Raw genomic sequence first — 72089 nt, 5'->3', positions numbered from 1 at the left:
CTAATAAGCCCTGTGAAGTCAATACTACTGACTATTCTCACTCCAAGGGGGGGCAAAGCAGATGCTTCGAGAGTTGAACTCAGTTTTCCAAGTTCATACAGCTCGTATATGATGGAATCAGGACTTGAGCTCAGTCTAATGCCAGGTTGGACCCTCAGTGGCAGCTACTGTAGTTTTTTTGACCGTCACCTGCTTCCCTCCCCCACCCCCGCCCCCATCTCATTCCCATTTAGGGATAATCAGCCATACCTAAATGACAGTGGCCAGGCAGGAAGGGTGGCTACTGGGTTTAATTATTTATATCCAGGGGGAAGAGCCGCCTCGCCCCATACATTCTGCTTAAGCTCTTGCCCTGCCAGAGGAGTAGCCATCCTTCAAACCATCAGTGTTAATTGCTGGTGAGGGATGAATTAGGCGGCAGGGGTCACACACAGTTTACTAGTCATGCATATTTCTTTCAGAATACCTAAGTACCATTCCCTTGGAGATGAGAAGAAATGATGGGAGGGATGTTAAAAGGAACTCCCAGAAATATTTCTGGACCAGTCATGATCACTAGCCCTTATGATACTCTTGGAGTCATTTTACTGGTTCTTGAAATGAGTGCACTTGCCCTAAGATGGCTTGGCCCCTCCCAGTAATCAGAAGCTCGCAGGATGGGTCAAAGATTACTTTATTTGCTATAATTCTGCAAGTTGAATGTATCTCTCAGCCATTTCCTGAGAATGCTATTATGGGGCAGGCACAGGAGGATGACTATGGGACAGAAACATATCAGGTAAGAGGGATCCTATGCTTTTGTATGAAGGAGAAGCCCATTCTCCTTGGTGATGGGAGTTTTCCTTCTGCTCTGACTCCTGCCCAGCCGGGATCAGTGGGGAGCCTCCTTTGGGCAACAGGTCTCTTTCTTTCTAAATCCTCTTTTTTTGGGCCAAAAAGCAAGACTACCCTTCTTTTCATCTTTCAGCTTTTTCATCCTGGCCAACGACACTCAAACACCCTCGCCCCCAATTTGGGCTGCTAGACTATGCCAAGAGGCCACATACTGGGTATATTACCTCAGGCCCAGTGTTTGGACTTCACTGAACCTTAATTGTAACATCTGAGAAGGGTTGGGGAGGCGGATGTTGTGAGGATTTATTAAGAAAATGTTAAATTTTTATCATGGAGTCAAGGAAGATCTCTTGTTAGGAATGTGTTCAATCTTACCAGGATAGAGGGCAAAATAGCATTTTACATATATTTTTTTAATAAAGTATTTCTTTTTTAAAAAATATTTTTTTGACAGAGAGACAGAGCAGGAATACAAGCAGGGGGAGTGGGAGAGGGAGAAGAAGGCTTCCTGCTGAGCAGGGAGCCCAATGTGGGCCTCAATCCTAAGACCCTAAGATCATGACGCTTTAAGGACTGAGCCACCCAGGTTCCCTGAAAAACAGCATTTTTTTTTTAAGATTTTATTTATTAATTTGACAGACAGAGATCACAAGTAGGCAGAGAAGCAGGCAGAGAGAGAGGGAGAAGCAGGCTCCCCGCTGAGCAGAGATCCCGATGCGGGGCTCGATCCCAGGACCCTGGGATCATGACCTGAGCCAAAGGCAGAGGCTTTAACCCACCGAGCCACCCAAGCACCTCGGAAAACAGCCTTTTAAACAATATTTTTATTTTTATTTTATACATATATATGTAAACATAGAATTGAATGTATACATATAAATATAATTTGTAAACACATTTGATATATATTTATGTTTATCCTAGGATGCAACACTGCCCTCCTGAGCAGCGCAAGAGGGTGGGGTTTTACAGAGAATCACCAAACAGCTTGACCCAACTGAAGGGCCAGCCTTGCGCTGCTGCTTAAGAGAAAGCCTTGAGTTGGGAAAGGTTTGACAAATACTGAGAAAAACCAGTCAATTAATATGTTAAAAACCCTACCCAACCACAGTATGAACCATTTAGACATATGGCTTTAATTTTGACTTTAGTCTCCAAAGCCTAGGGGTCCCTGGGGAAAGGGGGCAGAGGGAGAGAAAGGACCAGCTTCTCTGTTGGCCAGGTTTCTGGGGTTGCTCCCAGCCCTGCCCCCAGAGGGAATGCCCCCACCCAGGGCTTTGCTCCCAGAAGGGCCCCTCCCCCAGAAAGCCCCTTCCCAAAGGGCCCTGCCCTTTGGCCACACCCTCAGAGGTCCCATTATCCACTCCCAACCCCCTCACACCCCCCTACCCCCGCCAAGCACCGCCCTCAGAAGGGTTCTAAGGTGAAGTCAGTGTGCTTCTCTCTCAATGTCTAGGAATTACTCAGTTTTATTTTTTACTTTGTGTTTTTTGAGCGAAGTGGGTGGTGTAAGGACCTATTTTATATTTTTATATTTTAGCCAGAGGCTTCCATTGAGGTTACACAATAACCTTGTTTTTTAACCCTTAAGCTGTCCCTGCTCCCCTTCTCCCAGAGGACTTACTTAAAAACAAGTCCCGGAAATCAACTTCAAGTAACAAAGCCCAAATACAAGGGTGGGTCAGGCCAGGTAAGACATCTGATCAGTGGAGGGTTGCATACTGTCTCCCTAGCTACCAAGGAGTATGGGTCCCGCCCTTTGTGAGTCTTTTGGGCGCCAATCCTAACCAAGGTGATAGGCTAGGTCAAATATCTACTAAAAGGTAAGTTGTAATTCAATTGTTCACCTAGCATCACTGTGCAGCTTTCTCTGTGTGTTACAATTTCATTGGCCACCTGTGCATGACCAGGCCCAACCGCATGGCCTATGTCCTTAAAAGCTAGTCCGTAAAGGAGAGAGGGGTTGACTTCTCTATAAGAAAAGCGGCCCTGGCTGGTCAGTGATTCTTTTTTTTTTTTTTTTTTTTTTTTTTTTTTAAAGATTTTATTTATTTATTCGACAGAGAGAAATCACAAGTAGGCAGAGAGGCAGGCAGAGAGAGAGAGAGAGGAGGAAGCAGGCTCCCTGCTGAGCAGAGAGCCCGATGCGGGACTCGATCCCAGGACCCCGAGATCATGACCTGAGCCGAAGGCAGCGGCTTAACCACTGAGCCACCCAGGCGCCCCTGGTCAGTGATTCTTGATGCTTGGTGCGAAATAAAGCTTTGTTTGACCTTCGCTTTGTATCAGTCTCGCTCTTTTAATCATGGACCCATTATTGGGGCATAACAGGTGGGACAGTGGAGCACGTACATAGCGGAGGGGACAGCCCACTGTGGGTATCCACCATTCCTTGCCTCCTCATTTGCATGTACTGCTCACCCTGCCCGGTGAGCACAGCATGGAAATGGACACCTCGTGAGTGGTGGTCAACGAGACTCGCTGACCACGTGACGTCTATGACCGAGTCAACTGGAGCTCGCCTTCCCTAAAGACCAGAGCTTGCTCTGAGCACCGGCAGGAAGCGGTGGCCTCTTGTGAGCAGCCCAGAACCCTGTCTTGTCCTTTCTCACTCATGTCAACTCCCTGTGTTAGCCACGCCTTGGAAGTGGTGACTTAGGAGGGAAGGGAAAGAAAGGCAGCCCCCGGCTCCTGATCCTGTCAAGTTCCTTACTCATCAGGAAGCCGAGGGCGGCAGGGTCGGTGGAACAGGTGTGAGTCCCCAGGTGAGGTAAAGATGGCAGAGCTGGTCTTGTGCAGGATTTCCATGGTTCTGATAAGAAGAGGGCACGTGGGTGTGCCCCAGCTGTGGAATCCCTGCATGAATTATTTAACACTGACATTGCACCCTGCGAAGATGAATGGCAAAAATCATGCCCATAATCACATTTTAAAATTTTTATTTGCTTGGAATGACATTAAATGCAAATAGAAAACAGCAGCCATGCCCCTTCAGCAGACATACCATGGAGGAAATAAGCTTTCTATTTTAGTACCTTTAACAAACACTTCCTCCCTGTTTTTGCCCAAAGGGCCCTATATCTTCATTTTTCATGGGGATTGTAAATTATGTAGCCAGCCCTGGGGACAGCTGTGCAGTGTCTCAATGACCCAGTGCAGGGAATGGCAGGAGCCTCCCTCCTTGATACAGTAGTATTACCCAAGCCCCTGAAGCTGAAACAGAGCTTCAGGATAAAGTCTGGGGGGAGGTCCTCAAATTTCTGAGTCATGGGCTGTCGTAAACAAAATATCAACAACCGGGTGGCTTAGGCAACATACAACCGGTGGTTCTGGGCGCTGGAAGTCCAAGATCAAGGTGGCAGTAGGGTTCGATTCTTCAAACGTCTCTCCTTGGTTTGCAGATAGCTGTGTTCTCCACTCTGTCTTCAAACGATTGTCCTTCAATCTGTACTGTCTGTGTCCTAATCTCTTCTTCCTGTAAGCACACCAGTCCTGTTGGCTTGATGCCCACCCCCAGTGAGCTCGTTTTCCCTTTATCACCTCTTTAAAAATCCTGTCTCTGAATACTGCCACATTCTGAGATGCTGGGTGTTAGGACATCAACGTAGGAATCTGGGGGCATCCAACTAAGCCCATAACAATAGTCAAAACTGGATCCGAAACTGAAATTTAGACACATTTTAAAATGCTAAAAGTGTATATATATATATAATTTTTGTGGTAGGCCTACTATGAAGGAATGATCAAAGAGAGCTTCTATGTAATTCCATACATCCACAATTAAACCCCAGAGCTTTCTAATTTGGAATTTGGCTGTTTTGTGCTTGGTGGCAACCAAAGCCAGCCTAGGGCTTTTCTTTTGTTTTGGTAGAAAAGGAGGAGGCAGAGGACTTGAGCCTTTAGACATCTTGCTGCTCTTTGGTTTAATCATACTCTACTGAGTTGCCCAAAACTAATTAAGCTCTTGGCTCTGTAGAGGAGAGATGATGTTCATTACATGTCATTGGCCACATTGTTCCTTTTTTTAATTGTTGTTAACATTTGTGTTATTTTTCAGTATAAGAGACAAGCTTTATCTTAGTTTGGGCTGATGTAACAAGAGCACCATAAACTAGGTGCTTTAAAGACATACTTATTTCTCTCAGTTCTGGAAGCTGGGAAGTCTACGATCAAGACCCTGGAAGATTCCATGTCTGTTCAAGTGCCCACTTCCTGGGTCACAGATGACCATCTTCTCCCTCTAACCTCCAAGGTGGAGGAGGCGAGGGATCTCTGTGGGGTCTCTCTTATGGAGACACTAATCTCGCCCATGAGGACTCCACCCTCATGACCTAAACATCTCCCAAGGACCCCATCTCCTAGTTATGTCCCTTTGGACATTGAGATTTCAACTTATGAATCCTGGAGGGATACACTGTCTACAGTGAGCTTCTTCAAACATCTTTTATGTTCAAGGCACTGTTTTTTGGCAAAATTAATCATTTCCTACACATCTTTTGAAGCAAGAGTATTTCTGCACTTTGCCTTCCTTTAGAACCTTTCTCTAGAGAGGATCCTAAAAAGTTCAGAAAAGACGCAGAAGAAACCTGCTGGTTAGCTCGTTTTTCACAGTAGAGCAGAATTCATTTTGAAGTAGGTTAATCTTAGAAAGCCAGGCGAAGACACTTCGCTTGAAAATCATCTCAAATGATCAGTTTTGTTAGTATGAGTAATAGTAACTATAAGATCAATAGAACAACTTTTTGTTCTACTGTGGGCCTACTGTGTGCTGGGTACCTCGGAGCATCTCAGTCGAACCATCTCGTGATCCTTTCAACAGCCCACTGAGGGTCACACTGTCTTCTCCTCCACGTTATGGATGAGCCTTAAGTCTGGGCCAGAAATGACACAACTTTTCCAAAGCCATATTGCTACTGAGGGGCCAGCTGGGATCTACGCCCACTCTGGTGCCAAAGCCTGTGATTGCAAACGTGGGTTGCACTAGCTGTTCAGAACAAAGGACTGTTCATGGAGGTGACACAGCTAACCCGTGAGACCCACCACCCTTTTCCCTAAGGTCATCCCGGTACAGCCTGCAGTGATGGCCTGAGTTAAGCATTCGAACTTGGTGCTGCAGAGGGCGAGTTTTAGGGACAAGATTGGTGTTAAGGGGGTCTAATGAAGCACAGAGGGAATGGAAGGAAACAGGACTTGGGGAAATATCTGGGTCCCTGGAGCAGTGATCTCCTTTTATTACTGTGCACCTCTCTTTCACAAAAATAAATAAATACATAAATACATACATACATACATACATACATACATACAAAAATATTTGCATACATACCACCAATTTAAGCAAATTTTTGATAAATTATAGACTCTACTACTCTACTAAATTATTATGCACATTATAAATGACATGCAAAAGCTAAACAGTTAAATGGATGACATGAAATATGAATAAAACTCATAATATTTTCTTCCAGCCCCTTACTGGACTATTTCTCAAACTCCCTTTGGAGAAGACTTTTTAAAGATTTGTTAATTTATTTATTGAGAGAGAGAGAGACAACACGTGTGTGCACATGTGAGTAGGGGGGTGGGGCAAAGGGAAAAGGAGAGAAGCAGACTCCCCATTGAGCACAGAGGCCTCACTAGGGCTCAATCCCATGACTCTGAGATCATGACTTGAGCCAAAATATTGAGTCGGACATTTAATCAACTGAGACACCCAGGTGCCCTGGAGAAGACTTTTTAAGAAAGAGATAGGACACTTGGATTTATAGCAATAATTCCTAGAATTAATCTTTAAAAGTGGGAAGATAGAAATGTGTTTTTTTTAATGTTTTTAAAGATTTTCTTTTTTTATTCATAAGAGATGGGAGGCAGAGGCAGAAGCAGGCTTCCCGCAGAGCAGGAAGTCCAGAGTGGGACTTGATCCCAGGACCTGGGATCGTGACCTGAGCTGGAGATAGACGCTGGAGATACTGATAAACCAAACTTTAGGGGAAAATACTGAACTTTACTGGGAAGATGAAGCAGAACAACAGCATATGGCAGCAACATGTGTTTTAGATAGCTGTTGGTCACCCAGAAGGCTTAAGGTGGAGAGAAAAACAAAAGGCTGTAGTGACCCAAAATTGTCCGAGTTGTTTAATTTGACCCAGGAACTTCTGGGTGACATAAAGATTTGTTTATTTATTACACGGACAGCGCCATGTGGGGACAGAGTGAGGGGGAATGAGAATTCCATACAAACGTGTGAGTGGCTCTTCTCCCATCTCCAGGGGGGAAGGAAGAGATTGGGTTTACTCCAGTAAGCATGGTGATGAGTTGGTGAGGTAGGTTGACTAGATGTCTGGACACCTGAAAAAGCCAGCTAAGGCTGGCTTCCTGGCCATCTTCTCAGTGTCTTATTGAAAGCTTGTCATGTGCAAGACTTTCTTTTAACAGGTTGCCAGGTGAATCAGACTACCGGCCGCCATGTGTCATTGCTCAGGTGGTCCATGACACAATGTCCTGCAACTAAGGGGATGCACTTAGCATTAGAGACATCGTTCTGTCTTTGTTATTTTGAAATTTAGAAAATATCTTATTAATTTGTTCACTCCAAAGAGGCAATTTATTGCTTACTATGACAGTCTTTTGGTAGAGGATACAAAACTGCTTTCTTTGTTATGAAAATCAATGTGTTACACCAATTTTCTGAAAGATGGAAATAAAGTGCCTCCTTCCAGCTGGGTCAGGACATAAGTGTACCCTATGTATTGGTTTTTCAATAGAGTCCATTTACAGAATGTACATGTCTCTCAATACAGAAGACATTTGCTCACATTTATGTGTAGAACATTCCCGAACCTGGTCCAGGTTGCGGATGAAACCGTCACTCTGACTGGCAAGGCATAACGAAGAAGAGTTTTCCTGTAAACAATATGTGGTCATGGAAGGAATGAGCACTGCAATTCGTGGCTGATTCCAAAAGCTCTAAGAGGTGGTAGATGCACAGGCAAAGTGGTGACTTTTGCAGAGGAAGCAGGCTGGGGAGAGATAGCAAAACAGAAGTTTGAGAGGGCCCTAAAATCTCCTCCTGTGGGATTATTGGCCATTGAGCTTGAGAAAGGCTATGGGGAAAACTTAAAAGAGCATCAGATCAAACCCTTGGCCACTGGAGGTTGAAACTGACATGAGCAGCACTATCTCTATTCTTGACAAGGCCACAGGATGACAAGCTTTGCTTTTTCAATGTGGTCTCATGTCTCTATACTGCCCTATAAAGAAATTAATACAAATAAATGCTGAGAGTGTAAAGTGTAAGCAGAGCTCCCCTTGGCCATTTCCTAAGTTTTGTCCACTCCGAAGTGAGTATCACTTTGGTGAGTGCATTGCAGGAAATGGCCTTAATGATCAATGGCAGACCTCCACTCCAGAGTGACATAAAAAGCAATCTGCACCTCCTTCCTGATTTGTCTGTAATGAAACTTGCTTTCCTCAGGTCCCAGCATTCGAGGCAGATAAATATGTTCCCTTTTGTTGGCTCTTACTCATACTTCAGCAAGATTTCCCATGTGCTTTCCTTGGCTGGCTGGGAAACTGGACCACAATTTATGGGATCTTAGGGGACAGGCGGGTAGAATTCCAGTGGGATCCCGGAACAGAACCTAATTGGAGATTAGAGACCATTGCGGTGTGAAGCTTTTCTTTGAGATCAAAAGAGGTGCATGTTATGCAAATATTAGCAAGTGTAAGTTCACACTGTCTATTGAAAATTTATAGGCTCATTATGGTCAAGAAGGCTGGAAGATAAGTAGATTTTGGGAAAGATGCAGGTAAATTCAGGGAGGTGGCAAATTACCCCAGGGAAAGTAGAATAGCTAAAGAGTATGGCCCAAACTTTTTAAAAAGATTTATTCATTTATTTGACACACAGAGAGCCAGAAAGCACAAGTGGGGGGAATGGCAGAGGGAGAAGGAGAAGCAGGCTCCCCGCTGAGCAGGGAGGCAAATGTGTGGGACTCCATCCCAGGACCCTGGGATCATGACCTGAGCTGAAGAAAGACACTTAACCGACTGAGCCACCCAGGCGCCCCCTGGCTCCAACTTCCAAAGATGGTGTATGAGATACCTTTGGTGGGAAGGAATGAAGATCAGCAACTGTCCTTGATTCTGCTTCTCAGGAAGGCATTGTGATGTGGTGCCCAGGACTTTGGAGACAGACACACGCATGGTGCCCTCCGGCTCTGCCGCTAAAGCAAAACCTTCCAGAGGGCAGCTGCAGGCACCGGGTGGCGTCACACAGGGTCAGACCCGGGAGGCACTCAGCCACGTACCCATTCCACCATCCTGCTGGGTTTGGAAGAGCGCTATCAAAGTCCCTGCTGCCAAAGGACCATCCAGAGTGACATGTCCCATGGGGCACGCCGGCATTCCTTTACCCCTTCAGGTTATTGGCAGCAAGGCTGGAAATTTTTTTAAATTGCCTGGGAAAATGATAGCAAACGGCTCCAAAAAGGAGTTTCAGAACGCAGACTTCATACTATGTTTTGAGTACATTTCATTCATTTGGCAGGTACTGAGAGGGTGCTTAAGTGCTAGGTGCTGCTGCATTAGAAACGGACTTGAGGAGTTAACAGGAGGGGGCTCCAGCCCTCAACCAGCACAAAGTGGATCAATGGACGCATGTGACAGACAGAGCACTGTGACGGGGAGTACTAGGTGCTCTCATAAGAAGGGTGTGCTAGGAGCTAAGGGAACACTTGGGGGGAGTCAGCACCAACACTCGGGGAGAGCTGTGGGAAACATGATGGATGCAGATGGCTCCAGGGGTAACCAGAGAACTGCTCAGATCCCTGCTTATTAACAGCTCCAAGTGCCCGCTGCTTCAGAGTGGGGGCTGGGCGAGCAGGGAGCTGGGGTGGCCGCAGCGATGCCTGAGTTCCGACCTCCAGCCCCTGCGCTGTTTCACCTGTCCCTTTAGGAGTACAATGACATAGGATGTCACCAACGGAGGATCTACCCCTGCATCCTGGTACTGGGAAAGCACGCGAGGGCTGCGGAGCTGAAAGCAAGAGTTGGTAGCTCCAGTAATGTGTGCAGGGTTTTAGGAAACTATACACGGGAAAAGGAAAAGAAAAGAAAAGAAAACTATACACGGGAAAATATCCGGTCTTATTTGCATGTGTTTGTATCATGCACAATTTTTAACTGCAATCCTCCTTTTACCTTCTTCCCTGTTGTTAAGACTCTCCTCTCCTCACCGCTGCCTTTGTCCCTATAATACCTGTTGACAGCCTGGTGCTCATCCATGAGCTCGTTCGCCTCTATCCACGCACGCATGGGGCTCTGTCAGTGTTTGACAAATATGGGCTCATTTTATCTACCTCTTGATCTAGTGCTTCCCAGTTAATAATCCCTCCTGCATAACGTCCTTCTGTTTTTATCTTCATTTTTATAAAGAATGGCTGCTCACCTTTTATCAGGTGCCTTTATTTTTTATCAAATGCATTTATTGCTATGGTCTTGAGTTTTTTCCCAGTTAATTTAGGGATGAGGTAAATCTTATTGATTTTCTGGTCTTGAGCTCCCTTTATTTTCCTGTAATGAATCCAAGTTGGTCTCAGGATATAGTCCTTTGATAGATGCCTGACTTCTGTTATTTGCTAACATTAGTTCAGTTTCTGTTAACTCATCTGTCCTAAGCCATATTTGTTAATAGCTTCCCCGTTCCTCCCTCTCAGGTTTGGGTATTAAAATTGTGCTCAGCTTCATCAAGTGAATTGACTTATTATTGTTTAATTGCTTGTTGCCATTTAACAGTAGAATAACAGTTATCCAGCTGCAAACCTGTCTGATCTTGAAACTCATCTTCTGAATTATCCATTCTTGAATCATTTGGATGATTTTGTTTTCCTAGGAAATCATCTTTTCTTCTAGGTTATCAAATTGATTAGTATAAAGTGCCTTGCAGTTTAGTGATTCTTTTATATTATGCATTTGCTTTTATATATGTTCCCAATCCTTATCTGTTTTGCAACTCTCTCTCTCCCTCTCTCTGTCCCCTCCTCACTGAAATCCCCTTTTCCCCACCCCCCTTTCCTCTCTCCCCACCTCCTCCCACACCCCATCTTACCCCTCTCTTATCCTTAATAGGACATGTGAAGTTTTTTTTTTATTATTTCATTAGTCTTTCATAGAAATAACTTTGAGTTTATTTGCCCCTCATATTTTTTATTAGTTTAAAAATTTATCTTTATTATAATTACTTCCTTTCTTTTGATTGAGCTGCCCTTTTCTGATGGGTTTAAATGAGTAGTTTCTTTTATTCAAAAAAATGTTTGAAATTGAAGACATTTGACACTAAAGTCTCCTTAGAGTATAACTTCTGGTGTCTTCTGTAAGTTTTGGTATGAAATAGTCTCCTTTCCATTGCTTTCAAGATTTCCTTCAGTCGTCTTATGATTTCTTCTTTGACTGAAGACTGTATTTCTTAACTTGTATGTAGTTTCAATTTTTTGTTACCAGGTTATCTAATTCTGATTCTACTGGATTGTGATCAAAGAACTGTTCTTTAAATCTTTAATTTGGAAGGCTTGTAAAGGTTTCCTTTGTTGCCTAGTATGCAATTAATCTTTACAAATATGGCTTTTCTTAGGTGTAAGAAAGAAAAGTTTTCCGAGGGAAATAAGGATGTCTATTTTCTTTTTTTTTAAAGATTTTATTTATTTATTTGACAGACAGAGATCACAAGTAGGCAGAGAGGCAGGCAGAGAGTGAGAGAGAGGAGGAAGCAAGCTCCCCGCAGAGCAGAGAGCCCGATGTGGGGCTCGATCCTAGGACCGTGGGATCATGACCTGAGCTGAAGGCAGAGGCTTTAACCCACTGAGCCACCCAGGCACCCCAGGATGTCTATTTTCTGTGTGTCCTTGTTTTTCCCTTCTTCTAGTAGATACTCCCATTTGAAAAGCTAAAATTTTACCTTGTTATTGCATTTTTAGAGTCTTTAGGTATTATGTTGTTAGATGTATACCTGCTTATACCTTTTACATCTTCTTTCCAAACTCTGCCTTTAAAAATGTTCCTCTTCATCTTAGTACCTATAACTTTAGACCCAACTTGTCTGCGATGAATTTTGCCATTCCGGCTTTCTCTTATGCATGGTATCTCCTCACCTGATACATTCTCAATCCCTTTTGCATTTTAAGTATGTTTCTTGAACAGCGTGGATCTGTAGCCCCGATAGGCGCTTGAATAGAAAAAGTCAGTCTGTACACATTTAAATTAATGATAAACAGTCATGATTTTATTCCTCTCATCTTATTTTGTTTTTATTTTCCCCATTTTTGATGTTTTTAATCAAGTTCATTCTTTTTCTACTTGATAAATATAGAAGTTCTTTGCATTTTTTGATGACGGCTTAATTGAGATATAATTCACAGGCCATATCACTCACCATCTAATGTGGACAATTTAATGGCTTTCACTATAGTTAAGTATACTATACTAAACTACCTACACATTTTCATCATCCTCAAAAGAAAACTTTAGCCATCACCACCAGTCTTAGGCAACCGCTAATCTACTTTCGGTCTCTGTAGATTTAGCTATTCTGGAAATTCCATATAAATCAAATTATGCAATATGTGGTCTTCTGTGACTGACTTCTCTCAATCAGCAGAATGTTTTCAAGGCTCCTCTGTGTCGTGGCACATATCAAAATTCTATTCCTTTTCAAGGCTGAATAATATTCCACTGGCTGGATGGATCACATTTTATTTATCTCTTCATCAGTTGATGAACATCTGGGTTGTTCTCACCTTTTCGCTATTACGAATAAACCCTAAACCTTCATGCACAAGTTTTTGTGTGGGCATAGTTTTTTTCTTGGCTCTATACACAGGAGTGATATTGGTGTGTCATATGGCAACTCTGTGTTCTGCATTTTGAGGAGCTACTAAACCGTTTCTAATGTGGCTGTGCCATTTTCCAAGCCCACCAGCAATTTACAGGTTCCAGCTCTTCACATCCTTCCAACACCTGCTTTTGGGTTTTTTGATAGTAGCCATCCACGTGGGTGGGAGGTGGTATCTCACCATGGTTTTGATTTGCATTTCCCGAATGATTAGTGATGTTGAGCATATTTTCACGTGCTTATTGTCCCATATATTTTATATATACCTTATATGTATCTTTAAATATATATTATATATTTCATATTTTATTTATATTTCAATACATATTTAAGAATGTAAATATATTTACATAAATATGTTTATTATATAAATATATGATGATGTAAAATATATTTATATATACATTTATATATTAATGTATACATTTGAATATTGGAGAAATGTATATTCAAGTACTTTGCTCATTTTTTTTAAAGATTTTATTTATTTATTTGAGAGAGATTTATTGAGAGAGATCACAAGCAGGCAGAGAGGCAGGCAGAGAGAGAGGAAGCAGGATCCCTGCTGAGCAGAGAGCCTGATACGGGGCTCGATCCCAGGACTCCCAGTTCATGACCTGATCTGAAGGCAGCAGATTAACCCGCTGAGCCACCCAGGCACCCCTCTTTGCTCATTTCTTAACTTGGTTGTCTTTTTGAGTTGTAAGAATTCTTCACACAGTCTGAATGCATGTTCCTTATATATGACCTGCAAATATTTTCTCCCATTTAGTGGCTTGTCTTTTGACTTTGTCAATGGGGTCCTTGGAAGCACAAAACTGGGATATTTTGGTTGAGTCCCATTTATTTGTTTACTATGTTTTTTAAGTTGTTTGACTTTGGTGTTTGGCTGAGGAGCCGTTGTTAGATTCAAGACCACTAACATTTACCTTTGTGTTTTCTTCTGAAAACTTTATCATTTTACTTTATTTTTATTTTTTAAAAGATTTTATTTATTTGAGAAAGAGACAATGAGAGAGAGCATGAGCGAGGAGAAGGTCAGAGGGAGAAGCAGACTCCCTGTGGAGCTTGGAGCCTGATGCAGGACTCAATCCGGGAACTCTGGGATCATGACCTGAGCAGAAGGCAGCCGTCCAACCAACTGAGCTACCCAGGCATCCCGAACTTTATCATTTTAATGCTTACATTTATGTCTTTGATGCATTTTGGGTTATTTTCTTTGTATGGTGTGAGGCAGGACTCCTGTTTCATTATTTGCATGTGGCTGCTTGGGAGTAAAATACTGTTCTTACCCCCATTGAATTGTTTGGCACCCTTGTCAAACATTAGTTGACTGTAATTTATTTTCCTTTTTTTTTTCCCATTGAGGAATTTCATGTGCCATGTATATTATATTTCTAGGAAAAAGGAATCCCAGGATTTTCCCTCCTGCCTGGATTCTTCCTTCTTCATGGTGCATGATGCCAGAAGAATTTTTCCATGCAGTGAAACCAAACTGAGGGGATGGAAATATTCTGCCACTTTTCTAGATCTTTCAGTTATACAAGTCTAGGGCTGGTCATGCCACACTTGTTTAACTTGCCCGTGAGGTTCACAGCAGTTTTCCCAGCTCTGTGGTCATCAATAATTTCAAATTTGCCAATGTACTCATGCTTCGTCATCACAGTGAGGAAATGGGACGATGACTTTGGTGCATGGCCTCCTAAGAACCTGGCCTTCGCCCCCCCTTTCAGCAGTGTTAATGTTCTTGAGGGCATCTGTGGGACATTTGTTCACACTGTTACTACGGCACAGAAAGATGGCAGAAAAAGCTTTTTTCCCTTTTATTAATATTTGGTCTTATTCTCCTTCCCTTTCTCATAACCGAATGCGTATTTCTCCTCCGTCATTTGAAAACTGCATACTGTTCTCCAGCTGTTTTCCCCAGACGAGACCTTGTGTATCAAGAATCCTTATTTCACGGTTATTATACACAATCTTAAAGATTTATGACTGTCCTATTATTTTACACATGCATACACACGAAGCACTAAATACGGACTTTATCTGAATGGCTAAATGTTGGCCAAGACAGAAGCCAGTTGTAGTGGTAACTTCTAGGATAAAGATATAGTCTGAAGTTTTTTTTCTTTAAAAAAAGCCTTCATGGGGTGCCTGGGTGGCTCAGAGGGCTAAAGCCTCTTGCCTTCAGCCCAGGTCATGATCCCAGGGTCCTGGGATCTAGCCCCGCATCAGATTCTCTGTTCAGTGGGGAGCCTGCTTCCCCCTCTCTCTGCCTGCCTCTCTGCCTACTTGTGATCTCTGTCTTTCAAATAAATAAAATCTTAATAAAAAAAAGAAGGCCTTCATATTTTATTAAAAATTTTAGGTGTCCGAATTCAAAAGGTTAACAATATAGTATAATAATAATAATAATAATAATAATATCATCTAATAATAATATAATAATAATAATTTCTCCTGCATAGTCACTGCTGCACACTAGTAAAATGAGATGTTTCTTTTCTTTTCTGTTTTAAAGATTATATTTATTTTATTTATTTGACAGACAGAGATCACAAGTAGGCAGAGAGGCAGGCGAGAGAGAAGGAGGGAAGTGGGCTCCCCGCTGAGCAAAGAGCCCAACGTGGGGCTCTATCCCAGCCAAAGGCAGAAGCTTAACCAACCCAGGCGCCCCAAGATGTTTATTTTCATTTGGGATTATGGAGGGGCAAGGTGTTTTTGGCTCTCCTGCTGAAGTAGGGACTCAGTATTGTCTCCACCTTTTTCCCTAATAGTAGCTCTGGAAGATGAAGACATCCCTCCATCTCCCAGACATGAGGATTTGACCAGGACATGGGATGGTATAAGCTCATTGACATACTCTCATGAACTAAGCCCTGGTTTATTGGTCACAGTCGTTCTCCAAGTATTTTCAGGAGTAAACTTCAGGTGTTGCCCTTACTCTAATTTTTCTTTCTGAGATTTCTGACTGCAATCGCTATTTCCTGCAGTTACTCGAGGAGAAACGAGGCATGTGGCAGCGCAACAGTGTGTTTTTCTTTCAAGATGACAGAATCACTCTTGATTTCTGTACGCATCTCAGATTTTCATATACGAACATGGATTTTGGTGTCTACCCTGAGGAGATGATACGTACGGTGTGAGGCACACTTGTATTCTCATGACACGTCACCTGGGTTACCCAGAACTTTCTGGGCCTGGCAGAAAGGCAGAAACCCGGGTGAATTCCTCATTATTCCAGCAGGCTGTCAGCCCTCAAAGGCCTTCTGGATGTGTTTGTGCATCGCAGTGTCTGCTGTGTAAGATACAGAAAGAGCACAGTAGTTCAGGGGGAAAATATTTAGGAACACATTTTCCAGGAGGAACCAGGATTCAGTTTGGGTGACTCTTGACCATTTTTCATCTTCTGACGACTGAAAGTGGTAGTTAGTCTACAGTCATGGTTTTAACATGCATTTCAAATGTAATGTTAGTTTCCATCAACATAAAACTATAAGAACTGTCTTCCTAAAGGGCATTCGTGTAAGGCCCGTTATTTTCCAGCTTGATTAATGAAAACAAAATTTTTCTGTAATGCTTTCTTCCTACTCTGTATTAGTTTTCAGGACTGGATTGAAAGTGATTTATTGTGGATAGGGTTATACCTGCTCGTGGAATTTTTTTCTGTTCCTGGGTTTTTAAAGGTGGCAGAGTTGACTTTCTGATTTTAATTCATCTTCACTAGATGAAGAATTCACAAATAGGACTTTTTCTTGAAATAACCATAGACTGGGGGCGCTTGGGTGGCTCAGGTCATGATCTCAGGGTCCTGGGATCGAGTCCCACATCGGGCTCCCTGCTCGGTGGGGAGCCTGCTTCACTCTTTGCCTCCCCCTCTGCTTATGCTTTCTCTAATAAGTAAATAAATAAATGACCTAAAAAAAAAAGAAGTTGTATTTGACTGGAGCTTCATGTGGAGTGACAGATCAACAGAAAGACAAAGGGATATGAGACAGGAAGCAATGAAGGAAAACACAGAGGCGCACAGTATAGACAGATGTTCCTCGGCTTATGACGGCCTCGGCTTCTAATAAACCCATTGTTCAGCTGGAAATCTCTTTAGTTGAAAATGCATGGAAAACACCTAAGCGACTGAACATCAGAGCTTAGCCCCGCCAAACTTAAATGTGTTGAGAACAATTACAGTATTGCGCAGTTGGGCAAAATCCTCTAACACAAAGCCTATTTCACAATAAAATGTCTGGTATCTCATGTAACTTACTGAACACTGCACTGAAAGCCAGAACAGGACGGTTCAAGTGTGTTGGTTGCTGACCCTCGTGATCACGTGGTTTGCCTGGGGGCTGTGCTCGCTGCCCCTGCCCAGCATTACAAAAGAGGACCCTACTGTAGATCGCCAGCCTGGGTAAAGATCCAAACTAAATGCATATCACTTCTGCACTATTATAAAAAGTCAAAAAACCATAAACTGAACCAAGGTGAAGTCAGGGATCTTCTGTACCAGGTGTGTTAGGGAAGGTCAAGCGCTCCTGTCTGGCCAGGAACCATAGTGGTATGGGGGAAAGTTCCACAGTAGAAAGTTCTACAGCATAGAACCACTAGGACTCAAGCACCAAGGGTGCCAGGTTGCGCAGGAAGACTAGATGCTCCTCTGTGGGCGATGAGAAGCCACGAGCGACTCAGGAAGGCTGCAGAGCTCTGGGCAGGTGGGACAGCTGAGGGCTGCAATGAAGAGAGACAGGTGGAGCTGGGAGACCAGGTGGGGATAGCCCGCTTCCCTCAAACAAAAGGCGACAAAGGTCTGGACTAGGATGACAGAGATGGTGGAAGGTAATGGGATATTCATGAAACAGAAATGGAAAGCCATGGTAATGAAATAAGAGAGGGAGCGAAAACCGAACATGACTTTAATTGCCATCAGTATAAAACGTGTTGAATTAAAATGAATTGGTATTTCTAGACCAATGATGACATCACAATAATGGAAGGAAACCAATTCTGATTTTGAACCTGGTTAAGGAGAAAGTATAGACAAGAGAAAAGCAGAGGCTCTGGAGTCACACAAATGTCACCGTTGAGATTCGTCCCCACTCTTCATTCCCTTCCCTGTAAACCCAGGCAAGCGACACCTGCTTCACAGCACTGGTAACAAATAGGGAAGAGCACACGTTCCCACGTTCCCGGGTCAGACAGGACAGCCAGGGATCAGCGGCACATGAGGAGGTGACAGGTGGTCACTAAACTGAGCTCAGGTGCATACACAGCATTTTACGTCACCTTGAGATGGCTCCTCCTGGAACCTCTCGAAGAAGGCGGCAGTGGTGAGGAACAAACTCCAGGAGCTTATTAGCATACATGATCTTCAGGCCATCCGGATGAGACTCAACGATCTGCTCTACAATCACCTAGCAGAAGTAAGAGCGTTTTATTTTTATTTGTTTGTTTGTTTGTTTGTGTTTTTGTTTGTTTTTAAAGCACCTAAAAGATAAGTATGAACTATACAGTACAGAGAAAAGAATCGAGTAAGCCTTAAAAATGCACTTTGTCCTTCCTCCTCCCCACTCAGTATGCTTTCTAAACAGGAGGTAAGTAACAACGGCATGAAAATCTAGGTCCCAGGATTTGGGAATACTGCTCCAACCCTGGGGGACACAGAGGCTGAGGGACAGAGACTGGCCTGAAGCTAAAACATCACACACACTCATCTGCTTCCCTTCTGAGCTTAAAAGCGAAATACTGTATCTGCAGACAACAGCTCTGTACCATCTTCACCCTGGCCTTATCCTCTACCGTCTCCAGAACAGGGAAAGGGCTGAGATGGAAAGTGAGGGAAGAAAACACATCTTATTTTGCTTTAGTATTTTATTTTTTTTGGTGAGGCTGACTTGCAGGAGGTGAATGACAAGCATACAAACTTAAAATACAAACGTGGCCACAGTTCATTTAACGACACGGAAACGTGAAGTACTTCCCTAATTTAGCATATTAGATTCAGTTCAATGAAAAGGGCATAAATTAAATAACTAAAATATTTTCATTTAGTGACAAAGAATAATGTGATCTTTTTCACCCCCACAGAGAGAGCTATGAACTATAATAGGATACATACAAAGAACTGACAGATCATTTACTTTTAGTAGTCTTAATGAAGCTGAAAAGATTACTGAAATTAATCCTTCAATTTCACTTCTATCACTGGGATACTGTCTCATTTTAAAACTGGAAGCCTTTCATCCTGAAGTCATGGTGGGTAGCTTTATACTTACTGGATAGAAAGAGCACTCGCACTGGCAGGTGACTGGAAGAAAGCCCTCAAACGCTGAGACTGGCTTCATGACTTCTGTCAGCCTGAACTAGATGAAAGCGACGCTCTCTAAGTTGGAAGCTGCTGATTGCTGGCGGCCTCACATGGTGCAGCCCATACTCCGGCCGCTCAGAGGCAGGATACACTGACTCCCTGTATTTAACTGTATCCTTATAGGTCAAGAACACTGGGTAACCAAGTTCCAGACTTAAGGTACTACCCCACTAACTCGCCCTTAAAAGCCCTTTATCTTTGAATATTCCCTCCCTCCCACCGTCCTGGCCTGGCAAACTCCCCCATGGTCTTCAAGACTTAGGCCACATCAATTCTGCGAAGACACCTCCCCTCACAGACTTTCCCTGCGCACAGAGATGTCTTCCAGCTCCTCCAGTGGGCACGGGCGCCTTGGTGGGGTCACGCTTTTCGGCAACTTCATTAACGTATAACTTATGGAAATGAAAATTGACCTGAAAATGTTCTGATCCGTACCTTCTTCCTAGGCAAGTCCCTCACCCCTACTAAATTAAGATGATCTCTGAGTTATGGCATCACTGGAAGAGACCAGAGCGCATGCCTGATTCCTGCCATGCTGATGGGCTCCAAGCGGGACCAACCTTTTCTTACAACCAGAAGAGCAGGAACTAAGAGCATCTTCAAGGAAGAGCCCTGAGCTCTCTCGCACCCAGTCAAGAAACGAAGCCAGATTAGATGCTCTGTGTTTGTGGAATGAGGTGCATGGGGTTACAAACCTCATCCATGTACGGTTTCACCAGTACTTGACCGACTAACGCCTCTGCATCCCGTGTCTTGTCAATTGTAGCGTAAGTCTGGAGGCAGTGCCGTATGATGTCCACATTGGAAGTCTGAAGCCCTTCTAGCAGCAGGCCTCCCAGGGACTGCTGCAGCATGGCCATAATGTGGGCTATACGCTGCAAGAACAGAGAGACCAGGAAAGAAGGTCCAGGCACAACAGTTTCTAAAAGCTCAAATATATGTGTATAATTTATATACATATGTGTTATATATATAAAGCGAGCCTCTAATTCTACCAGAATATATGTAAGATTAAAATCCCAACATTTCCTAGAGAATAACAATGAATCTCTTCTCCCCATGATTGCTTTCTTTCTTTCTTTCTTTCTTTTTTAAAGGTTTTTATTTATTTATTTGTCGAGAGAGAGCACAAGCACATAAGGAGGCACAGGCAGAAAGAGAAGCAGGCTTCCTGCCAAGCAAGGAGCCCACGGTGAAACTCGATCCCAGGACCCTGGGATCATGACCTAAGCCAGAGGCAGTGGCTTAACTGACTGAGCCACTGAGGCGTCCCCTCCCTATGATTTCTTTGAAAGTAAGTCGGCTTCATCAAAGTGAAGTTTACACAATTACTGAACGACAAAAAGTTATTTGTCTCTTAAGCTACGGAGTAAATCTGACAAACGTGCATTTAAACCCAGTGAAGGGCTTTGGATAAATGAACTCTGACTACATCATATGATGTGTCAAGTTACATGAAATTCAGAATTAATTTTACTTGCATAGTTTGGAGACTACGCTTGTGTCTTTACACAAAACCTATCTAGTGTGACATAATGGAGCAGGGTCCCAAGCAGGAGATACTGAAAAAAAAAAATTCAAAGCTAGCTTCAAAATCCTGTAGAGTAGCAATTATCAGGGGGCAATGCTAGGTCAAACCAAAATCATCCAGGAAATTCGCAAACAGCAAATTGAAAATCGAAACCAACACTTACTGGTCTTACTTTGTCCAGAAGAGGCATGCCTTTGTTCTGAACAGCATGAAAGTGTAACTGGTTAAATTCTGTGGCAATTCTCTCCAAAATCTCTCTAGTCCAGAGAGGGCTAGTAGAGACAATTAGAGAAGTGTAATTCCCAAAGTTAAAACCTGCCACCCCCACCGCCCCCCATGCCTTACAGCGCTCAGGCACATGCACCTGCACGCCATCAATTTTCAGGACAAACTGTCTGTGCAGCAGGCCCCAGGTGCGAGGGGTGAGGAGCGGGGAGGTCATAGAAGCCACCGACTCAGCCTGCTCCAGGCCACAGGGACCAGGCAAGGGGATGGAGCTATTTTAGGTCAGTGTGGGTACAACTGCATGTTTCCACCACGTTCCTCGGGCTCTCCCATTCGTGCCCTTCTTCTCCCATTCTCTAACCCCCTCCTCTCTCTTGCCCTGTCCTACCGTTCATACCCGAATCCCCCTCTTCTTCTCCGCCTGCCTCATTCTCCCTCCCAAGTACCTCCCCAGTACCAACTACTGCTGTCTCCTCAATCAGCTAAAACTGACCGCCTAGCAGCAACCTGGGAAATTGCTCAGAGCAGCGGACTCCAAGTTTACATTTACCCAATGGCAGAAAGAGCAAGCTCGGTGCTCTGGGAGCTGGTGAGAAATCACTCACAGTGCATCTGCCATCAAGTGGACTGGATACACTTCCCTCTTGCCCTCCACATTAGAAAGCGGCAACCCCATTCAAAATGAAGCAGAACAGTGAAAGAAAAAAAAAAACCACAATAAAGGCCCCAAAGCCCCTGCTGGGCTCTATGAGGCATCCCACATCTGAGGATGGGCAGTCAGGTAGTGAGGAAACACACTGTAAGGAAACCCAAAAATGTCTGAAGACCTGCCATGGTGTGTCCTCTCCCAGAGCATCAGAACTGGTGTGGAGGGAAGGCAGGCGCTTGGCAGGACCAATGCCTAAGCCTAATCCCAACCTCTACTGACTGATCCCATGCGCATTTCCTATTTATCCTTATCTCCGCATTTCTGGGCCTAGCAGAGCATGATGGATTTACCGTGTGCTGACGCTGCTCTGGCTTTCCTGACTCCAGAGCTCAGAGCTGCTCTTCTGGAGAAAAAAGTCCTCCAAGGTAATTCTGAGCAAGAAAGCGCACAATGTCTGTTTATCAAGGAGTGTTGCAAAGGGACAGGATTGTAGACACAGAGCTCACTGAGGTGTTTCTATCCAAGGAGCACAGCAGCAACAGCAAAGACGGGAAGAACACTGGAGGGCCAGCTCCCCAGGGGCCGAACGTGGACATGGCTGGAGGGGCTGCAGGTGCTGCCAAGGGCCGCAGCGAAGCAGAGCCGCTGGAGACACACGGGCTGCAGAAGGGCTGAGTTCAGACTGTCTGCTAAGTGTGGACGAACCGGGGAAGAAGCACGAGTGCAACGGGCTAGAGACACAAGCACAGTGGAGACTGACCACGTAGTTGAATGCCTTGATGTGAAAGGGGGCAGAGACCTAGGACCAGAGAATCGCTTCCTTTGGGATGTGTCCGTTCTTAATCTCCATCATGAGACATGTGGAGCATATGGTCTCTCAAGTTCCTTCCAAATCTAAAACCTTAATTCCTAAAATTTAGAAACCTAACTCCGCCTGCAGGGGGAGGGACTGTTAGCGTCACACAACAGAGCACTCAGGGCACCAGGCGACCTTGACGCAGGCAGCCCAGCTGGTATGTGTAGGACCAGCCCCGGCTACTCCCACTGCACCACTGTGCGTCTGTCTCACGGTGCTGACAGGACCTAACTACTCATTTTCTGAGTCACTCATCTACCCTGGCTGATTGAAAATTCACACCAGGAAGGGAACAAGACAATCACAGTATAACAAAAAGAGCCATCATCTTTTTCCTATTTCATAAGTTTTTTCTTTCCTGTTTGTAAATTTCAACTGGATATGTCCTATACTGTTTCATAATAATATAATGCTGGTGCAAAATACATCAATGGTAATACTCTTGGCATGTCTAGGAAAAAAAATGAGATGGAGAAAAACCAAAATGAATGGTAGGTATGCCTTAAAGATCAAAAAGACTTTGCTAGTCCTCAGGGAAGGTGATTCCAAATATACTTTTCCACTGCAAGCATAATGACGTGTTGGAACTGTGGTCTATAACCAAAGGGTTTATAGGAACGTGTTATAGATTTCACCATTTCATGCTCTCCACTCTCCTGGAGCTACATTCTAGCCACAATCCTGGATTTTCTTCTTGTTCAGAAATGAATTCTAACTAAGCCGTCCCCGCCTAATTAGACTGGATGTGAAGTATTAATTTATGTGCTACTTAGTTAAAAAAAAAATGCTTACCTGCTTGCTTCTAGTGCAGAGGTTTCTTTAGAACTTTGTGAATTTAAGATTTTTTCAATCTTTTCAACTGATCAAATAATTTGTATAAGCCTCAACACACACATCTATTAAAATAAAAATTAAGCAAACAAAAAACGTCACCATCTTTACTCTTAATCATCTTTATTTCCCATGCTAAATGCAGGAAAATATAAGACCAAAAGTTAACTTCAAATATATAGGGCATGCTATATTTTGAATATTTCTATGAATCACAGAATTCTCAAGAATGCAAATCTTAGTTCTAGAATAAGCATACTTCCATATTCTATTGCAAGTTTATAGAGAAAAAAAAAACAAACCCTAAACTTTGCTTTCTCATATTCTATACTCTTATTTATTCTTTACCCCATCCTGAATCTTTCTATGGGCATTTCTTTCCTATTTTTTTAAAAAGATTTGTTTATTTGAGAGAGAGAGAGACTGCATGTGCACGTTCAGGGGAGGGACAGAGGGAGAGAGAGAATCTCGAGCAGACATCCTGCTGAGCATAGAGCTCAATGCGGGGCTCAATCTCATGACCCTGAGATCATGACCTGAGCCAAAATCAAGAGTCGGACGTTTAACCAACTGAGCCACCAGGCGCCCCTCCATTTGTTTTCTTATGGCCCTTTATTCATGTTTTAACTTTGGCTTCCGATCGTACTGGTCCTCTCAGTTTACATGTGCATATACCTATATGGCCAAGCACTAAATCATTAAAGACCTTTTACACTACAAATATTATCAAAGAGGTTGAGGGACATTATGAAAACACTCATCTTTAAAGAACAAAAAAATACAAAGTCATCCATTCAATAAATAGTTACTGAACACCCCTGGGAGCTCGACATTCATTCCGATGGGGGGTGGGGGGAGGACACAAGAAAATAAAGCAAGAAATACACCCTGCCCTCACAAAGCTTACTGTTTTGTCTGGAAGCGCACGACAAGCATTCTTTGGACAAAAGCTGTGAGGAGATCCAGAGGCGAATTAAACAGAAGGTCCCTCAAACAGCCTTCTCCCCACTGAGATTTTAACAAATATGCTAATAGTACACATAGAAAACATTGTACAGAGCAGCAGGCGAGAGTCAGAAGCCCAGACTCCCAATGCCCGCTGTGCCCCTACATCGTTATGATCATGAATGACATCGGGGACACTTGGAACTGGAGATAGCACTAAGGGGCACACTCCCGGGGTGAGCCCTCAGATGTACAGAGCCGTTGCCTGTCTCACACACCTGAAACTAAGCCAACACCGCATGCTAACTACTGGGAATCGAAAAAATTAAAGTGAACACCAGAACATAAAGAACACAGGATCAGAAAATAACAACAAACCTACGGCAGAATCCTGAGTTTGCTTTGGAAAGCCTACTTCTCCCCTAGTCTCTAATATAAGCCTATTTTCTTTACAGGGCCGCTGACAATTTATACAGTCGTTAACTGTCAAGCGCTGCACCGACAACAGTTATCATTGTTTCTTGTTCTGGAAAAAGTGGGTGATCTTGAGATCGTGTGGGTACCTCTGAAATTCTGTCTTCTTATTTCAGGTAGATTACGTGACATAATGCATAAAATGCACATGCGTGAGAGCTTTGAAAAAAGGCTAAATTAAAAAAAGAAAAAAAGAAAAAAAGCTGAATAGTGCTGAGAAGTTCGTGGAGAAAAGAGGAGAGGGCTTCAACTGGCATGCAGCATAAGAAATCTACTGGAGGGTACCTTTTTCTTCCTTATGTCCTCTTGTTTACACATTCGTTCATCTACTGCCCGAATTCCTTCACTGACTGATGACCTGAGACTCATTAAAAGAATAAAGAAAACATATTACAGACATTGTTTTGTCACATTATCAAGTTCCTACATCTCATTCAATTCCACAGAACTTAATACCTGTGCACCAGTACTATGCAGATATTGACAAAAACAAAACAAAACAAAACAAAACAAACATCATATACCATACACAGTTACTGTTGAGGGGACTCATGATCTGGGGGCATAATGACACGAAGGCAGGGTCGCATGGCCAGAAGAAGAATGACACATATACAGTGAAAGTTATGCGGATGAGGGGGCTTAGAATGGAGAACAGATAATATGAAGCAAAGTACAGGAGAGTCTGGAAATGCGACGGGGCTCGATTCAGACTCTGAAAGCCATGTGTACACAGCTGCCGAGGTGGGGAGGGGATGGGGAGCAGATGTAAGTGCACACACACTCAGGGGCAGGGTCAGACAGGCACACAGCCATGTGCACTGCAGGCTTCCTTCTGGAGAGAAGCAAAAATAGGAATGGAGGGCCAACTTCACTGAGATGAGGTCTTTAGATTCTGCATATTTGGAGAACGATGGAATGTCAAAGCACTGATGCATGATGATGAAATGTGGGTATGGAAATACCAGGAATCAAGAATGAAGAACAGAAGACCAGAAAAAGGCAGAGCACAGAGGTAGAGAAGCATGTCCAGAAGCTAATGAATAAAGAGATAATTAGGAATTAGGGCCAAAACAAAGGTTAACAGAAACAACTAGAATGAAATAGGCATATCACAAAAATTCCGCAGGAAGGTGAATTAATTCACTCCATCAACATTATGAAACACCTCCTGGACGTCAGTATTGTGGCAGCCCACAGGGATGCAATGAAGACAGATATAGTCGTATCCCTCAGTGGTCTGAGAATCTCACAGAACAGCTTCAGAGTTGGGACCAGAAAGGCAGTTCAGGCCTGTGATTGAGCAGGACCAAAGTGGCCATAAAAACAGGCCATGGAAAAGGGAGGGGATACGGTGATGGCAGGGGGTGAGGCGGGACGGGAGCCTGTGTGAGTAGAGCAAATCTGCCTCCAGGGTGGGGGTTCGAGAGAAGAGTGGGAGGCCAAAGGAAGGCTAGGCTTGGGAAACAACACCACTATGAGGCCCTGGGAGGAAGAGGCACACCAAGGAGGCAGTGGGAGAGCCCCACAGCGGCTGGTGTGGAATCCAACAGTGGACCATGAAAATCCCTTCCATTCCAAGGAAAAGTACCTTTAACAAGATTTTGTAAAATTCAAATGAGACATAAACCATGGAAAGTATTGGCTACCTCAAGGCACAACTCAAGATTTTTACCTGTTTCATGAACTCTTTCTTGCCTGCCCCTCCCCTAGGCTTCTCAGCACTGATATTTCCATTACTCCGCATTTTTCTTGGTTCTAACCATGTACTGTGTCTTCCCTTAAATTATGTTCTCCTTATATTCTCTCTAGGATGCAGGCACTGTCTTAGGGGAGGGACGCACGAGGCCACTCAAGCTAGAGGAGACACACAAGGAAGGATGGTGTCGTTTATGACAATTTTACGACAGGGCATCAGAACGGACAGAAGCTGTAAGTCAGGGCACCAGACACAGACGGGGGGTTCTGGGGTGGGAGACAGGGCAGCACAGTTTTCTGTTAGAAGTGATGCCACAACTGCCCCTCCACTGTTCACCCAGGTGGAGTTCCTATTCCCAATGGCTTAGAGGTGGGGAGTCCCATTCCCACAACAGAGATTTTTCTGAGAACATGCAAATGTAACATTTATTAAGTATTACATTTTATTTATGTTATCTTTCAGTTCCATTAGTGATTACACAGTTTTTGTAGATCAGCCCAGGAACCTAACCACACGTAGATTACGTGGGGTGGGGGGGATATTTACAAGATTACAAACTGTTAAAATATAAGTCATTCATAAGTTAGAAACCACTTACATATGACCAAAGTGGTATTAATAAGTTAAATTTGGAAATATGCTTCCTCTCCCCTGACATTTTAAGGTTGTCTACACTGAGAATATGTCTTCTTCAAATCGAACATGTTTTTTTAGGTTTTTAGCATATGCAAAAACAAAATCATTTACAACTCTTCTGAAGGTGAATATTATAATCATGAACCGTTAAAATACAACCACCAGTACCACCAAACTAACAGATGAAAAGAATTCTTAGAGAAAAGCCGACGAGGACAACAGGCCTCACAGCAGACTGTTTTCATTAATTGGGGACTTACCAGAACTTCTCGTAACTGTCCTAAAGGCACAGAAAGTTCAGTGAGGGCTTTGTCCATGCCAACCTAAAGGCAAAACCAGGTTGGCACAAACACATCACGATAAGGAATAATAGTGACGTATCTATTTAACTATCAAAGCAGTACCAGATTTAAGTTATTTTTTTGGCACAACCGTATTTTGCTACATAACTAGCTAAACAACAGAAGTGTTATTTGGCCATTAATGTTGTTCATAGAATATGAAAAAAATCTGTTGAAATACATGAAACTATAAAAATAAGGGAAGTCATGAGAAACGAAAGTTTCCTTAAGAACAATTTGCCTTTAGATGACATTTTAAATGAATGTGAAAAATTTTCACAGAAGGTGAACAGTTCTCTGTCTGTAATGATGATACTCAGCCAGCTGATGAGAAAGTCTGACGGGCTACGTCTCTCTTAAACATTATTATAAGCCTTGAGAAAAATAGAAATTAAACAGAAGTAAAATTTTCTAGGTTTTTAATCCTATTGGGATATTTATATTAGTGGTATATTTCCCAAAAGCAAGTGTGCATCATTAATTTTAATGCTTCTTGAAATTCCCACGGAGCTGCAACTTTCTGTGCTTCTCTGGACAAATAGATTTAAAACAAAATGAAGCATCAACAAGGAGACTTTTCTGCCAAGTAACAAAATTCAACATTTCTAAACGGCTTTTACAAACAATTGATAAGCTCACTGCAAATCATTCTTATATTTTTATAAAACCAAATTTTTAAATATCAATATTGGCCAATGTTCCCTCAACCTAGCTCTGGCTAACAGATATACCTGGGAGTAAATTAAACATTGTAAGAGTGGTGGACATTTGCTCCTACAAATTAGTCTAAATCAAGGAAGACGTCAGGGTAATCACTTAGCAACTAATAAAACAACCCCTTGGGTATTATTATCCTTTACTTTTCACTGTTGACTAATGAATTTGAAACATAATCAAACTAGAGCAACCTTGAATGAATAAAAACTAAAACAAACAAAAAAATGTATTCCAAAATGTTTAGTTCTTTTATTAATGAAATTGGTAATTTCTTCAAGTTTCTGGTGGGGTTGGTGGGGTAATCAACTGAAAGGTTTCTAAAAACTCTGCCCTTTTAATAAATATGAAGGAGAGAGAAAGTGTGTGTGTGTGTGTGTAGGACTTGTGAATTTCAGGTTTACCAAGTTTGTGGAAAGGTTGACAAAATCTGCATAAGCCTTGTTGATGAGCTCAACCATGGCTATTTTAAGAAGTTTATAGTAGAGTTCCAGATCTCCTCTTAGTTCCTCCAGCTGGACACGCTTCCTAAATTCAGACACAAAGTGACCGACATCGAAATCTTCCTGAAAATCAAACCAGAAAGAAAAAATGATTGCACTGATACCACATTTTACATAGAAAAATAAGATCAGAGAAAGAATAAGAGGCCGTATTACTGCAGGGGAACACACACAGGACATCAGGGGGTCTGCTCACTTCCTAAGATTATGGGAAAGGGGGCCCCTCACCAAGACCATTCTCTCCAGTTGCCTAACTCTACAGGCATTTTATTACTTTTAATTATACATTTCAAAGAGGCTCTTCTCAAAATAGAAACAGCTTTTTCTTCTTAATTTTAAAAGTAACAAATGTTCACTGTCAAACTTTCAACCAACCAAGAAATACTACTGTAAGAGAGAGAAAAAAAAATGACCCACTCTCTAATGCTCTGCAGTTAAGCACTGTTAATGTTTACTTTTCTTCGCTATTTAACACAGCGATTCACATCCTTCCAGACTTTGTTTTGGTCTTTCTCTTTACTTTTTTTTTTTTTTTTTTAAGATTTGAGAGAGAGAGACGAAGAGAACAAGTGGGAGGAGGGGCAGAGGGAGAAGCCGGCTCTCTGCTGAGCTGGGAGCCTGATGCCAGGGTTCATTCCAAGACCCTGAAATCAAGACCTCAACCGAAGGCAGACGCTTAACTGACTTAGCCACCCAGGTGCCCTAGTCTTTCTCTTTAAAATATAAATTACTTTTGGGGTTCCTGGCTGGTTCAGTGGGTTAAGGCCTCTCTCTTTAGCCCAGGTCATGATCCCAGGGTTATGGGTTCAAGCCCTGCATTGGGCTTTCTGCTCAGCAGGGAGCCTGCTTCCCTGTCTCTCTCTCTGCCTGCCTCTCTGCCTACTTGTGATCTCTGTCTAATAAATAAATAATTTTTTAAAAAATAAAGTATCAATTACTTTTTAAAGAAACTGACATATAATGGACACATGTTAGTTTCAGGCGTACAACATAAAAATTCCATATTTTTATCTGTTGTGAAATGATCACCTTAAGACTAGTTAACATCCATCACCAAACATACACATTTTTTTCTTGTGCTAAGAACTCTTAAGCTTTAGCAACTTTAAATATATAATAATATATGGCACCTGGGTAGCTCAGTGAGTTAAGGCCTCTGCCTTCCACTCAGGTCATGATTCCAGGGTCCTGGGATCGAGCCCCACATCAGGCTCTCTCCTCAGCAGGGAGCCTGTTTCCTCCTCTCTCTCTGCCTGCCTCTCTTCCTACTTGTGATCTCTGTCAAATAAATAAATAAAATCTTAAATAAATAAATAAATAAATAAATATATATATATATATGCAGCCATCAAAAGAAATGAAATCTTGACATGTGCAATTACATGGATGGAACTAAAGGGTATGCTGAGTGAAATAATAAGAGAAAGACAATTATCATACAATCTCCCTGATATGAGGAATTTGAGAGGCAAAGTGGGGTGTGTGGGGGTAGGGAAGGTAAAATGAAAGAAGATTGGATTCGGAGGGGGGCACCTGGGTGGCTCAGTGGGTTAAAGCCTCTGCCTTCGGTTCAGGTCATGATCACAGGGTCCTGGAATCGAGCCCCACATCGGGCTCTCTGCTCAACGGGGATCCTGCTTCCTCCCCTCTCTCTGCCTGCCTCTCTGCCTACTTGTGATTTCTGTCTGTCCAATAAATAAATAAAATCTTAAAAAAAAAAGATTGGATTGGGAGGGAGACAAACCATAAGAGACTCTTAATCTCACAAAACAAACTGAGGGTTGCTGGGGGGAGGGGTGTAGGGAGAGGGTGGTGGGGTTGTGGACATTGGGGAAGGTATGTACTACGATGAGTGCTGGGAAGTGTGTAAGCCTGACAATTCACAGACCTGTAATCCTGGGGCTAATAATACATATTTCTAATAAAAAATAATAAAATAAATATACAATAATACACAGTATTATTTACTACAGTCACTATGATGTACATTACATCCCCAAGGCTTATCTTATTAACTGGAAGTTTATACCACTGGACCCCTTCATCTATTTCCTCCACAACCTCGCCTCTGGCAACCACCAATCTGTTCTCTATGACTTCATTTTGCTTTGTTTTTTAGATTCTACATGTGAGGGAGATCATACAGTATTTCTCTTTCTCTGACTTATTTCACTCAGCACAATATCCTCGAGGTCCATCCATGTTGTTGCAAATGGCAAGACTTCCTTCTTTTTATGGTTGAGTAATATTCCATCGTATACACACACATTTTCTTTATCCATTTACCCCGTTGGTGGACACTTTAGTTATTTCCAAGTCTTGGTTGTTGTAAATACTGTGATACTCACTTCCGTGAGTGTGAGTCTTGCTGGCCGCTAGAGCCAGGTGATCTAGATGTATACCCTGGGTAGCAACTGCAAACCTCGGGGCATCATACGAGCATTCAAGCTCCTTTCCAGGAGATACCAGAAAGCAGAAGCGAGGTAGAGGGACAGCGCAAAGATGGTACCCATCAGCTCCATCTTTGGAGAATACCTTACTAGGTTCCCAGATCCATGTTAAATTAGATGCCTGCCCCTCAGGGCTTTAAGATAAGCAAATGAGCCTCTTTCACAGAAATCTGAACCCATTTCAGTCTGCTGCTTCTGTGCTGAGTTCCAGGGTGGGTCAGTCTACTCGCACGACTGCTTTAAGAACTGTTTCTCAGTTTGCTATATATAGCCTTGTGGGTCTCATGGGTGCAAGCTCTGATGGCTTTCAAAGCTGGATGTTTTGGGGTCTTGTCTCTTAGATGTACGTCTTGGAAGTTGGGGTGCCAGAAGTGGGGCTCAAACCCTTTGCTCCTCAGGGAGAAGCCTGGGGTTTTGAGTACCTTCCCAATCCCAGGTCGCTGTACCAGGGGTGGGGTTTATGGCAAGACTGATTCTTACTTCAACATAGGTTTTTTTCCTTACTCACCTAATGTGTAGGAGTCACTCAGCTAGTTGTAGGGTTTTTTCCACAGGAAAATTTTCCATATGGAGCTATAGATTCAGTGTGTATTTCATAGAAGAGATGAGTTCAAGATCCTCCTATGCCACCATCTGGAATGGAAACCCCGGACCTTCTCTATGTATGTGTGTACACACACATATGTGTACACACACACACACACACACAAATATTCATGCTCTTCTAAACTATTTCCCATCTAGGGGCACCTGGGTGGCTCAGTGGGTTAAGCCTCTGCCTTCGGGTCAGGTCATATCTCAGGGTCCTGAGATCAAGCCTCACATCAGGCTCTCTGCTCAGCCGGGAGCCTACTTTCCCCCCTCTCTCTGGCTCCTTGTGACCTCTTTCTCTCTCTCTGTCAAATAAATAAATAAAATCTTAAAAAAAGAATAAAAAAATAAAAAATAAAAACCCATTCTATTAAAAAAAATTTCCCATCTAAAAATATAACTTGAATGTCTTTACGTAAAACACATACATTTCTATTAATATTTTATGTGCATGCTGAGTGTCCCATTGAACAGATGTTCCAAATCTTTCATAACCTATTTCCAAGTATTGGTCTCACAGGATTAGCTATCCTGTGTTTCCCCTCTACAATACTGTGATACCCCGGTAGGCTTATATGCTTAGAGGCAATAAATTACTATCTACTTCTCCTGTGACTCTGCTACTCTATGACCTGTTTAGTCAGCAAGAATCAAATGTGATGATTCCCAAACTAGTTAAGGACACCTACACTTACTTCATAATTATATAGCTTCATTAAACACTATGTAAACTAACAAAATATGACTGCAAAAATAAATCACTGTTGGGCGCCTGGGTGGCTCAGTGGGTTAAGCCTCTGCCTTCGGCTCAGGTCATGATCTCGAGGTCCTGGGATAGAGTCCCGCATTGGGCTCTCTGCTCAGCAGGGAGCCTGCTTCCCTCTCTCTCTCTCTCTGCCTGCCTCTCCATCTACTTGTGATTTCTCTCTGTCAATAAAAAAAAAAATCACTGTTCTTTTGAAAACTAACACAGCTACTTTGGAAAGATTTGATACAAAGAAATCAATAAGAAAATTTTTGCTAAGTTAGGTATGGGTGAGATGACCAAGTACCAGGCAGGGAGGGAGTGATCACAGGATTCTCACTCAGTTCAGTTAAAGAAACTGAAACTGAATGCAAAAAAAGACAACATAGAAAGCTTTTTTTAAAAAGATTCTTTTTATTTATTTGAGACACAGACAGACAGTATGAGCAGGGAAAGGGGCAATGGGAGGAGATTCCCTGCTGAACAGGGAGCCCAATGTGGGACTCCATCCCAGGACCCCAGGGTCATGACCTGAACCGAAGGTAGATGCCTAACCTATTGAGCGACCCAAGTGCTGTGATAACTCAGAAATCTAATCTGCAGGCCAGTTTCCAGAGAAAAGACCTGGCACTGTTTCAATGGAGAATAAATGTACATATATTTTTTCCAAATAAAATGCTAAAAACTGTATGTACCATTCCCTAAGAGTACTTGTTTAAACTGACTTTTTTAGTTAATCAACCAAAGACTGACCCTGCTAGTGTCGGAGAGAAGGACTTCATACCAAACCATAATTTCACAGTCATCTACAGAAAGCCACCTGCTCCTTACACTGGTGACCAAATTAGCCTGGACCTTTCTCTCCTGAGACCATCTCAGACCTTACATCATAGTTATGTAGTACATCACGGGAAGGGGTCTCGGTTCATAATCCTGGCCATCCTACTCACCAACTGTATACATTTAGGTCGATCACTTTCCCTGCCTCAGTTACACATTGTTGACGTTCTTGAACTTCATGGTGGCATTCTAAATTGTATAACTGGGGTGCCAATGTGGCTCAGTTGGTTAAGCATCTGCCTTTGGCTCAGGTCATGATCCCAGTCTCTTGGGTTTGAGTTCCACATCAGGCGCTCTGCTGAGCAAGGAGCCTGCTTCTCCCTCTGTCCCTTCCTCCTGCTCCTGCACTCTCTTACTCTCAAATAAAATCTTAAGTAAATAAATAAGTAAATAAATAAATCATATAACTTAGCTTCAGTGAACAAATGCTATTAGGTAATATTAGTACTCAACTTACCATTTATGCATTTGTTTTCAGATAAACAAAAGTTGCATAACACATGACTAAATAACTCGGAACATCTGTGAATACTGGGTTAGGCAGCGTTTGCTGTGAAAAGCAAACCCAAACTCACAGTGCCATAATAGAGACCCATTTCACTTAACCAAGAGTGGTTTTACTACTTTAGGAATGGTTTTACTTTATAGTGTAGATTTCTACATGCAAAAGAATGAACTTGGAACAGCAAATATACTCTTAGAACTCAACAACAAAAAGACAAATAACCTAATTTAAAAACAAGCCAAAGTCTTGAATAGACATTTCTCCAAGGATGATACACAGACGGTCAAGAGCACATGTCGGGATGTTCGACATCCTTAGTCATTGGGGAAATGCGAATCAAAAGCACATGCAGATGCCACGTCACACCCACTAGGACAACTATGGTAAAATAAGAAAACGAAAAAGAAAAAAAAAAGAAGAAGAAAAGTGCTGGCAAGAAGGCAGAGAAGCTGGAACCCTCCTGTATTGTCGGTGAGAATGTAAAACAGTGTGGCTAAGGCAGCAAACAGCTCGGTAGCTCCTCAAGAAGTTACACACGTACAATTACGCAGGAGTTCTACGTCTAGGGGTATGACACCGACAGAACTGACAACAGATGTTCCTGCCACAACCTATACATAAATGTGCACAGCAGCGCTGCTCGTAACAGCCAAAAGAGTATATACCCAACGTCCATCAACTGATGAATGGATACATAAAATGTGGAAGAGCCTCTTACCCAACCATAAAAAAGAATAAACTGTTACATGCTACAACACGAGTGAAGTCTGAAAACATTCTACTCTCAGGTTAAAGGAAGCCAGACACAAAAGGTCACATGTTATACAATTCCATTGATATGAGATGTTCCAGAAAAGGCAAATCCATGAAAACAGAAAGTAGATTCATGATTGCCAGGGAATAAGGGGAGGGGAGAATTGGAACTAAGAGGTTTATTTTTCGGGTGATGGAAGCATTCTGGAATTAGACAGAAGTGACGTATGTACCATATACACAGTAAATATACTAAAAGCCAGAGAAGAGTACACTTTAAAATGGCAACTATTATGCTTTGTGAATTGTATTTTGATGAAAAATGAAACAACTTAAATATCAACAAGTTAAATGCTAGGATACATTAAAAAAAATCCAAAGTAACACTAATCACAGGAACAATGGAGTAGCTACATGAATTTCAGACAAAGCAGATTTCAGAGAAGGAAAATTATCAGGCATAAAGAGCAGCATTACATAATGATAAAGAAATCGACTGACCAAGAAGACGCAATTATCCTTAACATATGTGTGCCTGATCAACACAGGTGAGAGACAACCTAACAGAACTGCAGGGAGAAATAAACAATTCCTCTCTGCCTACTTGTGATCTCTGTCTAATAAATAAATAATTTTTTAAAAAATAAAATATCAATTACTTTTTAAAGAAACTGACATATAATGGACACATGTTAGTTTCAGGCGTACAACATAAAAATTCCATATTTTTATCTGTTGTGAAATGATCACCCTAAGACTAGTTAACATCCATCACCAAACATACACATTTTTTTCTTGTGCTAAGAACTCTTAAGCTTTAGCAACTTTAAATATATAATAATATATGGCACCTGGGTAGCTCAGTGAGTTAAGGTCTCTGCCTTCCGCTCAGGTCATGATTCCAGGGTCCTGGGATCGAGCCCCACATCAGGCTCTCTCCTCAGCAGGGAGCCTGTTTCCTCCTCTCTCTCTGCCTGCCTCTCTTCCTACTTGTGATCTCTGTCAAATAAATAAATAAAATCTTAAATAAATAAATAAATATATATATATATATATATATATATATATATATATATGCAGCCATCAAAAGAAATGAAATCTTGACATGTGCAATTACATGGATGGAACTAAAGGGTATGCTGAGTGAAATAATAAGAGAAAGACAATTATCATACAATCTCCCTGATATGAGGAATTTGAGAGGCAAAGTGGGGGGTGTGGGGGTAGGGAAGGAAAAATGAAAGAAGATTGGATTCGGAGGGGGGCACCTGGGTGGCTCAGTGGGTTAAAGCCTCTGCCTTCGGCTCAGGTCATGATCACAGGGTCCTGGAATGGAGACCCACATCGGGCTCTCTGCTCAACGGGGATCCTGCTTCCTCCCCTCTCTCTGCCTGCCTCTCTGCCTACTTGTGATTTCTGTCTGTCCAATAAATAAATAAAATCTTAAAAAAAAAAGATTGGATTGGGAGGGAGACAAACCATAAGAGACTCTTAATCTCACAAGACAAACTGAGGGTTGCTGGGGGGATGCAGCCATCAAAAGAAATGAAATCTTGACATGTGCAATTACATGGATGGAACTAAAGGGTATGCTGAGTGAAATAATAAGAGAAAGACAATTATCATACAATCTCCCTGATATGAGGAATTTGAGAGGCAAAGTGGGGGGTGTGGGGGTAGGGAAGGAAAAATGAAAGAAGATTGGATTCGGAGGGGGGCACCTGGGTGGCTCAGTGGGTTAAAGCCTCTGCCTTCGGTTCAGGTCATGATCACAGGGTCCTGGAATCGAGCCCCACATCGGGCTCTCTGCTCAACGGGGATCCTGCTTCCTCCCCTCTCTCTGCCTGCCTCTCTGCCTACTTGTGATTTCTGTCTGTCCAATAAATAAATAAAATCTTTAACAAAAAAAGATTGGATTGGGAGGGAGACAAACCATAAGAGACTCTTAATCTCACAAAACAAACTGAGGGTTGCTGGGGGGAGGGGTGTAGGGAGAGGGTGGTGGGGTTGTGGACATTGGGGAAGGTATGTACTACGGTGAGTGCTGGGAAGTGTGTAAGCCTGACAATTCACAGACCTGTAATCCTGGGGCTAATAATACATATTTCTAATAAAAAATAATAAAATAAATATACAATAATACACAGTATTATTTACTACAGTCACTATGATGTACATTACATCCCCAAGGCTTATCTTATTAACTGGAAGTTTATACCACTGGACCCCTTCATCTATTTCCTCCACAACCTCGCCTCTGGCAACCACCAATCTGTTCTCTATGACTTCATTTTGCTTTGTTTTTTAGATTCTACATGTGAGGGAGATCATACAGTATTTCTCTTTCTCTGACTTATTTCACTCAGCACAATATCCTCGAGGTCCATCCATGTTGTTGCAAATGGCAAGACTTCCTTCTTTTTATGGTTGAGTAATATTCCATCGTATACACACACATTTTCTTTATCCATTTACCCCGTTGGTGGACACTTTAGTTATTTCCAAGTCTTGGTTGTTGTAAATACTGTGATACTCACTTCCGTGAGTGTGAGTCTTGCTGGCCGCTAGAGCCAGGTGATCTAGATGTATACCCTGGGTAGCAACTGCAAACCTCGGGGCATCATACGAGCATTCAAGCTCCTTTCCAGGAGATACCAGAAAGCAGAAGCGAGGTAGAGGGACAGCGCAAAGATGGTACCCATCAGCTCCATCTTTGGAGAATACCTTACTAGGTTCCCAGATCCATGTTAAATTAGATGCCTGGGCTTTAAGATAAGCAAATGAGCCTCTTTCACAGAAATCTGAACCCATTTCAGTCTGCTGCTTCTGTGCTGAGTTCCAGGGTGGGTCAGTCTACTCGCATGACTGCTTTAAGAACTGTTTCTCAGTTTGCTATATATAGCCTTGTGGGTCTCATGGGTGCAAGCTCTGATGGCTTTCAAAGCTGGATGTTTTGGGGTCTTGTCTCTTAGATGTACGTCTTGGAAGTTGGGGTGCCAGAAGTGGGGCTCAAACCCTTTGCTCCTCAGGGAGAAGCCTGGGGTTTTGAGTACCTTCCCAATCCCAGGTCGCTGTACCAGGGGTGGGGTTTATGGCAAGACTGATTCTTACTTCAACATAGGTTTTTTTCCTTACTCACCTAATGTGTAGGAGTCACTCAGCTAGTTGTAGTGTTTTTTCCACAGGAAATTTTTCCATATGGAGCTACAGATTCAGTGTGTATTTCATAGAAGAGATGAGTTCAAGATCCTCCTATGCCACCATCTTGAATGGAAACCCCAGACCTTCTCTATGTATGTGTGTACACACACATATGTGTACACACACACACACACACAAATATTCATGCTCTTCTAAGCTATTTCCCATCTAGGGGCAACTGGGTGGCTCAGTGGGTTAAGCCTCTGCCTTCGGCTCAGGTCATATCTCAGGGTCCTGAGATCAAGCCTCACATCAGGCTCTCTGCTCAGCTGGGAGCCTACTTTCCCCCCTCTCTCTGGCTCCTTGTGACCTCTTTCTCTCTCTCTGTCAAATAAATAAATAAAATCTTAAAAAAAGAATAAAAAAATAAAAAATAAAAACCCATTCTATTAAAAAAAATTTCCCATCTAAAAATATAACTTGAATGTCTTTACGTAAAACACATACATTTCTATTAATATTTTATGTGCATGCTGAGTGTCCCATTGAACAGATGTTCCAAATCTTTCATAACCTATTTCCAAGTATTGGTCTCACAGGATTAGCTATCCTGTGTTTCCCCTCTACAATACTGTGATACCCCGGTAGGCTTATATGCTTAGAGGCAATAAATTACTATCTACTTCCCCTGTGACTCTGCTACTCTATGACCTGTTTAGTCAGCAAGAATCAAATGTGATGATTCCCAAACTAGTTAAGGACACCTACACTTACTTCATAATTATATAGCTTCATTAAACACTATGTAAACTAACAAAATATGACTGCAAAAATAAATCACTGTTGGGCGCCTGGGTGGCTCAGTGGGTTAAGCCTCTGCCTTCGGCTCAGGTCATGATCTCGAGGTCCTGGGATAGAGTCCCGCATTGGGCTCTCTGCTCAGCAGGGAGCCTGCTTCCCTCTCTCTCTCTCTCTGCCTGCCTCTCCATCTACTTGTGATTTCTCTCTGTCAATAAAAAAAAAAAATCACTGTTCTTTTGAAAACTAACACAGCTACTTTGGAAAGATTTGATACAAAGAAATCAATAAGAAAATTTTTGCTAAGTTAGGTATGGGTGAGATGACCAAGTACCAGGCAGGGAGGGAGTGATCACAGGATTCTCACTCAATTCAGTTAAAGAAACTGAAACTGAATGCAAAAAAAGACAACATAGAAAGCTTTTTTAAAAAAGATTCTTTTTATTTATTTGAGACACAGACAGACAGTATGAGCAGGGAAAGGGGCAATGGGAGGAGATTCCCTGCTGAACAGGGAGCCCAATGTGGGACTCCATCCCAGGACCCCAGGGTCATGACCTGAACCGAAGGTAGATGCCTAACCTATTGAGCGACCCAAGTGCTGTGATAACTCAGAAATCTAATCTGCAGGCCAGTTTCCAGAGAAAAGACCTGGCACTGTTTCAATGGAGAATAAATGTACATATATTTTTTCCAAATAAAATGCTAAAAACTGTATGTACCATTCCCTAAGAGTACTTGTTTAAACTGACTTTTTTAGTTAATCAACCAAAGACTGACCCTGCTAGTGTCGGAGAGAAGGACTTCATACCAAACCATAATTTCACAGTCATCTACAGAAAGCCACCTGCTCCTTACACTGGTGACCAAATTAGCCTGGACCTTTCTCTCCTGAGACCATCTCAGACCTTACATCATAGTTATGTAGTACATCACGGGAGGGGGTCTCGGTTCATAATCCTGGCCATCCTACTCACCAACTGTATACATTTAGGTCGATCACTTTCCCTGCCTCAGTTACACATTGTTGACATTCTTGAACTTCATGGTGGCATTCTAAATTGTATAACTGGGGTGCCAATGTGGCTCAGTTGGTTAAGCATCTGCCTTTGGCTCAGGTCATGATCCCAGTCTCTTGGGTTTGAGTTCCACATCAGGCGCTCTGCTGAGCAAGGAGCCTGCTTCTCCCTCTGTCCCTTCCTCCTGCCCCTGCACTCTCTCACTCTCAAATAAAATCTTAAGTAAATAAATAAATCATATAACTTAGCCTCAGTGAACAAATTCTATTAGGTAATATTAGTACTCAACTTACCATTTATGCATTTGTTCTCAGATAAACAAAAGTTGCATAACACATGACTAAATAACTCGGAACATCTGTGAATACTGGGTTAGGCAGCGTTTGCTGTGAAAAGCAAACCCAAACTCACAGTGCCATAATAGAGACCCATTTCACTTAACCAAGAATGGTTTTACTAATTTAGGAATGGTTTTAATTTATAGTGTAGATTTCCCAAGTATTCAAAAAGAAACTATTTACAACCCATACATTTACGGTCAACTGATTTTTCACAAGGATGCCAAGACCATTTAATGGGGGGAAAAACAGTCTTTTCGAGTGCCTACTACTGGGCCAAGTGAATATCTACATGCAAAAGAATGAACTTGGAACAGCAACGTCACACATACACAAAAATATAACTCAAAATGGATCAAAGATTTAAATGTAAGAGTCAAAACTGTAACACTCAGAGAAAACAGGTGAAAATCTGTATGACTTTGGATCGGGAAAAGCTTTCTTAGACATGATACACAAAGCAATAAGAAATATTAGATAAGCTGAACTTGATCAAAATAAAAACTTTCGTGTGTCAAAGGACACTACGGAGAACGTGAAAAGACAACCCACAGAATAGGAGAGAGTATCTGCAAATCCTTTGTCTGACAAGGACCTAATAACCAGAATATGCAAATATACTCTTAGAACTCAACAACAAAAAGACAAATAACCTAATTTAAAAACAAGCCAAAGACTTGAATAGACATTTCTCCAAGGATGATACACAGACGGTCAAGAGCACATGTCGGGATGTTCGACATCCTTAGTCATTGGGGAAATGCGAATCAAAAGCACATGCAGATGCCACGTCACACCCACTAGGACAACTACGGTAAAATAAGAAAACGAAAAAGAAAAAAAAAAGAAGAAGAGAAGTGCTGGCAAGAAGGCGGAGAAGCTGGAACCCTCCTGTATTGTCGGTGAGAATGTAAAACAGTGTGGCTAAGGCAGCAAACAGCTCGGTAGCTCCTCAAGAAGTTACACACGTACAATTACCCAGTTCTACGTCTAGGGGTATGACACCGACAGAACTGACAACAGATGTTCCTGCCACAACCTATACATAAATGTGCACAGCAGCGCTGCTTGTAACAGCCAAAAGAGTATATACCCAACGTTCATCAACTGATGAATGGATACATAAAATGTGGAAGGGCCTCTTACACAACCATAAAAAGGAATAAACTGTTACATGCTACAACACGAGTGAAGTCTGAAAACATTCTACTCTCAGGTTAAAGGAAGCCAGACGCAAAAGGTCACATGTTATACAATTCCACTGATATGAGATGTTCCAGAAAAGGCAAATCCATAAAAACAGAAAGTAGATTCATGATTGCCAGGGAATAAGGGGAGGGGAGAATTGGAACTAAGAGGTTTATTTTTCGGGTGATGGAAGCATTCTGGAATTAGACAGAAGTGACGTATGTACCATATACACAGTAAATATACTAAAAGCCAGAGAAGAGTACACTTTAAAATGGCAACTATTATGCTTTGTGAATTGTATTTTGATGAAAAATGAAACAACTTAAATATCAACAAGTTAAATGCTAGGATACATTAAAAAAAATCCAAAGTAACACTAATCACAGGAACAATGGAGTAGCTACATGAATTTCAGACAAAGCAGATTTCAGAGAAGGAAAATTATCAGGCATAAAGAGCAGCATTACATAATGATAAAGAAATCGACTGACCAAGAAGACACAATTATCCTTAACGTATGTGTGCCTGATCAACACAGGTGAGAGACAACCTAACAGAACTGCAGGGAGAAATAAACAATTCCATTATCACAGCTGGTGACTTCAACACTTCTCCATCATTAATGGGCCGATCCAGCAGCAGGGCAACAAGGATTTGACAGATGTGGACATTCAGTCCAGATATGGCACACTTAACACCACCATCAATTACCGTACAACAGATGTACACAGACAATTTCGCCCAGTAATAGTGCAACACACATTCTTCTTAAGCTCATATGGAACACTCATCAAGACAGAATAATTCTGGGCCACAAAACACAACAAATTTTTAAAAATAAAAATTATACCAAGTATGTTCTCAGACCGCAATGGAATTAAAAATCAGTAACAGAAGATAGCTGAAGAAGTCCAAAATACATGGAGATTAAATGACACACTTCTAAATGACAGGAGACCAGTCTCAACAAAATACAATGTAGCAAAATGAGTGGAATGCTGCTTAAAGGGAAAATACAGTACTGAATGCAAATATTAGAAAAAAAAGATTAAAGTCAATAATCTAAGCTTCCATTTTAGGCAACAACAACAAAATCAAATCTCAAGTAAGGAGGGGCTCCTGGGTGGTTCAGTTGGTTAATCATCTGCCTTTGGCTCAGGACATGGTCCTAGGGTCCTGGGACAGAGCCCTGCATCAGAGCTTCCTGCTGAGGGAGGCTGCTTCTCCATCTCCAATTCCTCCTGCCTGTATTCCCTCTCTCACTGACTCTCTCTGTGTCAAATAAAATCATTAAAAAAAAAACCCTAAAGGAAGTAGAAAAAAATAAAAATTAGAGCAGAAATCATTGTAATTAAAACCAGGAATTTTTTTTTAAATCAATAAACCCCAAGTCTGTTTCTTTGAAAACATCAATAAAACAGATACACCCTTAGCCAGGCAAACAAAGAAAAAAAGGTAGAAGACATAAATTACTAATATCAGATGAAAGAAGGGAGGGCTACTGCTAACAATCCCAATCACTGTAAATTCAACCAAACATTTATGGAATACTACACAATTCTCTAAAATCTCTTCCAGAAAGTAAAACTAGAAGGAATACTTCCTAAATCATTCTAGGAGATCATTATTACCCTGACACCAAAACCAATACTACAAGAAAAGAAACTACAAACTAGTATCTCTCATGAACACAGACACAAAAATCTTCAACAAAAATTAGCAAATAAAAGCAAATACTATATTAAAAAATTATACACCAGGATCATGTAGGATTTATTCCAGGTATGCAACATTAGAAAATGTTCAACATTAGAAAATCAATGTGATCCATCATGTCAACAGAAAAAAAAATCACATGATCATATCAATGAAGGGAGGAAAATAAATATTTAACAAAATCCACACCTCTTCATTATTAACCCTCAGGAAACTAGGAATAGGAGGACTTCCTCAACTTGATAAAGAATGTCTCCAAAAATCCACAGCTAACATGATATTAATACTGAGAAAATAGAAGACAGAGAATCAAGGCAAGGATGTCCCTCCTACTACTACTATTCAATACTATACTGGAAGGCCAAACTAATGAAAAAAGGTAAGAAAAGGAAACAAAAGGTATACAACCTGGGAAAGAATAAAACTTTGTTCACAGATGACATGACTGTCTACAGAAAATACAAAGACTTCACACCCCACACCCTCCTGAAACTAGTCAAGTGATTATAGCAAGTCTGCACAATACACAGTTAAAATACAGAAGTCAATTGCTTTCCAATGATGTATCAGACAAAGGGCCAGTATTCAAAATTTATAAAGAATTTATCAAACTCAACATCCAAAAAACAAAAAAATCCAGTCAAGAAATGGACAGAAGACATGAACAGACCAAAGAAGACATCCAAATGGCCAACAGACACATGAAAAAGGGCTCCACATCACTCAGCATCAGGGAAATACAAATCAAAACCACAATGAGACACCACCTTACATCAGTCAAAATGGCTAAAATTAACAAGTCAGGAAACAACAGATGTTGGCGAGGATGTGGAGAAAGGGGAATCCTCCTACACTGTTGGTGGGAATGCAACTCTGGAAAACAGTATGGAGGCTCCTCAAAAAGTTAAAAATGTAACAACCCAACGACTTAGCAATTGCCCTATTAGATGTTTATCCAAAGTACACAAAGTGATTTGAAGGGGCAAAAGCACCCCGATGTTTATAGTCAAACTATTGAAAGAGCCCAGATGTCCATCAACAGATGAATGGATAAAGATGTGCTATACACACACACACACACACACACACACACACACACATTACTCAGCCATCAAAAAGAACAAAATCTTGCCATTTGCAAGGACATGGATGGAACTAGAGGAAGACAAATACCATATAGTTTCAGTCACATGTGGAACTTAAGAAACAACAGATGAATATAGGAGAAGGGAAGGAAAAATAGAAACAGGGAGGCAAATCACAAGAGACTTAACTACAGGAAACAAACTGAGGGTTACTGGAGAGGGGAAAGTTGGGGTAACTGGGTGAGGGGTATTAAGGAGGGTACTTGTTGGGATGAGCTCTGGGTGTTGTATGCAACCAATGAATCACGAAATTCTAACAATGAAACTAAAAGTACACTAAATGTTAATGAGATTGAATTTTAATTAAAAAATTTAAAAAGTCAATTGCTTTCGTATATACCAGCAATGTACAAGTGGAATTTGAAGTTAAAAACACAAGACCAGGGGCGCCTGGGTGGCTCAGTGGGTTGAGCCGCTGCCTTCGGCTCAGGTCATGATCTCAGGGTCCTGGGATCGAGTCCCGCATCGGGCTCTCTGCTCAGCAGGGAGCCTGCTTCCCTCTCTCTCTCTCTGCCTGCCTTTCTGTCTGCTTGTGATCTCTGTCTGACAAATCAACAAATAAAATCTAAAAAAAAAAAATAAATAAAAAAAGCACATTAATTAGGCTTATAAAAAAAAAAAAACACACAAGACCATTTACATTAGCATACCAAAAAAAAATTAATACTTAGGTGCAAATCTAACGAAATATGCACAAGATCTATATGAGAAAAAGTATAAAATTCTGATGAAAGATAACAAGCAAGGTAAGATGTGAAATGGAAAGAAGTCCATAATCTTGGGTAAGAACACTCAATACTGTTAAGAGGTCAGTTCTTCCCAAACTGATCGACAGACTCAATGCAATCCCAATCAAAATGCCAGGAAGTTATTCTGTGGATACAAAATTGTTGACTCTAAAATTTGGATGGAAAACTGGAAAACCAAGAGTCCAGGAGTAGTCAACAAAATATTAAAGAGCGGGGAAAAAAGGAAATTGAGGATTGCCACCACCCAATCTCAAGACTTACTATTAAAGCTATAGTGATTAAGACAGAAGTTGCCTGGCAAAAGAGACAGGTGCTTGGAACAGAGTGGAGAACCTAGAAAAACATCCACACACACAGGCAAAGGCAACTCAATGGCAAGGACAGTCTTCAACAAATGGAACCGAACAATGGGACATTGATAAGAAAAAACAAACAAATGAAAAGAATAAAAATAAACTTTTCACACCTTTCACAAAACCTAAACATAAAATGCAAAACTTCTTAAAGATGACATAAGAAAAAAATGTAGGGATCCTTGGATTTGGCAATGACTTTTCAGATATAAAACCAAAAGCATGATCTACGAAAGAAAAAAATTGATGAGAGGGACTTTGTTAATATTAAACTTCTCTGTAAAAGACACTGTTAAGAGAATGAAAAGACGGGACGCCTGGGTGGCTCAGTTGGTAAAGCAGCTGCCTTCGGCTCAGGTCATGATCCCAGTGTTCTGGGATCGAGTCCCACATCGGGATCCTTGCTCTGCAGGGAGCCTGCTTCACCCTCTGACTCTGCCTTACACTCTGTCTGCCTGTGCTCACTCTCGCTCGCTCTTTCTCTGACAAATAAATAAATAAAAACTTAAAAAAAAAAAGAGAGAGAATGAAAAGACCAGTCACAGAGTAGAGAAAATATCTGCAAAACACATCCATGGTAAAGGACTTAAAATAAGAAATATAATATAAAGATGTCTTAGTAGCAACAAGAAATCAAACCTAATTTAAAAATGTGAAAAGAGCGGTGGCTGGGAAACCCAGTCAGTTAAGCATCTGCCTTTAGCTCAGGTCCTGGGACTGAAACCCACACTGGGCCCCCGGCTCAGCGAGGAGCCTGCTTTTTTCCCTCTCCCGCTGCCTGCTGCTACCTCTCCGTATGCTTGTGCTGTTAATAAATAAATAGAATCTTTAAAAAAGGAAAAAAAAAAGGATCTGAAAAGATGCTCAACTTTGTATGTCATTAAGAAATTGCAAATTTAAACAAGGTACTATTACATATCACGTAGAATATAAAAAATCCAAAGCACTAGTAATACCAAATGCTAGCAAGGATGTGGGACAACCGAACTCTCATTCACTGTTTGGTCAGAATGCAAAATGGGAGGCACTGTGTGAGACAGCTTGGCAGTTTCTCACAGAACTAAACACATTCTCACTATAAGATCAGTAATTGTGCTCCTTTGTATTTACCCAAAAGAGCTTAAAACTAGTGTCCACACAAAAACCTGCACACGGATGTTTACAGCAGCTTTATTCTCTGAAGTGCCAAAACTTGGAAGCAATCCAATCTCCTTCAGTAGGTGAACAGGTACACTGTGCCACACCCACACAACGGATTACTCAACAATTAAAAAAGATGAATTATTAAGCCACAAGACTTCGAAGAACCTTAAATGCATATTGCTAAGTGAAAGACCAGTCTCAAAGACTAAATACTATATGATTCCAACTCTATGGCATTCTGGAAAAGGTAAAAATTAACCAACATTTTTATTTTTATTTATTTTTTAGGTCATCTCTATACCCAATGTGGTGGCTAGAACTCACAACCCCAAGATCAAGAGTCAGATGCCCTAGCACCTAAGCCAGCCAGGTGCCTCTGAAAAGGTAAAACTCTAGACAGTAAAAAGATCCCGGGCTGAGGGGTGAGCGAGGAGGGTGCAGAGAGAGAAGAAACAAATAGATGAGGTAAAGGGTTTTTCAAGGCAATGAAACTAGGCTGTAAGATACCAACAGTAGGTAAATAACATTATACATTTGTCAAAACCCACAGAACTATAGAAAGAGGAGTGAACCCTAATGTAAACCATGGATTATTAATTAATACTGTATCAATGTTGGTTCATCAGTTGTAACACATGTACCACAACAATGTAATACATTAATAATAGGAGATAGTGAAGTTAGAAGAAAAATATCTTCTCTTTGTACTCAGGGGTATTTCCTATCTGAACCCAGTTAAAGTACAAATCCCCCAAAAGGCCAGAAGTTGGGAGATCACAAGAGGTGTTGGAACACAGGAAAATAAATGAGCAAACCAGACAAGCTGCAGGTAATTAAGAACCATTAACCATCAGAGAAGCAGTGACATCACTCAAAATTAAAACCAAGTAGAGTTTAAAAGTTTAGCTACTTTACTAACTAGCTGCAATCAGGGATGGCAAACAAAGACTAATTCAAAGTAACCTGGGAATTAATCATTTAAAACTTACCAATAATCTGAAATTAGTAGCTTTAATGCTATGAAAATTACATGGAATTTGGAAAGATTGAAGTTCTCTAAGCTGCCAAGAAGTAAAACACTCCTTCCCAGATACATGGACTTATAAAATCACTATATACTATCTCCACGAGAAGCAGAATCCCCCAGAACCATCACTCTGTAATGATGAGAAGTACTAAGAGGGCATATGAAATTTATGAGCTCTGCCCTGAAACATGTCCCATTTCATCGAGACAAGAAACCAAAATAGTTAAGCACTAATCTGCACACTACATAGGGGTTGAAAGACATAGAAAGTTTGTGTGAGCTCACGTACGTGTGTGTTTCTAACCATTCTTGAAAACAATGGACAACAGAGATGAATAAATGTCCCTGTATATCCCATAAATATTCCTCAAATATTTATCATGCAACTCCAGTTCTGCTCTAAGACCTGGGGACACAGTCATGAAAAGAAAAGACAAGGTCTCTGCTTTTAAGGAGCAGATATTCTAATGCAGAAATGAGAAAATAAATATGTAAACAAACATTATATTAATGAACAGTGATCAAATAGTGATTAATGAATAGTGATCACAGCTAAAAAGAAAACAGGACACAGTAAAGGTTGAGTGACAAATGGGATGTATTTTAACTTGGATGAACCAGAAAATATAGAACAATGAGTTGAGATCCAAATGACACAAAGGAGCTAGCCACAGGAAGTGTGGGAAGAGTGTTCCCGCCCAAGGTATCAGCATGTATACAAAAATGTCCTTGGAGCTCTTCCCTCCAGCGCCTGCTCTCAAATCTCTGACCCAGCTATGTGGGGACATAATCTAGGACTTGTGTCTCCCAAAACTCATTCTAAATCTTTGTTCGGTGATTAAATTATTCAAGCTTGAGAAATTAAAAACATATGCTAACAAGATTTTCCCACCATCTACAGAGAGATCATCTTAAAAGCATCATGAAATAGTAACACTGAAATTCTAAAAAATTTCTGTTCTAACATTTTAATCAATTTTATATCAAACTCCTTTCTTGAATTTATATACCTATTTGACATATTTATGAAGAGACAAAAAAAAACCCCTACATTCCGTAAATGTATTTATCCATCTAACAAATATTTGAGTACCTAATTACACTCTGTTCCAGCTGATTCCTTCTCTTTATCTCTGTTTTCCCCTCAATTTAACACCAATCATAATCTATTTAGGCTTTTAGTTCGCTTTTCCAAATTAATTTCTTGAGCTATTTAAAGGAATTATCCAGTGCTAGAGTTCTCAAAACTGGTCACACATTAGAATTACGTAAGGAACTTTTTTTTTTTTTTAAGATTTTATTTATTTATTTGACACACAGAGAGAGATCACAAGTAGGCAGAGAGGGAGGGAATCATGCTCCATGCTGAGCAGAGTGTCCCATGCAGGGCTCGATCCCAGGACCCTGAGACCATGACCTGAGCTGAAGGCAGAAGCTTAACCCTCTGAGCCACTAAGGCACCCCCTCACCTGAGGAACTTAAAAACAAAAAGCCCAAAGGGCACCTGGCTCATTCAGTCACTGGAGCGTGCAGGTCTTGATCTCAGGGTTGTGAGTTCAAGTCCCATGTTGGGTATAGAGATTACTTAAAAAAAAAAAAAAAGAAAGAAAGAGCTCAAGCCCCAGTTTTGATTAATTTGTTTAAATGTTTCAAGAAATTTGATGCTAAATGTTGTAAGACTAGTTAAATAACAAAAAGATATATTTACATAATACTTCTTGCTCTCAAATTTTGAACAAAGAACTTACTAATAATCAATAACTTAGTAGGCCAACATTTTATTTAAATAAGTTTTATGGTACTACAAAGAGTGAATTAGAAAATCAAAAGCAAGGAGAAATGGGCATGGTGTGAACATGGGGAAGCAAGAGAAAGCAAGAAAGTATGTGACCGGGAAGCGAATGCTTAGCTCTGAGATCCTTCTCCGAGAGAAGGACAGATTAAAATCTGAAAAGAAAGAAAAGAAGGTTCCCATGCACTCAAGGAAAGAGAAGTCCCCCAACATCCCTCCTGCTTTTTCCAATATAAACACACAGCTGGGCCGACTTACCACATCCTGGTTGGTACTGACTTTATCAACTTTTCTATTTAGGCCAAACTTGACCGGTCAATGATGGACGGGCTGTGTCCAAGGTACCAGATGTACAACTGACTGTGTAATGGCTGAAACTGAGAAACCGGGGTGAAAGTATCAAGAGGCTCTAAGGATTGCAAAAGAGCCAAGATTCAAACGATTACCATGTACACACAAGACAAACTATGCAGATGACTGCTCAGTACGGAAGTAATTCAGAGTGTTACACTGTGGCATCAGCTGACCCAGACCCAGAAGATTGCTGGAGTTCCCATCATGGACATCTCTAACCATATAGATGACACTGAGCAAATGCCAGATGATGATGGAGCCCCTCACTCCTATGTCTTAATAGAGTTCCTCAGCTCTCCTTTACCAACTTTTCTTATTGCCAGTTGATACAAGCAATTCTCCTTACCCAGTTCCTCTGTTCTGAGCTATGGCTAAAGACACTCACGTTTTTATGTTTTGAAACTGATTAACTTGTACCATTTTACTTTTTGTTGCATCTTTTTATAAATCAGATGACCGCTCACAAGACAAAAAAAAAAAAAAAAAAAAAAAAAGGAATGGAAAGGAAAGATCAAAAGGGAGGACAAAAACAACAAAAAAGCAGTTCTTTTTTTGCCGGGAACCCTTCTTACAAGTGCCAATCAGATAAACTTTATCTGATGTTACATCGTCACAACTCCTCTATCATCAGGGAAAGTAGTTCACATAAGAAAATTTCTCTATAAAATGAGTTCCAGGCTTACATTCCATATTTGGCTAATTAGAATTTCATTATGATGTCTGTCTCAAACTGATGCGGAAGAGAATGGAATCTTGTCATCAAGACATGACATCGAACTAAGAGCCCACAGGGTAAGCACTCAGCTCCTGTGATACGAAGACAGCTCCTGGGGATGGGCGACCCTGGGCAACAGTGGCTGACCTGCGGGCCTGCAGCTATCTGCCGTCTGTCACTCTTCCCTCTTCCTCCTCTGTCAGCTGCTATCTCCAGCTGCTGTCAACAAAGTCCACCTCAAACAGCCATCACTTCCCTCTGGTCCCATTTACCATAGCTAAGCTCCAGGCCAGGCATCCAGATCACCAGCCCTGTGGGAACTTCTTCTAAGGTAAGAGGTGGCCCTATTGGTGAAATGCAGGTGCCAAGGCATGTGGACATTGTGCCATCTTCTGCGCTATTCTTAATGTTCTGATTGTCCCACTTCCCTCAGTTCCCACCTGTGGCCTCAGGAAAGGAACATATTACAGTAGGATTTCCAAGGACTGATGCGTGGGGGTCAGGAGATCTGGCCTGTGATTGGCCCCAACTAGCTGTGTGGCTTTAAAGGGAGTGATCACACCTCAGGCCTCAGTTTCCTTATCTGCAAGCCAGGATGGACTAGAGTCTTTTCAGAGGAGCCGGCAAAGATCACATAGATAAGCACCACCTCATTATACTAACAAGCAAACAGAAGGCCGGAGGCGAGTGATTTGCCCCAAGTCAGACATAAGCAGGCAGAGAGCAGAGCCGAGGATGGGACCCACATCTGCAGGTCACAGCTAATCAGCCAGCACAGTACAAACAGATCTGAGCAGCTGCTCATTCTTCCCCTTTTCCGTTTTGTCCATCAGAATGCATGCTCCCTGCAAACAAGGACACACAGGACCTGCTGCCTGTCTCAAAATTCCCAGTTCACCCAATTAGAACAGGGAGGAGCCTCAAGGACTTACCCCCCCACACCCACACACGTTTCTTTTACCTATGGAACATGAGGGTACATACATTCACAGTCCAGAGGGCTCCTGCCTTCACTTCTCATGGAAAAGGTCTTCATGTGCCTACCCGGGGTGCCAACGAAGCCACAGGTTCCAGAGAGGAGCTGACACAAAGAAGTTCGAAGGAGGCAGACTGGCTCAGCACAGAAACAAACTGTCTACCAAGGAAAACTACCCCATGGGGGACTAATTCTCTTTGAAATATGTTCGAGTGCATGGGAAAATGGTTTTTCAAGAGCTGGTGGACTGACCAGTCACCTGGTACATAGAAGATCACATCCGCATTCTGACAAGAGTGGCTTGCCTGCAGTGTAGACCAGGGGCCAGAAAGACAAGGAAGGCGCATGGAGACTGGGTGAGAAGCTTCTACGGTGTGATGGCAAGGGCGCTCTGCAAAGGTACGAGAAGAGATGGAAAGATGTATATGGACTCAAGAGGTTTAGGAAGCGAAATCCACAGGACTTGGTGTGACAGACTAGATTTTGGAAAGGTGACAGAGTAGGAGTTGACTTCTGGTTTCCCGACTCCAGGCTAAACGGATGAAGTGTTTACTGAGAGAGGCAATAGAATAAGAAAGGTGGTTTTCAGTGGAGGAGGTGCTCATGAATTCCGTCTTGAACCTGATGAGTCTAAGGGCCACAGACACATCCGCGAAGAAAGGTCAGCAAGTCCGATACACAGAACTGGTGCTCAGGAGGCGTGTGGGCCAGAGACAGGAATCTGCCTTACCTGCTGATAGGTGGTCATGAAGCTGCACAAAAGGTCATCTAGGGAAAGAAAGGAACACAGGGCTGAGCCCATAATTAGCATTCAGTGGCTACCAGGAGCATGACTTTGCACAGGAGGCACATCAGAGAGGTAGAAGAAAGACAGGAAGCAATGCAGAGCATTTGGTCTACTGCGATGTCGAGTAAAGAGACAGAGAAAGGTCAGGTGCTCTGACTTAGAAACGGTTTTGGTAAGAACTCTTTAGTGGAACGACAGGGCCTGAAGGGTGGAAGGTGGGAAAGTCAAGTCAACCCCTGAGCACTGGCTGTGATGCGCGACAGTGACAGGACAATACGTAGAGGTGGGGCAGTCAAGTGGGAGAGAATCAAACAGGAGCGCATGATGGGAAGGAGTGCAGGGGAGAGGATCCTTGCAGGCTCCTGGAAGGGCGAGAGGGCATGGACTCCGAGCCAGAGTGGAGACTGAACCCGAGGAGGAAGGAGAGCCCCTCTCCATACCAGGCGAGGAGGAGAAGGGGACAAATACAAGAATGGGATCATGATCAGCAGGATGGAGGAGGTCCCCTGGGATGGCTGCTAATTTTTCTGTACGACTGGAGATGAAGTCATATGTTGAGATGGAAGAGGAAGGCTACATGTGATGTCAATAGCACACCCATGTAAATGGTCTAATTTATCTGTTATGCCACTTTCTCCCCCTACTACCAATACCTTATGTCCTGCTCATCTATTATTTGGCTGTCAACCCAAAGGATTTTCATATTTCTAAGCCGACAAAGTATGATGTTGCCAGTGCCTCTGCCCCAGGTGACCCTTCCCCATCTGCCATTCCTGCACTTTGATCACCTACCTCTTTTGCATACCTTTCCCCTTCTATTTCTCATTAGATCTCATAAACATGACTTTTTAAGTAGTCTCCTGCCACCAGTCAGCTCGAACTCAACAGATATGACCATGCAACTTCCTGCTGTAAACCTGGCTGCAGCACTACCGTGAAGACTGCATCAACGTGGACCCCTCAATGTATGCAGTGTCCAAGGTGCAACCGCAGCCCCACCCCATCTCCCTTTCTACCATCTCAGTCTCATTCCAAAATGTGCCAAACAAGACAACTATGTAGAAATACAACCCCGACAGCAAGCTCTCCACTCATTTCTGCCTCGGAACTGTAACTTAACAAAACATCTCTCTGACGGAAACACAAATTGCAAATAACCTTTATCTCCAGCTCCCACATAGAAGATCAATACCACTTTACACAGAACAGCTGTTCCATGTATTTTCCTTCTATGTATGAAAGGGTCACGTTCATTAACACTACAAATTGTACATTATATTCAGAAATGTCAGAGCCTTGAAGGAATATGGAATTGCTGGCATTCTAGCCACTTTCCCAGTTTGCTCTCTTCCTACCTCTAAGTCCTACTTTAGAACTGCTATTTTGAGATTTCTATTTTCCGAAGCTGCTTTGACCAAAGGCATTCTGTCAGCTCAGAGTGAGAAAGATGGCAGGGCGAGGAAATGCGAGAAAATGCTAGTGTTAGGCCCAAAGAAAGCCTGACGAAGTCCAAAGACAGACAAGCTAAAGAGACTTCCGTGCTTTGACATTCTTTAAGTCTGTGTGTGTGTCTTTTCTTCTTCCAATGACCTCTCTCCTCATCACGTGTCCTTTGTTAACAAAAGGTTTCTGGATCAAAGAATTCACTCTGTGCTCTCCTTCAGACACTCCATTCAATTTACACCTTTTATTACAGTGGCTTAACATCACCATACAAGAACAAGAGTACAATATACCTTCGTCTAGACATCCCTACATATGAAAAATGATATGGCCACACCGCAGAGGATCCAGACATAAGCACTTTTAAAGCCAGAGTTTGGGAGATGTGATCTGAATGCAAGTATCAAAAAGGAACTAGCTGGTTAACCCAAAAAAGAAAAAAACATATTATGACTTGAAGCCATAAAAAAGTAAGAAATTCAAACTCTTTTCAGAATTTTAGGTACCTACAGAGCCAAAACTTTTTAACACTGAAACCAGCTACTAAATCCCAATCCTTAGAAATTAAACATATACGTTTGATAGTTTAAGTACAGACCCAGAGGGATACAGAAAACAGATAAAGCTCCTCCTGGCTCTGATTCAAACCTTGGGACATTTTCAAGGCTATGTCTGATGAACCTTTCCTGTCAGTAAAGTCTTGACAGTTTAAATTTCTATTCTGTAAGTTTATGTCCTACAGTTATCTGCTGCCAGCTTCAGGCTGACCTCACCAAGGGAATTAGGGCAACTTTAGAAAAGGAGCTTGGTATGCTTTGTAGTACTGGACCAGAACCAGTAAGGACAGTACAGTCTTTCAGATTTCTCATTCCGGGAGCTTAAGACGAAAGTCAGGCATAAACGTTAGGTTAAGTGCCTTTTTGACCCGATTCCTGGTAAGTACGTGCGTTCAGAGATGTGTTCAATGCACACTCAGCTTCTAGGCACAAAGCACTGGGAGGCTTCTGTCAGGCCGGGGGAGCGGCAGTCTGACTGTGCCGCACGGTACCAGAGGCGGGTCCTATGGGTCCGGGGCTTTTACGTTTAGCTCAAAACCACTTGCCCTGAACTTTCAGGCCTTTTCATTCAATGTGCACGATTTCACAGGAGTGCTTTCTCCAGGCTGCACCTCGCCCACCCGAGGCCAAGAGACTCACTGCGAAGTGCAGTGAGGTCCTCGCCGAGGACCCGTCCGGGGCGGGGACGGCCCAGGAAGCCCGCAGGAGAAGCCCGAGGAGAGACCCCGGAGGGCCAAGGAGGGCAGGCCACCCACGGCCGGCTCCGGGAAGCAGAGCCCAGGCGTGCACCTTCATGAACTCGTCCTTGTCGAAGCAGAGCGTGTCCGGCGCCTTGGGCAGGTTCATCTTACTTCTCTCTATCCCGCCAGTCGCCGCCTCTCAGCACCGACACTTGATCGAGGAGGAAAGGTAGGAGGCTGCGCTCCCCAACGCTATGGGTGAAGCCACGGCGTTTCCACCACACAGAAGGCACCGCTTCCTCCAACATGGCAGCGCCCTCTCCCGGCCAATGAAAGAGGACGCCGCAGGCCCGCCTCCGCCTGCCTCCGCCAAGAGAGGCGTGCGGGCCGCTGCTGTCGAGCCAGCAGCTCATCCTGCCCCCGAGCGGCGGAGGGCGACACTACAACCTCGCCTACGTTTCTGCAGGGCAGCCCCGCCGCTGGTTATGCCAGGTTTTTTGGAGAGGGGAGGGCGGGGAGGGTCAGGGGCGCTCCCTCCCCACCTCGCCCTTTCCTTCGGAAAATCGGCCTGCGAACCTCTTCCAGGACCTTCTCCCGAGATTGTCCCGTGGGAAGCATAGCCGTGGCGGGATGCTGGCCCTTTACTTCTGCAGCCGGTTGTCCAGAGAGGGGGGCGCGTCCGGGTGTCAGGCCTCCGGTCCCCGTGCGCCGCCGCTGCAGCCGCCTGGGTGCGGAGGCCTCTGTGGGAACCCGGCTTCCACCCTTAGCCCCGGCACCCACCCGCGAGCGTGGCTTCTCCCCCGCTGAGCTTGGCTCCAGCGATCTGTAGGGAGGAAGGTGGTCAGCTGGCCGCCTCGGGTCGTCTGGGCAGCTCCCAGCTCCACTTCAGCTCACCTGCGGGGCGGCCACAAGTTTGGGTTCTCAGAGCTCTTAAAGAATCACCTCTCTACCGGCCGGCCGACAAAACGCAGCGGACAAGTAGATGTGCGAGCATGTTTATGTCCAGTCCGCTCTAGAATGGGCGGAATCGTGTGTTTGTGGCTAGCGTTGGTTCGATCGCCACACCTGCCCCCAATTTCCGAGACCCCCTCCTCCTCCTGCCATCTACCCCACATTTATTTTCAGATTTTTCTTTCCTCTTCCCTTGCTCTTTCTCCCACTGTCCTCCCCTTTAGTGGGAATGTCATGGTCAAATGATGATTCATTTCTCTTTTTTTTCTCCGTGAGACTCTGACAGCTCAAACCACAGATCGCACGCGCACCCTTCAGGCTGCAGCTTTGCTGTAATAGCCCAGGACTGGGCTGCTCCTCCCAATGCTGTGATCTCCCAGAAATAGCAGGAGCAGTCCTTAGAAAGGGATGGGACACAGCAAGACAATGGCTTACAGTGAGTCTTGCATTCGAGTCACTCCAAATGGGAAACTGGTCCCTTTTTTAAAAAAACGTGAGTACAGGGATGCCTAGGTGGCTCACTTGGTTAAGCAGCTGCCTTCGGCTCAGGTCATGATACCAGCGTCCTCGGATCGAGTCCCACATCGGGCTCCTTGCTCAGCAGGGAGCCTGCTTCTCCCTCTGCCTCTGCCTACCATTCTGTCTGCCTGTGCTCGCTCTCCACCTCCTTGATAAATAAATAAATAAATAAAATCTTTAAAACCTGAGTACAGAATCTGAAACAATACATTCCCTAGCAGTGGTCCTGGCAAGGCCTTGTTGAGGAAAACGTTCACAGTCAATATCCAGAGACTATGACAGGTAGGATGAGAGCTGGAATCTTATTTGGAGAATCAGAATAAATTGCCAGGGGAGCAACTATGAAAGTGCATTCTATGCCCTGTTGTGGTCATTTGGATCTAGGGAATGAAAGCCTCATTATTTGGTCTTTGTTTGTTTACTCTTATTTTGAAAATTCTCAAGCATACAAAAAGTGTATAGAGCAGAAGGATCCCGGCCCTTCCAAGTACTTATCACTCTGCTTCCCCAACTGTTTCATAGGCCCTCCTCCTTCTACTGCCCCCAAAGTGCCTGTATTTTTGTTTTTGGGGAAGAGGGGAGGTCTGGAATATATTTTAAAGTAAATCCCAAACATCACATAATTCCCTGCTCCCCAAATACCTTGGTTTACACATCAAAGAAGGAGGAGGAAGAGGTGGAGGAGGGGAAGACTGAGAAGGAGGAGGGATGAAGAAGAGAGTTTTTCACACAGGCCCACTATGCCAGAATCAATAGGTCTAATAAGCTATTCTGATTGGCTCTGAGAGGCATGACTTTTAGCCTCTCAGACTTTTAGGGCCACAGTGCTAATAAGCGACAAGGGCAAATTCAGGCAGCATAAACAGCAAGGCCCACACTCATCACCAAGGCACCGAGGGGGGGGGGGGCAAGGGTGCCAGACCGACGGAACAAAGTTGTCTGGGAACCCCACCTGCCCTAGAAGTCCAGATGAGCGAGTAGTTGAACTGTTTTTTACCTTCATTGTCATTCCTTTCTGAAATTATTGCCGGCCTTTGGTAAAGACATGAACCTGAGCTTGTGCAGCGTGGGGTACTGATTTTGGGGTTGCTGAAGAGAGTAGGTGCCAACAAAGAATGAAAATCCCTGCTGCCTGTTCTCCTTCCGAGAGTCAGGAGGGAACAGTCAAAACCCCATACAGTGCACTGCCACTTGGTGCCCTGGCTGTGGCAGTGGCGTGGCCCACCAAAGCCAGGAGCAACAGGCAAGACCCAGACCCCAATGCTAATGGAACACCCTGGGGAGGACGAAGGAAAGGCAAAGAGTCAGCAGAAACCTTCCCAAAGGACTTTTCCCTCATTTTCATCTGGGAGCTGACATTCAGCTGGTACACACCCCTTCAGCCACACAAAGTTTGGTGACTAGCCTCTGGCCAGAACCTGCTGTGTGTCTCCCTACCCTGAACCCTTCCCAAGATCCCTACCATGGTTTCGCGATCCAGGCACTGGGCGTGTAACACTTGACTCTGCAGGGGTCCCCGGGCCAGCTTTTGGTTAGTTAGTTGTCCGCGCTGTTAAAGATTTGACTACTGTTACATGTTTGACTCTCATCTTTGGTGATGGTACCTATTTCATAGGAAATAGAAGCTGGAATCCAGGAAACAGGCTGGAAGATGAAATTAAAAAGTGGATACAAAGCTTCTAACAGAGCCAGACACAATCGGCGATCAACTATATCCCAGTCTCTCCCCTCTTCTCTGATCTGTACTTTCCTTAATGAGGAATGAAACTTTAAGTTGACTTTTTTTTATCTTCAAGTCTCTCTCTCTCTCTCAATTCCCTAACTTGCCTCTCTTGCCTTCGTTTCATCCTAGAGCTTGTGCCCACGACTTCTTTTCTAAGTAAATATTAACCCCCTTTGACTCTGAATCTCTGGAAAATTCTCAGTTCCCTATTTTTGCTGGCACTGTGACAGGTCCCCATTTCTCCTTCCCACTCCTCTCTATTTATAGTTTTCACATTTTTTTTTTTTTTTGGCAGGTTGGCTACAGAACACTCAAAAATTGCAAAGAGAAATATTGTGTTCTAGAAATTCGTCCGAGCATTTTTTTCCAATATCGTCCTTATGCTCTTCTGATCCTCTCTTGAACTGTTGGACTAAAGCAGCTGACGCTTCCACCAGCAACCAGAGTCATCCTGTCCACTACTGTGGGAACAGAGGGTTTCCATTTGGAACTGGAGACTGAGCCTCAAGTCTGGTGTCCCTTTGGTGCCAGGATAGCAGGTATGGGATGGGTGGGACATGGAGAACAAGCATCATGGTAGAGGTCTCCATTCGACCAGGAAATCTCACAATGAGCCAACAGGTCCATTTCAACATCTTCTGTATTTTCCTTATAACCTGTTTCATTCCAGAGTGGATTTGAGGTCATGTAGTTTGATTCTTAAATGTTTCCCTTTCCAACCGGAAACAGACTCATCCTACGGGCTCCCAAATTCTGCCTCATCTTCCTAATCAGTTAGTACCCCAAATTGGGTATGATAGTGCCAGAACATTCTTCCATGTGTATTTTATAACAGACTGATATTTTATTAGTTTTTTTTTCAAACTAATAAGAATGATAAGGGTAACTTTTCTTTCTTTTAAAGCATAGGCAAAATCACGAAAGACATTGAAATGAACCTAAAAGATTATAGTGTCTTCCAAGGGAAAACAGGTGATGTCTCATGTACCCTTCTGGGCTGACCAATTCTATGGGATATTCTGTGCCTTTCTTGTCTTTGAGCTATTTTGCAACTCTATAGATTGTACATAATTGATGTAGATGCAGATGATCTTGTCTAGCTATATGTAAATGAATTTTGTCCACTGGAAGTACAGTTGACCCCCTTTCCTTTGGTAGAAGGCAGTTTTGCATCCATTTGCATTCTATTTGCATCTATCAAAGCAAATTCCTTTAAGTATTACTGATTGTATATGTGTCTGCCTTGAGATTCTTGCTTGAAGTGGTGGTAACATCTTAGTGATTCCCGAACTAATGAATGAATTAAACAAAATCCCTTCAGGCATTCATCTCATATTTGTAAAATGGTCCTTATTTAATCTTTTCGAGAAAATGATACACTAGCAAACCATGACAAGATTCTGGTAAATGAAAAGTGCAATGAAATCAATTTGGAATGAATTTTAGAATTACCTTCAATGTAGCCCACGCTATGCCAGAGGCAGAGAATGAATGAATCTCAAAGACATGGCTTCTGGCCCCCAGAAGTTACAATAATCTGTGTCAACATTGGCATGCCTGAGAAATGCATGTGACATTCCCATGAGGGTTTCCCCGGGGGTTCAGTTAACCTTTCTCTTCCAAGCTACCCTCTCTTGATCGCCGATTGTGTCTGGCTCTGTTAGAAGCTTTGTAGAGATATCAACTGTGCCCTTGGTTTCAGCTCCCATTCCCTAGCCAACATCTCTCCCACTGATACATGACCATCTGTTTCTTTCCTACCCACCAGGCCCGTGTAACTGACTACCTACTCATGCTATTTCACTGATTCCCACCTGTGCCTCAAAACCCAGCATGTTCAAAACTTGATTCATCATCGTTTGTGAAAGAATGGCTTATCCTCTTTTGTTTTGTTTCTTTAGAAAGGATTCTACCAATGCCAGCGGCATGCACCAGAAACCAGGAAGGAATCATACAGCTGAGCCAACCTGCTGTACTTTAAAACACTTGACCACAATTCTCCAGTGGATACTCAACTCTGGCTTCAAACTCCCTTGTCTCTCCGGTGATTTTGCTTTCCCTCTAATGGATGACCGTTTCACACCTTCAAGACTTGCCTCAACAATCCCTACCCCCACCTCTTCTGAACTATGTCACCTCACTCCCAGCTCCTGTCCTAGGGATGAGGGAGCAGAAGGCAAGCTTAGGACAAAGCAGAAACTGGCACCCTACACCCTCTCCCCATGCCATATTTGTAACATTCCTCATGCGCTCCTGGCTGCCCTAAAGGAAAAACGATGCTTAACTGATAGAGATCCCAGTCCTGCAGGACAGGAGTCTCCCTCCATCTACGAATGTCCTAGCGACTTACAAGGCAGGAAGAAGCTTTCTCATCAATAGCCTGACTTCCAGACACCCATACCTCAGTTTCCGGAAGCCCTAACATCACCCTCCCCTCCATAAAATTGAGGGAGGCTAAGGGGGAGGTAAGTGTAATAAAACTGAATTTCTTCTAAGCCCAAAGCCCACTGACAAGGATGTGTGATAGGAGGAATGTAACATATCTCCAGGAAACTCCCGACTGTCTTCATGCTTTCCCTCATTAGAGGCAAAAACAGCCTTGACTTGACAATAACCAGGTCTCCCTTATCCTGAAATTCTTCTTTAGCATATGACAGTCCTTCTGGACACCCCCTTTGTCCTCACCTTCCTCAGCTCCCAGTCAACCATGCCTCTGTCTGAGCAGCTCTTTCTGCCCCTGGGTCCTGTCCCTGTGTTTTAATAAAACCACCATTTGCACCTAAGACGTCTCAAGAATCCTTTCTTGGCCATCGCCTCTGGACCTCACCCCACCAAACCTCACCTGTGTTCCAAAACTTCATCACTAGTGTCACACTTCAAGAAAATAAAAGCCCTTTGTGCAGGAATTCCCTTATCTTACCGCCACCCAATCATATCTATACCTACATTTGTATCCATTTTTAATTTGTTTTTAGACATTTACTCAACAAATATTTATTCAGTACCTACTGTGTGCTACACACTGCCCTGAGTGTTTGTAAATCTGTGGCGAACGAAATAGAAAAGTCCCTGGCATCATGGAATTTACATGGTAATTGGAGAAATGTACAAGAAACACAGAAAGAGTTGAAGACAGAGCAGGTTTATTGAGAAGAGCAGGCATCTCCAGCTGGGGTTTGTTCTTCCTTGTGTCTGGGATTTGTTCCCTCCAGCCCTCTCCAGGACTCCACTCCCAGGGTCAATATCAAGTTCTCATTCCAATGGTTCCTTCCAGTCAGAAGACAAATGACCTTTTTCTTAAAAACAAAAGGAAAAAACCCAAAACAAAGACTTCCTTTAACCTTCTATCTTCCTATAACAACCTCCATATTTCTCTCCCCCCCTCATTCCCAGCATAGCTTGTAAAATATTTGTCTACACCTGAGGGTGTAGGGTACCATGTCCCAAGGGTAGTTGAAAAATCTCTATAAAGAATCCTTATGTGCAGATCATTTTAAGGGAGTCCATTTCCAGATCCAAACTCCATGTGTGCTCTGTAGGATAGATGATATGCCCATTCTTGGTTCTGATATTAGGATACTCCTCTCCTTCCTGGAAGATCAAGACACTCCTCTCAGATCTTATTAGAGTGTAGGACTTGGGCTGATACCAAAGTTGAAATACCAGTTTTGTTTCAAATAATGCCCTTCTGTGGGCAGTCCTGGGGCTCTGCCTTTAGGGCTTCCTCTCCTTATTAGGGTGAAGGTTAACATCGGAAAGGGGATTTGGGCAGATGTTGGAAGTGCTCTGACATCAGAATAACAATCAGTTTTGGTTAGTGACACTCATTCCTTCATATTTAAATTAAACTACATATTTTTAGGGACATAATAGGGAAAGGCACAAGTAAGGATTTTAATGGTTTCATTACATTCCAGTGTGGTTTGGGAAATAAAATAACAAAAAAAAATGAGACTGTTCTGCTTTAAAAAAAAAAAATCAAATTGTAGCAAGCAAATGTTATTCCAATGAAGTCGATCCTTTCCTATCTCATTTTCTTTTTAAAGATTTATTTATTTATTTGGTAGAGAGAGAGAGACACACACACACACACACACAGAGAACACAAGTAGGGAGAGCGGGGGAGGGAGAAGCAGGCTTCCTGCTGATCAGGAATGTGGGCCTTCATCCCAGGCCCCTGGGATCATGACCTGAGCCAAAGGCAGCTGCTTAGTGACTGAGCCACCCAGGTGCCCTCTATCTCATTTTTTAAATGTTTAATATTTTCAACACCTAGTTAATAAAATATACATATATTGTGATGAAAAGTTTATGATTAAAAAGTTTCAGTTGCCCACTTAAAAATGTGCAAGGTGTGTGAATTCTCATAGGCGGCCCATGCACCATACACGCCTATCACTAGCAAACGTGGATGTACTCGGTGTCTCTAGGTTCCCGCTTCCTTACTGCCCTCTTAATCACATGGTTTCTCTTCCTACCATCCTGGACCTGTATTCACAATTTGCTTCTCTATTTCATCTCCGCCCCTTTGAAGAGCTTGATTCTGGGTCTTCTGTAGCTATGCGTTCGCTCTCTCTCTCTCTCTCTCTCTCTCTCTCGATAAGGCTTTCGCAACCTAGCACTATTGATACCTGGTGGGTGATTCTCTGCTGTGGGGCTGTCCTGTGCCCTGCAGGACAGTTAGCAGCATCTCTGGTCTCTAGCCACTAGATGCCAGCAGCACCCCCCTCCCCAAGTGGTGACCACCAAAAATGTCACCAGATATTGTTCAGTCGGCCCTGGGAGCAAAACTCCTTGCCTCCCAGCCCCAGTTTAAAAACCACTGCTTTAGCCGATTCCATTTAGCATCATTGATTTAAGTTATTTGTAGAAGCTGAAGGCTCTGAAGTTAACGTCCCGCCCTTGGAGCTGAATTACATGGCCAGCTGCCTGCAGCATATTTCTCCATGAATATGTAACAGGAGTCTTATTTTCACCATGATTTCTATCCTGCTCCCTCCTCAACCTTCTCCTGTCCGAGTCTTCCCATCTTAGTAAACAGCATCCCCACCTCCTACTGGCTAAAGCCTCAGCCCCTAGGATAAATTCCCCCTTTCCCTTTTCTCGTATCTAATGCATCAGCAAAACCAACTGATTTGATCTCCAAAATAGAAGTCAGACTTGCTCACTGCTCTTTATATCCACTGCTCCCATTTGAATCCAAACCCTGAAATTGTTTTTGCACTTCAGACACTCTTAACAGTCATTGGTCCCATGACTACACCTACACAGATATTTTACAAGATCGCTAATCACCGCCAAGTTGCCAAATCCAATGATTAACCCTCAGATCCAAATGACTCAACCTGTCAGTCCTATAGACATAGAAGTCCCTCCACTTCTCTGGAAATATTCTATCTTTTTTATCGTGATGTGGCTCTCCCTTCCTCTTCCACACTGGTCAGTGATGATGGCTCCTTTCCTGGCTGGGTTTTGTTGAGCTTCCTGACCTTTAGACATCAGTCCCGTGCTCTGGGACTCGGACCTTCTGCTTGAGTTTTCTGTTGTGTTAAAAAAAAAAAACCATTCAGCTGAGTACATTTTAAAGAACCTATTGGCTTTATTCAATGATTCACGAAATGGGCAGCATCCTGCTTGCAGACTGAAAGGAGCTCGGAGGAGCAGTACAAAATGAAAGACTTTTATAGGCAGAAGAGAGGAGGAGCAAGGAAGTCACGTCAGGCAAACAAAGCAGGTTGGTTATGGCCAGGTGACTTGGCTTCTGGGGATGGCAGGGGTCTGAGTGAGTGGGAATCAGGTGGTGTCTGCTTGCCTGGGCTCAGATTCCATTTCTGGGACAGCTGAAATCATAATTAAGTCTGGTTTGGGGGACATGGGGCTTAGCATAAGCAACTCCATTTTGGGCCTCTTGTTTTATTTTTAATAGTTACTTCATAACAAATAATAACAAGTTTAGTAACTTTAAACAGCTCAGTTTACTATCCTACCATCTCGAGCTGTCAGGAGGCCAGACACAGCTTAACCAGGGTCCTCGGCTCTGGGTCTCACTCAAAGGAGGAGAGAAGGCGCCCACCAAGCTGTGTTCTCACGTGCAGGTTCCACTAGGGAAGGCTCTGCTTCCAAACTCACTCAGGTTATTGGCAGAACTCATTTCCTTGTAGCTGTGTGATTTGGGGGGCAGCCCATGCTGGGGTGGGCCAGGGAGATTCTCCAGCCTGTTAACTGGAAACCATCCTCAGCCCCCAGAGTCTGCTTGCGGTTTCCTGCCATATAACTCTCTCCTCAGGTGATTCCGAACTTGGCTCTTTGCTGCTTCAAGTCCAGGACAGCCTCTCACTCCAATCCGTAAAACAGTCTGATTTAATATAATGAGATCATAATAGTGACATCTTCTTACCTTGCCAAATTCTACTGGTTAAAAGCAAGTCCTAAGTCCCATACACACTCCCATCCATACTCACAGGACAAATACTGGGGGACAGATATCATGAAGCTGCCTTATCATGTTGCCAAACACACCTCTGTTCATACTCACTGCTTAGGTAAGCCCACTTCTTCTCAGAGCTTGAACCCTATGTCCTAACAGTGCTCATATTTGTGCCTCCAGCCTGGACCTCACCCATGAATGCCAGACTCGTGTGTTCAGCTGCTGGTTGGGCATCCCTATGTGGATTCAGCCACCATCTCCAGAACCAAACACCTGTTGCCCATCAAACTTGCTTCTCCCGTCGTCTTTCCCATCTTAGCAAGTGGTAACGTCACTGTTCCAGGGCCTCGGGCCCCCAAAATTGAAAAATCATCCCAACTCTTGTCTTCTCCGCACACTCCACACTTAATATATTTACAAATCCTGTGTGTTTTGTCTTCAATATACACCCAGAATCTCCCCCCTTCTCCCCACCCCTGCATCTACTGCTCTGGTCTGGGCCAATACCCCCTCTCACCTAGATCAGTGGTCCTCAACCAGGAGAGTTTTGTGCACCTGATCCCCCCCCCCCAGGGGATTTTGACAGGGTCTGGACACACTTTTCGTTGTCACAACTTGGGAGTGGGAAAGGGCGCTTCTGCGATCTAGTGGTCAGTGCACGGGACAGCTCCCCATAGCAAAAATTAATGTGGCCCCAAATGCCAGCAGTATAGAAATCTCAGTCTACATTAATGCAAGTAGCATCCCCACCCCACAACCCCACAAGTCTGTTCTGCACACAGCAGCCTGAGTGATTCTTTTCTTTTCTCTTTATGATTTTATTTATTTATTTGACAGAGCGAGAGAGAGTTCCATGTAGGCAGAGAGGCAGGCAGTGGGAAATGGAGAATCACGCTCCCTGATGAGCAGAGAGCCCAATACAGGGCTCGATGCCAGGACCCCGAGACCATGACCTGAGCTGAAGGCAGAGGCTTAAACCACTGAGCCAACCAGGCACCCCGATCCTTTTCTAATCTAAATGAAGTCAAGCCTCTTCAAAACCATCCAAGCTCTTCTCATCTGGCACAAAGTTAAAGGCAAATCTTTACAATGGCCTTCAAGACTTTATGTGATCTGACCCCACTACCTTCCTTACCTACCTCCTACCACTTGCCGTCTTGCTCATTTTTTGCCCAGCATTATTGGTCGCCATGTCATTCTTTTAACACACCAGATGTGCTCCCACCTTGGGCTTACTGTTTGCTTTGTGTGGGATGCTCTTCTCCAAACAGCACAACTGCTCATTCCTTAATTTCCTTCAGGTCTTTCCTCAAATTAGGGAGACTTCCCTGACACAGTCCCATAGAAAATACCAACCTGATCCCCTAAACCCTCACACCCCATGTCCACTCACTCAGCTTAGTTTCCTTCCTACCCCACATCAACCCCTGATATGTATGTATATTTATTTGCTTCATTTCTCACTCAACAACTAAAATGAAAACTCAAAGAGGACATCAAATTCATTTTGTTTCTTGTTAACTATTCTGTGTTTAGGGTTTAGAACAGTACCTGACACATAGTAGATGTTCCGTAAATATTGGAGAATGATTTGTTTCTATTTTTGCCTTTTCTCTATCCATTCTTTACACAGCAGCCAAAAATGGCATTTTAAAAATGCAAAAGGCATCCCACGACCACCCTCCACCCACCAGTGTAAAACCCTTCAACGGCTTTTCGTTGTGCTCAAGCCGCAGCTGACATTCTACAGCCCAGGCCAGATTAAGATTTCAGAGTTCTTAATCACTGGAAAGACGATGGTGTTGTCACCACAAGAGACATTTAAATATTTTTGAAGATTAGATCCCAAAGTAAGTGTGCTAAAAGCCTAGCAATATCTGATTTCACAAACTCAGATTTCATAAAGTCTCATTAGTCTTCTCACCTTGTGTAAGTTTAATCTTTCCTCAGCCCCCTTTTCTCTTCTGTTTCAGGCACTCACCATACTTTGCCAGAATGACCATAACGGCCTTCCAACCTGTCATATCATCTTCAGGAATATGCCACTTTACCCCCCCTCCTCACACCAATTCATTCTCTAAACTTATTCTAAGATGATCACTCTAAAATGTGCATCTCACTGTGTCCTTCCCCTACAGGAACTTACTCAATAGCTCCTAAGGACGTGTGAATTTCCTTGGTGTGGTATTTTTACAAGACCCTTTGCTTGCAAGTGGCAGCAATCCAAAGAAAACTGGAGGAACCAAAAGGGAAAAGCAAGCAAACAAACAAAAAACAAAGGAATGTCCAGGTTCCTGTAGGGATGAGTACCACAGAAGTTCATAAAAATCCAAAAGAAGATTGGGCACCTGGGTGGCTCAGTGGGTTAAACCTCTGCCTTCGGCTCAGGTCATGATCCCAGGGTTCTGGGATCGAGCCCCACATCGGCCTCTCTGCTCTGCAGGGAGCCTGCTTCCTCCTCTCTCTCTGCTTGCCTCTCTGCCTACTTGTGATCTCTGTCAGATAAATAAAAAAAAATCTTTTTAAAAAATCAAAAGAAGAGCTGCAGAACTAAAATTTCAGAATCAAGAACAGGGACTGGAAACCGGCAAAACAGTTTTCTATTTGTCCATGTCTCATGTTTACTCATCTCCATATGGCTGCTTTCTTTTCTGGTCAGACTCTTCAAGTGTCCAGGAAGATGGCCATGGCCAGCTCCTGAATCCCATCCATCAAGGCCAGTCACTCGCCTAAAGAGAGAACTTTGTCTTCTTGTCATTTACATATCAAACCCAGGGAGACTCTGATTGGTCCTATTGGTGTCAGGTGGACTAATCACTATATGGGTTTATATGTGTGCCCATCCTCCTCCAGACTGCATAAAGCACAGGTGAAATTTTTTTAAATTAACATATAATGTATTATTTGCCCCAAGGGTGCAGGTCTGTGATTCATCTGTGTTACACATTTCACAGAACTCACCGTATCACATAACCTCCCCAATGTTCATAACCCAGCCACCTTCTCCATAACCCCTCCATCCCCGCAAACCTCAGTTTGTTTTGTGAGATTAAGTCTGTTATGGTTTGTCTCTCTCCCCATCCCATCTTGTTTCATTATTTCCCTCCCTACCTCCCATGACACCCTACTCTGCCTTTCAAATTCCTCATAGCAGACAGATCATATGATAATTGCCTTTCTCTGATTGACTTACTACACTTAGCATAATAACCTCTAGTTCCATCCAAGTCATTGCAAAAGGCAAGATATCATTTTTGATGTCTGCATAGTATTCCTGTGTATAAGTGTGTGTGTGTGTGTGTGTGTGTGTGTGTGTGCCTCTGTGTGTCTGTGTTTCTGTGTGTAAAGAGGACCTGGCTATGCCATCGTGGGTGGAAATACCGCAAGCAGGATCAGGCTGATGAGGGGATAGACGTCTGGTGGGCAAGTCATGTTCACACCCCAGTTTAAGGCTGGTTAAGTGGGATCACCCTTCTGCCCAGGGTTTATCCTGACACCCTGAAGAGATGGGTACATGACCGAGGAGCAGGGCTAACCCTAACAGTAACCACTAACCCTGACCCTGACACTGACTGTGAGCCTGCACCAAATGCTAAACCAAGCCCTGACCCGACCCTGAACCTGAACCTGACTGTGATCCTGACCTGAACCCTAAACCTAAACCTAAGCCTGACACTGACCTTGATGTGGACCCTAAACCTAAACCTAACTCTGGCATTACCGTAACCATAACTCATACCTACCCATGACCCTGACCCTGAACCTAATCCTAACCCTGACGCTGACCTAACCCTGATGCTAACCCTAACCCTGACCGTGACTGTGAGCCTGATCCTAACCCTAAAAATAAAGGTAACTCTAACCATGACCCTAATACGGACCCTGAACCTAAACCTAACGCTGACCCTGACCCTAACACTAACCCCTACCCTAAACCAAACCCTAACCCTGACCTTACGCTAACTATATAACTAACTATATAACCATAACCCTACTTCTAACTCTAACCCAAACCCCAATCCCAAACCCTACCGCCAAAACCTAACTGTGACACTGAACCGAACATTGACCCTAAACCAAAGCCTGACCCTACACCTGACCTTGGCCCTCAGCTTCACCTGACCCTGACCTTGACCCTAATCCTTACCATGACACTAACACTGACAACTACATAACCCTGTCCCTGACCCGAATGTGGACTTTAAACCAATACCTGAACCTCACCCTAAACCTGACACTGGCGCTAAACATCACCCTGACCCTGACCCAGACCATGACCATAAACCTAACCTGACCCTAACAGTGACCCCGACCCTGACCTGAACACTAAACTTGATTCTGACTGTGAGCCTGACCCTAACACTAAACCTAAATGTAACCCTGACCCTGACACTAACACGGGCCCTTCCACAAATCCTATCACTGAACCCAACACTAACACTAAACCCTAACCCTTTCACGGACCCTGACCCTAACAAGTTCTAACCCTAACCGTCAACCAAACACTAACCCTAACACTAACCCTAACTTTAACCATAACCCTGACCCTATACCTGAGTATGATCATAACCTTAACCCTGAACTTTGCCTATAACAGACCCTGACCCTATACCTGACCCTGGCCCTGAGCCTAAACCTAAACATGACCCTAACAATGACCACTACATAACCCTGTCCCTAACCTGAATGTGGACTTTAAACCAATACCTGATCCTGCCCGTAAACCTGACACAGGCCCTAGACTTCACCCTGACCCTGACCCAGGCAAACACCATAAACCTAAACCTGACCATAACAGTGACCCTGACCCTGACCCTATCAATAACCCTGACACTGAATGTGAGCCTGACACTAACTCTAACCCTAAACGTAACCCTGACCCTGACACTAACACGGGCCCTGACCCGAAACTTAAAGCTGAACCTAACACTAAAACTAACCCCTAACATTATCGCTGACACTGACCCTAACCTGGTCTAACCCTAAACCTCAACCTACCTAGCCCTAACCCTAGCCCCACTTTAACAATAATCCTGACCCTCTCCCTGACCCTGATCATAACCCTAACTCTGAACTTTGCCTATGTCAGACCTTAACCTTAAACTTGACCCTGGCCTTGCCCTTAACAGTGACCCTAACCCTGACTGTAAACCTAACTCTGACCCAATCCGTGATCCTGAACAGAATCTTAACCCTAAAGCTAACCCTGATTCTGAACCTACTCATAAAACAGAACCTAAATATAAAGCTGACCTTACCATAACCATGAACCTAACCCTGACCCTGACCCTAACCCTGACACTAAACCTGTCCCAAACCTAACCCTGACCTGACAAGAACCTTGCCCCCAAACCAAAATTTGAACCTAACCCTAAATCTGACCATGAACCTGAACCTGACCCTAAACCTAACCGTCACCCTAACACTGACCCTGACCCTGACTCTGACCATAACGCTAACTGTGACCCTACTGTGAACCTGACCCTAAACCCAACGATGAACCTAACCCTAACCCTGACCCCTACCCTAAGTCTTACGCTAACCCTGACTCAAATGAAATCTAACCCTAACCCTGATCCTAAGTCTTTCTTAACTCTAACCCTAACACTAACCTAGTCTAAACCCAGCTCTGTTCCCTCCAGCAGGGACAACAGCTGCACCCAGGCCTCCCAGGGGATGGGGGGAGGCTGTATGGGGGTCATTGGATTGGCACTGCATTGAGTGGAGGGTGAGCCTTGAGCAGCTTGGGGATGGGTGGCTCAGGGAGCTCCGGTGCAGTAGGAAGTTCGGTAAGGAGCCCCCAGGCAGTGGTGACCTCACTTCCCTAACAACAGAAACCAACAGAATTGGAACCCACGTAATCAGGCACCCCATTACAGAGAAAACCCCCCAGCCCAGCTCATTTCAAAGCATATCCTAAAGGAAGCGACATGTTCCTCTGCTGTCTGAAGCCGATAGGATGCAGGGAGAAGAGAGCTCGCCCGCCAGACACGTCCCCTCCCTGGCAGGTCATATCAGGTTTCCCCAATGCCCAAGTCCCTTTGGCTAATAAAATCAAAGGGTGACACCAGGGGGCTCAGAGTCAGAGAGTCCCACACCTTCTGATCCACTGGTGTAGCCCTAGGTCTCCTCCCAGTCACTGTGTGTGTGTGTGTGTGTGTGTGTGTGCCTCTGGGTGTCTGTGTGTCTGTGTGTAAAGAGGACCTGGCCATGCCATCACGGGTGGAGATGCCCCAAGCAGGATCAGGCTGATGAGGGTTTAGACGTCTGGTGGGCATGTTATGTTCACACCCCAGTTTAAGGCTGGTTAAGTGGGATCGGGTGTAGGGTCTACACCCTTCTGCCCAGGGTTTATCCTGAGACCCTGAACGGATGGGTCCATGATGCAAGCAGGGCTAACCCTAACAGTAACCTAACGTTGATATTACTGTTACCAAGACTTATTCCTAACCATGACCCTGACCCTGACCCTAATCCTAACCCTGACGCTGACCTAACCCTGATGCTAACCCTAACCCTGACCGTGACTGTGAGCCTGACCCTAACCCTAAACCTAAAGGTAACTCTAACCATGACCCTAATACGGACCCTGAACCTAAACCTAATGCTGACCCGGACCCTAACACTAACCCTACCCTAAAACAAACCCTCACCCTGACCTAACGATGTCTAACCCTAACCCTAACCATAACCCTACTTCTAATCTAACCCTAACCCCAATCCCAAACCCTACCGCCAAAACCTAACTGTGACACTGAACCGAACATTGACCCTAAACCAAAGCCTGACCCTAAACCTGAACCTGGCCCTGACTTTCACCTGACACCTCCCTGACCCTAATCCTAACCATGACACTTACACTGACCACTACATAATCGTGTCCCTGACGCGAATGTGGACTTTAAAGCAATACCTGAACCTGAGCCTAAACCTGACACTGGCGCTAAACATCACCCTGACCCTGACCCAGACCATGACATTAACCTAACCCTGACCCTAACAGTGACCCCGACCCTGACCTGAACACTAAACCTGATTATGACTGTGAGCCTGACCCTAACACTAACCCTAAAGTATCCCTGACCCTGACACTAACACGGGGCATCCCCCGAATCCTATCACTGAACCTAACCCTAACACTAACCCCTAACCCTACCACGGACCCTGATCCTAACAAATTGTAACCCTAACCATCAACCAAACACTAACCGTAACACTAACCCTAAACTTTAACAATAAACCTAACCCTATACCTGACTATGATCATAACCCTAACCCTGAACTTTGCCTATACCAGACCCTGACCATATACCTGACCCTGGCCCTGAGCCCAAACCTAACCATGGCCCTAACCCTGACCACAACATAACCCTGTCGCTGACCCGAATGTAGACTTTAAACCAATACCTGATCCTTACCGTAAACCTGACACTGGCCCTAGACTTCACCCTGACCCTGACCCAGGCGAAGACCAGAAATCTAACCCTGACCCTAACAGTGACCCTGACCCTGACCCTAACAATAACCCTGACAATGAATGTAGGCCTGACCCTAACTCTAACCCTAAACATAACCCTGACCCTGACACTAACACGGGCCCTGACCCGAAACCTAACGCTGAACCTAACCCTAAAACTAACCCCTAACACTATCCCTGACACTGACACTAGCCCGGTCTAACCCTAACACTCAACCTACCTCTAACCCTAACCCTAACCCCACTTTAACAATATTCCTGACCCTCTCCCTGACCCTGATCATAACCCTAACTCTGAACTTCGCCTATGTCAGAACTTAAACTTAAACCTCACCCTGGCCTTGCCCTTAACACTGACCCTAACCCTGACTGTAAACCTAACTCTGACCCAATCCATGATCCTGAACAGAATCTTAACCCTAAAGCTAACCCTGATTCTGAACCTACTCATAAAACAGAACCTACACATAAAGCTGACCTTACCATAACCATGAACCTAACCCTGACCCTAACCCTGACACTACACCTGTCCCAAACATAACCCTGACCCTGACATGAACCTTGCCCCCAAACCAAAACTTGAACCTGACCCTATATCTAACCATGACCCTGTACTTGACCCTAAACCTAACCGTCACACTAAAACTGACCCTGACCATGACTCTGACCGTAACGATAACCGTGACCCTACTGTGAGC

The 72089-nt window shown here is 43.4% G+C and overlaps 2 protein-coding genes and 1 long non-coding RNA gene across 6 annotated transcripts; 1 reads left to right on the top strand and 2 right to left on the bottom strand.

Moving 5' to 3' along the window:
* Nucleotides 1-13178: 13178 nt before the first annotated feature.
* On the bottom strand, nucleotides 13179-22153 carry LOC131834369 (conserved oligomeric Golgi complex subunit 2-like). Its single transcript, XM_059178952.1, has 4 exons — nucleotides 20777-22153; nucleotides 19778-19957; nucleotides 18002-18129; nucleotides 13179-17446 (listed from the first exon to the last, which is right to left on the bottom strand). Exons 1-4 carry the CDS (start codon nucleotides 21053-21055, stop codon nucleotides 17404-17406), a joined length of 630 nt encoding a protein of 209 aa, XP_059034935.1. The 5' UTR covers nucleotides 21056-22153; the 3' UTR covers nucleotides 13179-17403.
* Nucleotides 22154-22245: 92 nt separating this feature from the next.
* On the bottom strand, nucleotides 22246-54728 carry LOC131834408 (conserved oligomeric Golgi complex subunit 2-like). Of its 4 annotated transcripts, XR_009354862.1 has the most exons (5): nucleotides 54404-54728; nucleotides 28388-28549; nucleotides 26269-27251; nucleotides 24879-24957; nucleotides 22246-23239 (listed from the first exon to the last, which is right to left on the bottom strand). XR_009354862.1 is itself a non-coding variant. In XM_059179034.1 (4 exons), exons 1-4 carry the CDS (start codon nucleotides 54458-54460, stop codon nucleotides 24937-24939), a joined length of 453 nt encoding a protein of 150 aa, XP_059035017.1. In that variant the 5' UTR covers nucleotides 54461-54637; the 3' UTR covers nucleotides 23914-24936. The 4 variants fall into 4 exon arrangements, 2 of the variants coding, with proteins under 2 accessions (XP_059035017.1, XP_059035007.1); XR_009354857.1 differs by lacking the exon at nucleotides 22246-23239 and having other exon boundaries at nucleotides 23914-24957; nucleotides 54254-54638; XM_059179034.1 differs by lacking the exon at nucleotides 22246-23239 and having other exon boundaries at nucleotides 23914-24957; nucleotides 27189-27251; nucleotides 54254-54637.
* Nucleotides 54729-59302: 4574 nt separating this feature from the next.
* Nucleotides 59303-60062, top strand: LOC131834426 (uncharacterized). The gene is made up of 2 exons (XR_009354864.1): nucleotides 59303-59531; nucleotides 59635-60062. It is a non-coding gene; the product is annotated as an uncharacterized LOC131834426 (long non-coding RNA).
* Nucleotides 60063-72089: the final 12027 nt, after the last annotated feature.

This window comes from Mustela lutreola, chromosome 1 (assembly GCF_030435805.1).
Source record: "Mustela lutreola isolate mMusLut2 chromosome 1, mMusLut2.pri, whole genome shotgun sequence".
Taxonomy (NCBI): Eukaryota; Metazoa; Chordata; class Mammalia; order Carnivora; family Mustelidae; genus Mustela; species Mustela lutreola.
This window is presented reverse-complemented; position numbering and strand designations above follow the sequence as displayed.

Excerpts from the sequence above, each read along its gene's own strand:
- LOC131834408 (XM_059179024.1), bottom strand. The coding sequence starts at position 54,460 with ATGAACCTGCCCAAGGCGCCGGACACGCTCTGCTTCGACAAGGACGAG. Across the intron at positions 28,550-54,253 it reads GGACCTCACTGCACTTCGCA|GAAGATTTCGATGTCGGTCA; the intron begins GTGAGTCTCTTG and ends TTTGATTTTCAG. Across the intron at positions 27,252-28,387 it reads TCAACCTTTCCACAAACTTG|GTTGGCATGGACAAAGCCCT; the intron begins GTAAACCTGAAA and ends TTTTGCCTTTAG.
- LOC131834369 (XM_059178952.1), bottom strand. The coding sequence starts at position 21,055 with ATGACCTCCCCGCTCCTCACCCCTCGCACCTGGGGCCTGCTGCACAGA. Across the intron at positions 19,958-20,776 it reads TTCTGGACAAAGTAAGACCA|CGTATAGCCCACATTATGGC; the intron begins GTAAGTGTTGGT and ends CTGTTCTTGCAG. Across the intron at positions 17,447-18,001 it reads CCAGGAGGAGCCATCTCAAG|CCCTCAGCTGTCCCACCTGC; the intron begins GTGACGTAAAAT and ends TCTTCATTGCAG.